Source organism: Colossoma macropomum, unplaced genomic scaffold (assembly GCF_904425465.1).
Source record: "Colossoma macropomum unplaced genomic scaffold, Colossoma_macropomum, whole genome shotgun sequence".
NCBI lineage: Eukaryota > Metazoa > Chordata > Actinopteri > Characiformes > Serrasalmidae > Colossoma > Colossoma macropomum.
Genome location: NW_023494797.1, coordinates 9,485,104 through 9,557,192, shown reverse-complemented (window position 1 = coordinate 9,557,192; position 72,089 = coordinate 9,485,104). Strand labels below are relative to the sequence as shown.

General features: G+C 41.3%; 1 protein-coding gene across 9 annotated transcripts; it reads left to right on the top strand.

The window, feature by feature from the left end:
- The first annotated feature begins 18,706 nt into the window (after positions 1-18,706).
- tle3b (TLE family member 3, transcriptional corepressor b) lies at positions 18,707-50,413 on the top strand. 9 transcript variants are annotated; one of them, XM_036584232.1, is made up of 22 exons: positions 18,707-19,210; positions 19,885-20,135; positions 22,395-22,495; positions 22,895-22,958; positions 25,109-25,153; positions 32,924-32,986; positions 33,292-33,396; positions 36,679-36,711; positions 38,369-38,573; positions 39,560-39,576; positions 42,118-42,237; positions 42,400-42,450; positions 42,811-42,963; positions 43,448-43,580; positions 43,876-44,027; positions 44,301-44,377; positions 44,775-45,024; positions 46,339-46,586; positions 47,145-47,292; positions 47,673-47,823; positions 48,758-48,834; positions 49,408-50,413. In XM_036584232.1, exons 2-22 carry the CDS (start codon positions 20,112-20,114, stop codon positions 49,513-49,515), a joined length of 2,325 nt encoding a protein of 774 aa, XP_036440125.1. In that variant the 5' UTR covers positions 18,707-19,210; positions 19,885-20,111; the 3' UTR covers positions 49,516-50,413. The 9 variants fall into 9 exon arrangements, with proteins under 9 accessions (XP_036440125.1, XP_036440126.1, XP_036440124.1 ...); XM_036584233.1 differs by having other exon boundaries at positions 18,708-19,210; positions 20,026-20,135; positions 43,879-44,027; XM_036584231.1 differs by having other exon boundaries at positions 18,708-19,210; positions 20,026-20,135.
- Positions 50,414-72,089: the final 21,676 nt, after the last annotated feature.

The following is a 72,089-nucleotide window of genomic DNA, read 5'->3' as shown; positions in this document are numbered from 1 at the left end:
TGCATTGTCCTTCACTGTCTCCATTAGTTACTGATAGTCATACAGCATTACCTCAGTATTGGATGGTGTACAAAGTCTGCGTTCTGCCTTCTTTTCGACATGCAGACTGTTGTGTTTTTAACATATTGACATTCACTGGCGTGGTATGCATGTATCATGTTGATATTCAGTTCAATATTTTAGATCAATGAGGACTCAGTGTTACGCCCATTGACATTGATTCGACACCCCTTTCCTGTTTGTGTTAACCTGGGTTAACAGTGATTATCAGAAAATTTGTGTATGCTATGCACAAATTAGATTTCACGGCCATGACCCAGTCCTCCACAGGCCCGTCTTTTCTGATAACTGCATCTGGGTTCAGAGAAGTCGGTCTGGTGCGGAATGACCTGCTCTGAAATCTGATTTTCACCCCTTTTTCTGTTCAAGTGCCCAAAGACGTCACTGATAAGTACCATGTCTGCTGCTGGGACTTTCAAAACAGTGATAATGTCTATTGATGCACTGCAAAATCCTTTATCCTCAGTCTACCATTGAACTGATTTTATTTGTAGTTCTCTTCAGTCGGAGTTCTTTAATAAAGTGAGATTTTCAGATTTAAAGACTAGGAAACCCCGCTTCTGATGATGTATCTTGAAGATGGGAAGACTGCAGACTACAACTACTTGTACGTATATTTGGACATGGCCTGTTTTGATTATTTTTTCCATTTAGCTAGTGAATGCAGAAGGAATGCAGATAGCTAACGTTGATGCTAAGTAGCCAAATATAACCGTGGTAATTGTCTTCACATCATCATTACAGTGGAGAGAATGGACAACTCAAATGACAGAAACACTTCCACTTGTCAGATGAGGGGGACAACAAGCTAAAATCTAAAGTTAGCTTGGTAGCTGGCTATCTAATTACCCATACATAATGAAGTTTTAATGGTTATTTATGATTATATGTACCATTCTGATAATGTTACACTTACCTCCATGAGGTAATGATGGTCAGTTATCGTGTTTGTATTGTTTAAATTATTATTATTATTATTATTATTATTATTATTATTATTATTGGTGTTGGTGTTGTGTGTAATCTCTAGTAATGTCCATGATGGCAGTTCAGTTGTGTATTGTTATTTAATGAACCTTTAAAATTGCATTTGGTACAATATAAAACCTATTTATGTCCCAGACTGCTGTCCAGTTTCTAATGAGCACAAGTACGAGAGAGAGGGAGAGAGAGAGAGAGAGAGAGAGATTTCACGCCCTTTAGATTCTGGATTGGCAGTGACACAAATTCCAGACCTGCCGTCCAGGCCTCTGTCGCTGTGCCATTAGAGCTGATGCATGCTGGGAAAGTGCCGTCCCACTCGCAGGGAGCATTAATGGGGGCTTTAAAAGTGAAGGTTAAAAGCGGCCCATCTCGCTCAGATCAATTCTTCATTGTGCAAGAGGAGCATCAGTGCCGTGACTTTTTCTCCTTGTTAACATAATGCAAGCTTTAAAAAGCAACGGAAAGGATTTTTCAGCATAAATAATGCAAATGGAAGAAGCTCGCTAATAGCAACAGGTTATGGCCAAGTCATCACTTTTTAGAGCTGTCTGCAGACTGAACCTATATGCAGCCCTAAAAGCCTTTTCCAGACAGAGAGAGAGAAGACAAGAGAAAAGAAGAGAGTCCGAGTGTCCTCTTTGTAGAAAGACGGTACTTTAGATGTTCAGGACTAAATCAGAGAGTTTAACTTGTTGAGTGGTGAGTTACTTTAATATAACACGTCAGTAACCTGGTTTCATCATATTTAGAGTAGAGGATGAAGAACAGCCTACTGAAGTGGCTGTTTTGCTACATTATGAAGACATTATTAGTGGTCACTCGGGATCACCCCCTTGTGGTTAGACTGTGGGAGATGTTTTTCACTGGGTTGATTTTGTCCCAGACAGATGAGCTTTTTGATGTCAATTTTCCTCATTAACTACTTTTCAAAGGCCAGTTTCAGGAACTTGGATTAAGCATAGTTATGTACTAAATTGCAGTGCTAGTGATTCACTACAGGAAATTCTTTTAATCTAGACTAAGGATTAATCTGGCTCTGCTATTGTTACAACATCATATATATATATATATATATATATATATATATATATATATATATATCCATCCATCCATCATCTAAACCGCTTATCCTTCTGGGTCGCGGTGGGGTGCTGGAGCCTATCCCAGCTGTCATTGGGCGGAAGGCAGGATACACCCTGGACAGGTCGCCAGTCCATCACAGGGCAGACAGACAGACATACAGACATACACATTCACACACACACTCACACGTTTCTGTGTGGAGTTTGCCTGTTCTCCCCGTGTCTGCGTGGGTTTCCTCCGGGATAAAAAATCTCATTTTTAAATGATTAATCAACTTTGATTGAATAGTTGTGAAAGTTCTATAAAGAGTACAAAAAAAATCCGCTCTTTAAGCTTAGTTGAAAATCCTGCTTATCAGTGACCAGCTTATCAGTGAAAAGGCTTGCCAGTGTGGCTACACATCTCTCTGAAAGGCTTGGATCCAACACTCCACAGCCAATCACGCCATGGAGCCCATCATTTTTAATAAGCCTTATCAGCTGAGGTTAAGCGCTCTTTAATGGTACTGTAGTCCACGAGGCGGACACGATGGAAGTGTGGAGGAAGCAACAAATCAGCCCCTATCAGTGTCAGTACTAAACCCCCCCCCAACACACACACACACACATGCAAAAACATACACGCTCATGCTCTTAGCTGCCACTGTGTCCATCATCTGAATCTCACTTAAAGACAAATAAGTGAAATATAAGTGAATTGTTTAATGACACCACATACTTTAGACTAGCAGCATCCTATAAGATTTGTACAGTAATGTGCTGAAGTCCGTCCTTCATTTCTTTAATTTCCAGTCAAAACAGCCATTAAGCACTGAGTTTTTGTTTTTTGGCATTCAACAGAACACATATGTAACAGAAAACATCAACAACTAATAATAAATAAAAATCTATCTTTTCAAACAGCTGACTTGCATGATGAAACGGAGACTGATGGACACGTTATATGTATTTTTTACTGCATATAAAAAAAGCATCCTAGTTTCTTGTTTTCAAGTTGTTTTGAAACAGTTGAAAGGTCTTGCATGTTTTTTGTTCAGTTAAAGAAGCCTTCTAGCCTTATACTAGCATGTAATATGTTAATTGTTGTGTCATGTGCTGTTACTGTAGTGCAGCATAACATCCCTCACTCTTTGACAGAATTCACAATTTTGTATTCTTTTTACATTCTTCAGTGTTTCCTGACTACAATACCCAGCATGCATTATGCAAATACATCAAACGACCATTGGGAATCCTGCCCGTCAGCAATAAAGAATTGTAAAGGCTAATGAATACTAGCAGTAACATTAGCTATCTTACTTCCTTCTGCATTAGTGGTGGGGGGTGGGGGCAGCCTGTATGTAGTTTTTTTGCATGTAGTTTTTTCAAAAGCTTCTTCCACCTTCAAGATCTTCAAACTGGGAAATCTCACTCTTGAGACTATTGAGACACCACTGTAGTAAACAGATGGCTTTACAACAAATGGTCATATTTTTCATCTTGGCTGAAGTTACCCTTTAAGTCCACTTTTATTTTGTAGCCTGATTTCTTATTTAATCGTCAAACTAAACAGTCGACCACTTGATTACTAATGTATTCATTAGCGACAGCTCGAAATATTTATCCAGCACTCATCATTGTGTTCAAGGCATTATAGAAGGACACTCTTGAATGTCATGAAGGTGGATGTAGCGAGAGCTTGTGAGTGTGTTATTATTGTGAGGGCAGTCAGCAGCCTCTGACTGAGGGAGATGGACCTTGGGCAGTTCTCCAGCCTTTTGATAAGAGGACTAGAGGCTGATAACAGGGTAGCAAGACTCAATGAAGTCAACAACAAGGCGGGAAGGTGGGGGGGGTGGGTGCTCCCAAGCCGAGGAGGATAATCCTAGCAGCTCCCATTTAGAGCCACATTAACATGCTAATGTAGCGAGAGCTGTTTGTTAGCATGGAGACGGGGGTGTGAAGTGAATAAGCCACATACATTTACATTCGCCTAAGATTCTCTGAAGTCAGGAAAAAAAAGCTACCTTATCACCTTTTAACGATTGAGTTATTAATTTTGTTCAGGAGGCGGTCATAAATCTCGTTCTTAGCCGTGTCCTTTCTTCCGTACGGCTTGTGTGCACGCGCGTGGGTAGGTATCCTCATTCCAACACACTTCATCATTTTTAATAAGTCTTATCAGCGGAGCCCAGACAGAGGCCTAGATCCTCCTCTTTTCTGATCCTGCGTCCTCCGAGGTTTGCGATTGTCTTACTCATACTGGAAGGGCCTAGTTAACAAGTGTTTTGTTAGGCCTATGCAGTACAATGGCTTCTTGTCTTGGGTCATTGAGTTTAGGAGCCTTTGTATTACTTCTATTTTTGCTTCCCTAAAAGCATGGCCCTCGCGTCTTAGGACTGAAACTGGAAGAGGACAATGCTGTCATAAAGAATGCCACGCTTCTAGACCGCTGAATGCTCGGTTACATTGAAACTTGCTGGAGCTTTGTTCTCCTTTTAAGCATGTTTTTCCCCTGCAGATGTGGTCTCAGGATGCACATCCTAGAAAAATGACACGCTGACCTTTGCCACTGTCGCTTCCTGATGATTCTTAGAATGCTCCTCCACTTTTGTTATTTCACTCCAAGACAATAACTACTTCCATTTTCCTCAACTCAGAAGCCAGAGCACTCCCCACAGTGCCTCTCTGCTTTTTTGCCCGCTGGCCTTTGGGACCCGGCCGTAATTCTTGTTCCCTTGGAAACGGAGCCCAGGGCCAGGGAGGCCGTAGAGCTCCGGTGACCTGAACAACAAAAGAGTGTTGACCTTTTTCCCCTGCCGCTAAAAAGCCACGGCAGAATCCACAGCTCTCATTTTGTCTCAGCATGGCATGTTACAACCGCAAAACACTCTTGACTGAAAGAGGTGAGGCTGTTTTTTCTTTTCAGTGCATCACCTTCTCTGAAACACTGCAATGAAGTACTCGATTTGAATGTGTACATAATTTCTACCTGGACAAAATGACACATGGACACAGCTATTGATAAAGATTAAGTAAACTTATGGACAAAATTGTGTTGATGTAATTTACTGTTGTTGTCATATGTTTTTGCACCATTTGAAAATGACAACTACTCTTTACATTGTGAATTTATGACAAATGGGGCAATAGAAATGGTCCAAAATTACTAGTGATAAAATCTGATCATATTATATTATTGTTTCCATTTGAAAAGATTCAAAGCTTGCTTCCAACACCAACAACATTTTATTAATGTGGAAATGACGTACACATTTGAACCAGGTAAATACAGTAAACCTGTTTTTCAATGTAAAACGAACAACTAACATTGTGTTAACATTAGCAGTTCACATCTGTCATTAGAGGAGACTGGCGGAGAGCTTTAACATGGGGTAAGTTCTAACACCCCCAGTTTCACAAATCAGAAAGCTACAGGGTTAAATAGCACTATCAATATCACTGAATTGACAGGGAAAGTTTAAAGATGTATCAAAATTTGATTTGGTTAGCACTCATATCAATAGAGGTTAAATGTTTTCTCTGTTCTGGCCTAAAATCAGCTGTTTATTTTTATTTGTAAAATATATGTTAATGTATATATTTAATACATAAATGTGAAAAAATAGCACTCTCTTGACAGAGCAGGTCAGGGTGGGTTTCAACACACAATGTAGCTGACCAAAGACTAATAGGCCAACTCACATTTCTTACAAGACTCAAGTAAGATAAACATTGACTTGAGAATGTTAATAGACATTTTATAGATGCTTTCATCCCTACTAAAGGGGAATTTCACCTATTTTTCAAAAATCCTACATAATTAAGTGGTTGTGATGTAAACAAAGTCATTCAGAGTGGTTGTGTGTGAAATGCTCCGTTCTAGAGGAACGTACCAACTCAGAATTATTCTGATAAGAACCAGACATCTGAAGCATTTAATGCCTCTAAAAGCTTCCTCACAGAAAGATATTACATGAAATGGTTATGAATTCAGCTTGATGTCTGTGTCACTGTTTTATGATCATTTTGAGATAGAGCTTTGGCCTATAACGTATTTTTAAAGCCAGCCACCGTGGATGGGCACGTACTGTGTGTTGTAAGGCAAAATAGACCATAGAGGAAGATTGTTTTTTTTTTCAGATTTTCCACTATTTGATTATTATAAACACTACATATAAAACAACTCAGAGCATTTGTGTGAGTTCACTGGTCATTTTGGATAGTAAACGAAATGGCTATATTTGCATTGAAGACATCATGAACCCTGGTTCCTATCACCACCAGTGTGATAAAAATGTAGTCTATTTTCACATCAAACCACTCTGAACAACTTAATTATGTAGACGTTTTGAATAATCTGTGCACTTAGCCTAGTAGGACAGATTGTAACAACAGAGCTCTTTGACACAAACTTGTTCATTTAGTGAGTAAGGAATAGATTTCTACACTACTACTGTTTGTAATAGAAACATATGGACATCTCATATAAACGTTTGAAAAGAACAGCACAAACAACCACTGAGCTTTAGAGACTGAGAGAAAAAAAGTGTTACAACCCTCCCCTGTGTTCCCCACTAAACAGAAGCATAATATCTTCACAACAGATAGAGCCTTTCCCTCGCCATTGTCATATTGTAGTAGGCCGTGGCTCAGTAAGGGCTGTGAGATTGCTAACCGGCTCCACTGTGTGTGCTAATGAGCCTCTTAGGATGGAACTGAAGCTGCTTCTGTTTGTTGCGTGTCTCACTGACACCTTACTCTCACCAGGGCATTCCTATTGGGTGAGCTGTTACCATGACAACATAGGGAGGGGCACAGTGACAGTCTCATCTGTCATTCACATGCAATAGTAAGACTAAGGTGTTCACAATAGCATTCGTTAGGCAGGTGTGAGCGTGTGTGCGTGCGCGCATCTTCACTGAAAGGCCAGCAGTCACACATTAACCATCACACCCTTCTATGCCGCCCTGACACTTCGGAATTGCCCCCAGGGGACAATTTGGCCAGCAGGGCCACTTTGAAGTGTTTACGACGGGCAGGACAAATTCAGGTAAGCCGAGAAGACAAGGGACCATCGCGACCAATCAAAAGGAAAGAAGACAAAAGAGAGGTGGGGAAAAAAAAATTAGCACCACAGAAGCACATGCTGTACTCAGAGTTTCAATGGTGGAAAGGCACTTGTAGAGAAAGGAGTTGTGAAAAGCTTTTTAAAGACCTATTGTATGGGTGGAGATGAGTGCTATTGTAAGAGCTGCTGTAAAGTATACAGACTTTTGGAGAGTATAAGTATGCATGAGTGTCTGTGTGTAGGTGTGTGGGTGTGGACTGAGAGTGTGTCAGCTCCATAGCACCATCATATCCCCCCGCAACACCCCCTACCCTTTGCCAGGTGATAGCAGCGCTTGGCATTGTGAGTGCTGAAGAGGTGCTCCACTCTCCCAGCCCCATGCTTTCACACTCAGCATGGAGCACCAGGCCACTTTGTTGACCTGCTTTTAAAGCCCTACCACTTGTGTCTCAATCACCAAAAATAACACTACCTTTCTAAAGAGCTCCGGACACTGTCTCTCTCTCTCCCTCCCTCTCCCTCTCTCTCTCTCTAAAAACAGCCTGGCCAAATGCATTCTGCACACCAGATATATGATAATACATTAACCCTTAAAAGCCTAAATGTATCACTTTTGTTGCTAAAAATCTGTGCAATTAAGTAATTACATGTTTAATTATATCAGTTAAATATTGAATTAGTGGGATTGATGGGATTAACGGGGGTAATGGGATTACTTTACTCATTACGTCCTGAAAAAAGTAATTTCACCATTCATTACTTTACCTCTGTGTTACTCTCTAAAACCTATATACCTCTGCACTAACCGGAAAATACAATAGTCATTTCACTTCATTTAGAAACAAATAGCCAATCACTGTAAACATCACTTAAAAGGCATTTCACTGTCACAGCCATAGAACAAGACACAGCCAGTTACAGATCTCTCAAGTCTTGTTGTTATTCAGTAGTTGGCATCATGTGCATAATAGGAATTCCAAGTTTAAGTTGATTTCTCTTGGACAAAGATGAATGGGATTGAAAATTAAGAAAGAGCCTCGTGGTAAACAAAGTGATTCCAAACCCGACTACATACATTTTTCACTAAACGTCACTGGATCCTCTCAATGGCGCGGTTAAGGAGTCAAAATTTGAATTTTGCTATATGTGTGCTAACACTGCTGCTCACTGAATTGACATCATAAGACTGACAGCCTCACTAAAATAGCCCAAGTGTGCTGGTTAACCTCTTAAATAGCCAGGCCCCACCGACAGGCCTCAAGTTTTAATACATACTTCGATAACCTAAGAATAACTAAGCTAGTTTGCATTGCAGTCCATGTGTTTAATGAATAATAAGCCTTAAAAGGTTATAAGCCTGGGATTTTAAGGGGTTAAGTGACTTTGGTAGTTGTAGAGTACAAAGGAGTAGCTGGTGTTATTAAGTAACAGTGTTAGTAGTTGACATACTTTCATGTGACATCATTTCAAAGCACGGGAGTGGTAGCTATTAGCATGGACAAAGCATTGTTCACATTGTGACTCCTTAACAACCTTGTAATTCAAGGTTTTTATTATGTCTGTAACTCCAGTGTGATTACAGGAGTTGAAGGTAACACACCCTGCTACTTAACACTGACATAATCATGCCATAAACATGTCATAGCAGTCGTCATATACTGTCATGATTCATCATGAAACATAATGTCCAGAGAAATAACGGTGTCATGTTGCCACGACTGGTCAAGACCGATGTCGTAATGTTTAATGGCATGAGGTCTATCTACAGTACATTTAGCAAAAACCAGCATGTGACATGCTGTCAGCGGTCATGACATCAAACATTATGGCATCTGTCATGATATCTACCAGTAGTAGTGATATGACACTGTTATATTACATAACAATACCTGTCATGGCAACTCATAACATCTACATGACATGTTTATGGCATTGTTATGTCAATGTTATAAAGCAGTTCATAAAATGTATTACCAAATTGAAACTGTGATGCACTACGTGAAAAATGAATTGACTGTAATTCCTTACCTTGTACCACGTTACCCAAACACTTTAAGACGATTTTTCATTTCATAATATTAAAATCTATATAAATTTCATCTGCTTACAAACACAAATGTTGTGTTGTGGTCTTGATGCGGTGAGATTTCATTCTACACCTTTTTGTATCTCTAATATTATAAAGTGACATTTTTTTAGACTGAGTTTATGGAAATGGACAGGCAGGATTTACAGGATAGAGCCAAAAAGAGTTATGCAATTGTGTTACTGAAATAACTCATTATTGCAATCCAACTGAACTGTCCATTCTACCCTTTCTGAGACTTGAAGCTATTCAGTATGAGGATGCAGCTTTCTCTTTCTATGTGAAAAGAAACCAATAGATAAACTATATTTTTCAAGGATTCCTGACCATAGTTGGCGCATGGCCCAGCTGGGATTCAGTCCTATGCTATAAAAAATAAAGATACTAACACAGTTATTTGGAATGATGCCATTCTGTGAAGGACCATGTTTGTAAATGAGATGTGTGAGTGTTTTTAAACTTTGAAGAACCTCTATGTAATGTAAAAGCCAAGAACCATTTAGCAACCTTCAGTTTTAAAGAGGAATGCCACCAACTTTTTAAAATGTGTGCAGAATTCAAATGTTGAGATGTAAACAGTCAGAGTAGTTTGTTGTGAAACTGTGTGTTGCGGAGAAACTTACCAATTCAGAATTACAATGGTGGTGTTATTTACTAAATCTAAAATGTGTAGTGAACCTACAAGTGTCTTCTGAGTTTATATGTGTAATGTTGTTAGTAGTAAGATTGTGGGATTCTTACTGTTCACATCATACATATAAACTCAGAAAAATAGTTTCCCTTCACAATAAATGGCTTTTGAAAAACACATATAAAAGCACAATTTCATCAAACATATGATTGGTTTCTTTCTGTACTATTTTGACTCATAACACCCTACATGAATCCCTCCATTATTAATGGCTTTTGAAAAATATGTATAAAGACCTTTATATAATAGTCTTTCTTACAATGGTTGAGAGAAAGAACATTGTATAAACCTAAATTGCATAAAATTGCTTATAGCTTATAGTTGAACAAAGTTCAATATATGTGACTGTGCACTGAAGTAGGATTGCTATAAAATTTCTCTCTGCATTAGCTCTATTAAGTACTTTATTCATTCTAACTTTTCCCCCAGTTCTAAGCACTCTCCTTAAAAAAACACCCTCAAGGAGGCTACTTAAGTGAATTAGTCTTTGACAAATGACTTGGTCTTGGTAAATGTGTATTTGACCTGTCTCTGAACCTCGCAGTGGACACAACTATTGATTCCTCGGTCAACATGGGAAAGAGCTTAGTTAAGCCCTGTTGCCAAGTTTTCCTGGGACTTCTAGCGTTCTCTTCCTTCTGCGGCTCACTTGTGGAGATGGGCTGAGATAGACAGCTGTGTTTTTTAAAACAGAATACACCCACGCTCATGGACACACAAACATAACAAGGACTGACTGTGATAGGCAATGCTGTTCTCAACAGGCTTATGCTCCACAGGTTCCTGCGAGGAGTTTTGTGTGCCTTTATTGTGGGATTAGAGCAAATCCATCAGAGCCGATAGGATTGGGAGGGGAATCCCTGAAGAGACGGGTCTTTCTTTCCCCATCATCACTGGCAGCTCCCCAATCGCAGCGTCGGATTAACAGACACAGATCCACCAGTACGGAGTCCCTTTTATATGGATATATCATCCAAGTGTACAGCAGCTTCTCATGTATGCTAAATCTGCTGCCGGTGAGCGAGTTAGTGAGTTAGCGTTGACAATGTCACCACTTCTGTTCTCAAGATCTAGCTACGTGGCTGTTGATGGAGAATTAGAATTTCAGAGTGCCTACTGGCTCTTGTTCCCTCTCTCTCTCTCTCTCTCTCTCTCTCTCTCTCTCTCTCTCTCTCTCTCTCTCACTCTGTCTCTCTCTCTACATTCAGAGAACAACAGGGCCTACAGCCAAAGCCTCCATCTTTCTCTCCGGCCCTTGTTTTTCAGGGTTTTTTTTCTCTTTTCTCCTCCTCTTTGCATTTTGGCGACAGTGCTCATGTCTGCATTTGTCCCTTTTGATAAGGCCTTTCATCCTGTTTGCATTGATTGCTGCTTGACGAGTCGCCCCTGATACGCGCCGGCCCATTCACAGGGCCCCTGGGCGGCGCACACTGGAGCTATTGTGGACAGGAATGTGTCTCTTTTCAGAAGCCGGAGCCCACGAATGAAAGCATGTCAATAATCCTGAGACACTGGCGCTGCACAATGCAGGCATGCCACGCAGAGTCAGGCCGGCTTTTTCTGCTCCACTACCGGGCAAATCAGGCAGAGAGAGAGAGAGAGAGAGAGAGAGAGAGAGAAAACATTTCTCCCATGCTGAGGATAATCCTACCAGCTATCATTTAGAGCCACATTAGCATGCAAACATACTGAGAGCTGTTTGTTAGAACTGGTATGTGAATAAGCCACAAAGATTTGCTGAAGATTCTCATAAATCGCCGGTTGGATATGCAGTCACAGTGTGCATCCTCACTTCACATGTACTAGTTATCTCTAAATCGCCAATTTACCGTGATCCCCTGAAAAAGGCCTGCTTTTTGTACTCTACAATGACTGGGTATTGGCATGTAGGTGGCAGTTGTAGCCTATGTAATTGGCTTTGTGCTTGCGGCTTACACCAGAGGTTCCCGAACAGTACTGTGGACCAGTACCAGGCCATTTGTACCTGTCCCAGGCCATGTGTCACTTGACACCGGGAAAATGCAGCAGTGAGCAGGGAGGAGTTCTGACATTGTTATAATACTAGTTGTATTTAAGGCTTAATTCTTGCTATTAACATTTTAATAGACTAATTTTATTTTTTTAAACATATCTGCTGACATCACTTCTCCGTATGGCCTTATGTGTACACGTAGGTTGCCACTAGCTGCTTTCTGTTGATGGCTAGAGTAAGTGATATCATAAATGAAGAAACGACAACGTAAACAAATTTATTTACTGGGGCCAGGAAACAACCCATCAAAGACAAAGAATTAAAACAATACTGGTATTAAAAAGCATAATTTAATACAAAATATGACAACAGCTACATAAAATACAAATTCTTTACCACTGAGGTTGCTAATGCGCCAAAACCATTGTGTGTAGTATGGCATATGGCATAAACTGCATGACTGGAAATACTACATAATATAAAATACAGGCTTGTAAGCCAGGTACTGGGTAGGTTTTAAGAACTCTCTGATAGGAAAAGGCCATTTGTCTGACATGCAAAACAACCAATCACAAAACAGCTCAGTGCAATGTATGTGCAAGAAAAACAATCTCATGCTGGATAAAGTGGAGTATCCAACACAAGGGTATCTACCTATGGTTTCTAACACAATTCAAGAATAACGTTTTAACATGGGATATTATAAATGTTTCCTGATACAGCGACTAGGCCTACACCTTGCTCTGAAAGGCTTATTGGTGTGAAGAGATGCAATGTCTCGCTACTAGCATTTAGCTTCTTAACAAACATTCGCCATTGGACTGATAAAGCCAGAGTACGGAAGCGTTGATAGTCATAAATTTTCTGTGTGAGAGACAATATTTTGAGAGCTGTAGAGATTTTATCATGCAGTTTACATCAGACAGTCTGTGTACTTCTGAGTGTCTGAGGCTGAAAAAAACCTCTTCTGTAATGCACCTTACACACCTCAAACCTCAGCATCTGCCGCCCCAACCCCTGATAGTGAGATATTAACAGAATACTTTCCAAAGATGTCCAGATCACTCATGTTGTTTTTAATAAGGTAGTGATATATAGTTGACTACTTTTTTGAATGGCTTGTCAACTCGTAAAAATGAATAGTCATGCAGCTTGAAGTGTGACAGGAGAAGCTAACAAATGAGGCTATGAACTTATCCAATTACTTCACTACTTGGATACAAAAGATTCCTCGCTAAAGCTTAAACATGGGCTAATCACCTGCTTGTCCAGGAAAATCTGTGGGCTGTAGTTCAGGCCATGCTGTTAAAAATCTTGGAATCTCTTGGCTTTCATTATAGTTTGTAGAAGGTGGTGGGTAACTGATCCAAGGTCTGCCCACAAATGCATTTCCTTCACAGATACTGTTGCCTAGCTTTAGGCTACATAACGTTAGCAAAAATCCCATTCAACCTAATGAGACACTGTAGCACATAACTCAAAACACCTAAATTTAGAGTATGTTATTACTTGCACAAACTTATTATGTATGCAAATAACAGGCCACACTGTTAGGATAGATCGAGTGCAGTTTCTTTGTCACGTAACTGCGCTAAGGCTTGTTGAACTTCGCAACAAATGCTTCAAAAGAACGTTTGTGGGAGGAGCACAGACAGGTCAATTGGAGAAGCAGTAAGGCCAAATGGCAGCCGTGCGTTCAGCTGCTGCTGCGGCAGTCAGAACGAACGAGAGCAGGGTTTGTTTTGACAATGGGCTATGTGTTGCTGTGGGAATGGTGAAGTGAGCCGGTTTGCAGAAGGCATAGAGACAGAGGAGCTGGCCCATCATTTTTCACTGAAGAATTAAAACCACCTCTGCAAACAGGGGCCAGTGTGTGTGTGTGTGTGCTTAAGGCCACATGGTGGAAGTTTCACAGCATCTGGGGTTACTGCGTAAATAAACAGTGTGGGGGTCTCCATTACACACACACACACACTCACACACAGAAGTGTCCTGGTTTCCTTTTGTTTTCTCTAATAGCACTTTCTATTGAAGGGAATAAAGGGTTGTCCATAAGAGATTAAGAAGCCAGCCCCCCCCCCCACACATACTCTCCTTCTCTCTCTTTCTTTCTGTCTGTCACACTCACACACACAATAAAGCAGCCTGTAAACTTTGAGCTGTAATCATATGAATGTCTTTTCATTCAGTAAATCTTACCTAATATGGATAAATATCTGTACCGGACTCTTTTTGATATAAGCAGTAACCAGTAGTATAACTATGATCTTATGGGCCTCAGCGCTCCTCTCACTACCAGTGTTAACCCTAATGTTTATGTTAAACTACTATGTAAGATTTTAAAACTACAAACAATGAATATATCATGCTGCAGATTAAGGATCTGATCAAAAACAGTTACCATGGATGAGATGAATTATGAATACGAGATAAATAGGCATCAGGGCTGTATGTGTTGATGGTGAGGTATGTTGTTAGGAAATTAGATCTAGTTAGTATTTATATGCTAAAGATTTTAGGGGACTGGACATCACGGGCCCTCCAGTGCATTTGCACAACTGCCCCCTAGTAATGGTAGTAGTAGTAGTAGTTATGCCACTGGCAGCAACACTTCTCTTTAAGACCTGAAAGATTTGATGTAAAATCTGCCTTGCTTCTAACAACTGAAAGAAATTCTTTCTTTGGTAACACTTTATTTGGGTAGTCCACTTGTAGATATTTAATTTACTTTCAGGTTACATTCAACTAAATATCTACTAAATTGACCATAATTGACCAAATAACCAAACTCTAAACCTGATTCTAATCCTAACCTAACCTTAACATCAACCCTCAAACCTGAGCCCAACCCTCTCCCTTGTCCTAGCCCAAACCCTGGCCCAAATCCTAATCCTAACCCCACATTTGAACATCTGTAGATAGACTATAGGTGACTATAGTGGACTATCCAAATAAAGTGAGACCTTTTCATTTTCCTTAATTCCTTAACACTTTCTCATGTCCATGTTGGATTATGTCCAAACTGGATTTAGAAATGCAGATTAGATGCAATAACCAGTCCTGTTTGCTTTTTTATACAGTGTGTTATTTTAGATTTTCAGTTTGAGTAATGATTCTCCACAAAGCTTAGCTTGACTAAACTTATTGACACTTAAAGGAAAAACTTTCCAAAAATTGACTGCACATGTATCAAACATATGTTTCTTAAATATCATATGGCACCTCCCAGGTTCCATGGGGCATAGAACAAACATTGCTGCAATGTTCAGTGAATCCAGCACCACAATATATAAGCACAATTTTTTTCTTATGGTAGACCTGAAAAAGTACCAAATGCAAATAATCTTATAGCTCATCTGGGACTATTTCATCCCTGTGTGCTCGTGTGAATGTAAGTAGTGATGTGTGTATGAACATCATTATTGCAGTCAAACATGTGGCTGAAGCTAGCATGACTAGAATGCTACACTCTTAAAAAAGATGGTTCTTCAAGGGTTCTTTAGTAAAGAAAAAGGTTCTATATAGCACTGAAAATGTTTCTTCTGTTGTTGCAATGTCAAGAACCTATTTTGGCTCTATATAGAACCATATATAACACATTCTCTATCAATCTGAAGAAAGAAGAAAGGGTTCTTTGCTTGCTCATGGTTCTATATAGAACCATTTTCTGCACTAAAGAACCCTTGAAGAACAATCTTTTTTGACTGTGTAGCTGTTGAACTAATAGGTAAATAATGATTTTATACTATAATTTATCAGTGAATCAGTTAAAAACCTCATTTGTAACTGACACAATAACCAGAGGATGTGATGTCACTGGACTGTGTCTATGCTTGTGGTTATACAAGACTATGAATCTGGCACTGGATGCAGTTGTATGCCCCAACAAAGTATTTAGGAGGTAAATGCATGATAGCTTCATTTAGAAGCATACATTTCACAAAAAAGCATCAAAATTATTAAAAAAAACTATGAATGTTGGATGTTCCTTTAAGTTCCACAGTTACATTTTAGCAACTTTGCATTTTGACCACCAAATCACCAAGATCTTTAGGATGTAACACTTGGTAACTCATGATGACCGCATGTTAGATTGTGCTTGCACCACCACCCCCTCCTCCACCTCAGGTCTCAACTCTGCCTCTTACTTCTGTCTCTCTGGGCCAGTCCAAAGTTTACGATTAATCAGCTAGTGGGCTTACCTTCTCCCCACTTGCTTAGACAAGTGACCCCACAGTCCCTGAGCACATAAACATTTAAAAGGTATCTGATCAAACAGAGCTGTCTGCAAATGTTCTAAAATTAAACAAAACTTGATTTTTTTTTTTTTTTTGGGACCACTCAATGAACTGGCCAAGAACGGTCAAACTGACTCGACTCCTCATTTTTAAAACTCGTGTGTTTTAAAGAAGTGTAGGCAGCTGTGTAGGTGGCAAAAAAACAACAATATTGTTTGCCTTGACTGCAGCAATCAGCAGGAAGAAAGCAGACTAATATTAATATTCACAGCAATAAACAAGCCATGAAGAGGGGCCACTGTCTTCCCATCAATTGCTCAATCATAAATAGCTAGTTATAACTATACATCTCATCCAATAGTGATGAATTCCTTTTACACTCGCTAGCTATTATTGGCAAGACGCATTTACAGCTAGCTGTGATTAGCTAGCAGAGCAGGTAGCAGCTAAGCATGGCAATCTGGCTAAACTAGGCCTGCCTGGGCTTGTTTTTGTGGGTATATAATGATCCTCTCAGTCAAGTTATTCTTCACTTTTCCTATATTTCATCACCACTAGCTTTACGCACTTCACCATGATGATACCATAAGTGTCTTTAATAAGTCAGTTGTAGATTATGGTGTTCAAATTTCTTCTCTGTTGCGTATTGTTGGCATCTAAGTGTCGGGTATTGCGTATCTTTGTATAGGCATCAACACTGTTCTATGTGCGTCTCCTGGCAGTACCTTAGCTTAAAGGTGTCTTTAGGCTGTAGCCTAATTTCAATGGCTGTATATGTCCTTTCTGAGTGACCAACAAAGCATGTTTGTTAGCCGTTCTGGATAAAAGTATCTGCTAAATGAAAACACATAAATGAATGGTTCACAGAAAAATCACATGGGCACAATTTTTGCCACCTACTCCAAACATGGTTGATCAGCCAACACATGTTTGGTGTCTAAAGTTCTGAGTTCTTTAGTTTTGCAATGGAGCTATCAGGCTAACATTGCTAGCAAGTAATGAAGGACTATTCCACCCAAAAGATACTGTAGACTATAAATATTAGCCTTGTAATTACAGTGCAAATAATAATAATAATAATAATAATAATAATAATAAATACTAGGCCCGGTAACACAGGTAAGGGGAAAAAATGTGTAAATTTGATATTTTGGTGAACCATTCCTTTAAGTATCTCTGATATGACCTAGTTAGTCCCCTTAATGCACTGATATTGTGTCAGTATCATGCACAATTTCTCCCCAGTACTAAAAGGCTGCGTCTGAGAGTCAGTCAGTAAAACCGAAATTCGAATATTAGTAGCCTAAATTGGCCATTTTTAGGCAATAACAATATCATTTAATAGCCAATAAAAAACAGCACAGTGAATTATTATGCATATCAAATTACATTGGCTTTCTGCGACATTTTGCTCGGATAAGTTAAAACAAATAAAGACAGTTGGCTGCAACGAGCCCGTGTTTGAGCGGAATAAATGCTTTGTTTAGCGGTAATACAAATGCAGACGTAGAGAAAAAAATCAAACTGATATTTAGCCCCTACTAGCTTTTCCCTCTTTTGTTTTACGCAAGGCTCTTTTTACCACATGGTAGTGACAGATTGTTTGAGCTGGAAGGAAAAGCCATTCGAAGCTAATTAAGCAGCCATTCCAAGCACTATTCGCGGGCAGGAGGCTGAGAGGCGCAGGCATTTGTCAGCGCTCTGCCCCTCGTGGGCTTGATTGACAACACGGCTTTCGGCCTGACAGGCTCTGCCGCTCTCAGCCAATGAGAGGCGCCCATGGAAATGAGCGGCGTCTTGATTGGCTAAGGCACCCTGACGAGGGAGACGAGCCCCACGTGGGCCCGAGCCTCAGCAGCGCCTTGTGATTGGTCTGTTTTTTTTTCTCGGGCGTAGACATCATGTTGGGCTCTGGTTGTCGTTGAGCTGACAGCATGAATCAAGTAATGGGGGTTGATTTCACAGATTTATTTCTGTTCATTTAGGCTATACGGCGTGAACAGTCGCAGAACTATTTATTATATTTATCTATTTTCTGTACACCGAGCTAGCAAAGCCACCTCGGCGTGTTTCTGAAATGAACCACTATGTACTATGTTGACCTCCATGTGGTGTGGCATCTCTTTAGGCTGCTCAGGAGCGACTGACATGGCTGCAGTTTCCACAGATTACAAAACGAGCCCATATTCGTAGTGTAATCCCGAGCAGCCTCGCTTCCTTTCTCGTGATTTGTCCCTCTATTCAGCTGGTCGAGCGTTTCAGCTGTTAATTTCGCCATCTGAATTAATTTCATCAGACACCAACACGTTTCGGAGATTTCAGCTGGTGGTTAGACTTCGAACAATCGTCGCTCATGTAAAGCTGTTTGTCTGGAGGGGGAGAAAAAACATGTTTAGATCCAAAATGGCGAACATGAGGTCAGATATTTATAGTCCAATCAGTGTGCGAGGCAGCGGCGCGCCCCACGTGGGGCTCCTTGTCTGATTGGCCGATCTAGATAAACTCCTTCCGCAGATCTGATTGGCCGGCTCGGGTCGCTCTCTCGCGGCAGTTGAATCCTCGTGTCAGTGGGCAGTCTGTGTGTGGTACAGCGAGCGGTGGAGTAACTGGGCGAAAGCTATCGGAGGAGCTTGGCACGTCCGAGCGTTAACTTTTTTTTTCCTTTTTTAAAAACATTTTTCAAAACACAATTTTATGCTTCTGGAGAGTCACCTATCGCTCTCATCCGACGACTGGACTTCACTGCGAGTCCGAGCAGCTCACAATCGACAATTGACCGCCGTTCAAGTTGGAAAGGCGAGGCTTTTCAGGCTTTTCGTGCCGCTGGTCTTCGAGAAAAAAAGACCTCGGGGGGGAAAAAACCTGAGGGGGGGTTGCACGTAGCCCCGGCCAGCCACTCTCGTTTCTAACCAAGCACGGAACAGAGCAGACTTCTCCTCGTAAGGTCACACGAGTGGACGACTTTGACGATTCCTCCGCTCTCTGGGAACTATCGCAGCTAATAGCCTGCATCCGAGGGGGATTTTGTTGTGGAGAGAAGACAAAAGGTATTAGTTAACAGCGTGGATACCTTTCTAAAAGAATGTGCTCGTTATCTAGACGGCAAGGCTGAGCTATCGAGCACGCACAGCGTCCTTCCAGGCTGCCCCTTTCTCCTCTGTGTGTTTGTGTGTGTGTTTTTTCCCCCACTTTTTGACCTACTAGCTGTTACAGCAGTCGATGCATTGTGTAGTGTAGTCTACGTCTGGAGGCTGATTTAAGCAGGCTCGCTTCTGAACGTCGCTTTTCTCTAAGATATTTTTTATGGTTTATTTATATTTTTGATAGTGATATTACTGAGCATTCGCCCCATTGTGTGACTGTAAGTGCACGCGCACATCGCAGAGCGTGAGAATCTTTTGGGATTAAAGTAAACACGAGCCGCCCAAAGCAGGAAATCTTGTTATTGCGAGAAGGCGAAGGGAAACCCAAGCAGCAGCAGCGCGCGAGTGAGTGAAAGCCACGACCAGAACAGAAAGGGCTCGAGCCGAACCGAGCTTTTGCCAGTATTTCCATTATAACTTTTTGTTTTTCGTTTTATTTTCACCGCACGGATAGCTTAATCTCACGTGAAATAGGCTATGGTGGTGAGTCGAGCCAATAGTCTTTCTTGTTTTGTGTGTGTGGATGCGTGTGCGCGCGCGCGTGTGTTCTGTTCGCCTGTTTGATTGTGTTCGTAAAGGACTCGAGGAGCTTGAAATCGAGGAGAAAGGACTGAAAGAGAAAGGGAAGCTGCTCCAGGTGGAAGGAAACGGTGATATCGAAGTTCCCCGAGTGCTGATCTTCTGTTTTTTTTTTTTGTTTCTTCCTTGGCGGAGTGCAGGGAGGGGTGGTGGGACTTTACCGCTTCACCTGCTCGGATTTATCCTCCTGCAGAAAGCCACATCTGCGTGGATCCGCGCGGGCAGGATGTATCCACAGGGCCGGCATCCGGTGAGTAAACCCACCCTAAACATCAACTCAGTATCAACTCAGTGTAAAATCAAAGGTTGCGTCCAGAACCGCACACTGTCATGCAAAATGGTATGTCAAAGCAAGATACCACCTTTAGTGCAGCATTCGTTAGTGTAGAGTATTATTGTATAGTGTAGCATATGACAGTATAGTATACTGTAGTATAGATTACTAGGGTGTAATATAGTATGCTGTACTGTAGGGTAGTGTACTATAGTGTTGTATATGATAGTATATTGTAGTATAGTATACTGTACTGTAGTGTGCTGTAATATACTGTAGTGTACTATAGTACCCTGTAGTGTACTGTACTGTAATATAGTACAGTTTCGTCTATGATAATACAGTGTAGTATAGTGTAGGGCTGAAAGACTGAGGAGAAAATAACTAATTGCGTTTTTTCTGGCAAATATTGTTATATAAATTGCGAATATTGTGTATATATTGAGGTCCTTCTTTTATCTATCTGTTTTTCTGGCTTGGAGCTTGAACGTGGTGTGCCAGACTGCCAGTTGTGGTTGTGGTTGTGATGTCACACAAAAGGGGTGTTTGGTTGCTTTTGATCGCTTTAACTCCTCTATAGGCAGTTCCAGGTTCCCTGTTATTGGGTTCAGTTTCACCACTTAAGACAATGTTGCAGCTCTAATTTTAAAATTGCTCTCCTTTCTGAAACTGCAATTTCCATTTAACAGCGGCGAATCTTTCAGCCTTAGTAGTGTAATATGTGATTTTGGACGCAGCCAAGATAAAATTAGTTATTGCTAATTGCCTCTGTTCTTATATACCTCACAACCCCCGCCCCCACTACGCCTCGCGCTCTCACTTAATTACGCTGTCGACCATTAGAGCGCGTGATAGCCGAAGACGTGCAGAGAGCGCTGTTTTTCTAACGGCCACGATAAACAATAAAAACAGCGTCGACAAAATTAGCCTCGTTACACAGAATTGGGTTTTACGGCGGCTGAGAGGACGTCGGTTGTGATTTTGTGTGGTAAAATGACTACAAATATATGACAACAAACCAGTATAAACCACCCCAAACGACACAATAGAGGATACCGCGTCCTGCTCGCCTGAATGTGGGCTGTTGAGGGTCTGAGGTAAGAGAGAGAAAGTGCGGAAAGAAAAAAGAGACGGGAGGGAGGGGAGGAGGAAAAAAAAATCAGGTTACATTTTTTTTTTCTCTGAGGCCGTTCAGACGCAATGACCCATCCGCGTCTCGGAGAAGAAGGCTGCTGAGTGATGGCGGCTATTCCCCACCCGTGTAAAAACGAGCTGGAGGGAAAGGCAACGGGCAGCTCAGGCCGCCGATGAAACGCAATTTCCCCGAGAATCAGGGAGCATGAAATGTGTTATTGACACCAGCAGCGGTTATTACCATGAGTCATATTCCTCTCGCCATCTCTCTTAATGTCGTCCACGGTAGCCTAATAGAAAAAAGCCCACTGTTGTTCTGGTTAGAGTGCTGTACTGCATGTCCAAAAGTTTGTAGACGCCTGCTCATTCAACGTCTGGTCCAAAATCAGAGGTATCAGATGAGTTTGTCACCTCTTTGCTGCAGCAACTGTCTCTACTCGTTTGGGGAAAAAAAGCTTTGCTCTAGAAGTTGGAACGTTTACTGTGAGGGTTTGATTGCATTCAGACACATTATTAGTATTAGTTAGTATTAGTATTAGTATTAGTGCCACAGAATGCTTTTCTGAGCATATTGTGGATATCGTCAGTACATAAATATCACCTACTGTATGTTTTGATTAGAAAGAGATATAGTGCTGATTAGTCCTGTTTAATTAGATTTAGGGCAGCACAGTGTGTGAAATGTTGAATACAAGTGATAGGGTTCATAATGTGAGCTTTGTATGTTCTAATTTATCAGATGTTAGAAAATATAAATATTGCCACATATTGTGTATCATTAAAACAAAAATTATTGTGACTTACCTGAAGGTATTGGATGCTGCTCAATCACTCCTCATACCCCTCTAGTCAACGCTTGGCATTGGGCATGGTGCACTTAGGCTCATGTGCGGCTTCTCCTTTGCCTCCCATTCCACTGTCTATACTTTTCTGTGGATATTATACAAACTGAATACGCAGTTGAACACCTGTATCAGCAATGGGTGCACCTTTAAATTGAACTCACTGCTTACAACGGGTGTCTGGATACTTTTGGACAGGTGGCTTGTGTAATAGATTTGTGTGCGATGAATGATAGGAAATGATGTTTGTATGTTTCAGGCACCTCATCAACCTGGTCAGCCCGGGTTCAAATTCACAGTAGCAGAATCCTGTGACAGGATCAAAGACGAGTTTCAGTTCCTGCAAGCTCAGTATCACAGGTAAACACCGCTGACCCCTCTGCACTGCATGGTTTTAATGATTGCACATTAATGGCTGGTTTCCCAGACGCAGATTGAGCCAAAGCCTAGTTTATTTTTTTTTTAGGGGTAGAACACCACTGGTATTGTAATTTGCCTGCTTTTAATCTGGGAAACCAGCCTTTAAATATATGAACTGTTAATATGTGAACTTTTTCTGAGGTAGTGGCATGGATCTCACACTGTGTGGTGTATTTATAGAAAACATCCTTACTGCAGTTTGTGCTTTCTATGAATTGTGGTGAGGTGCATTCCAGCATATTGCACTTTACGGGTGGCAAAAAAAAGTGAAAAACAAAAGGAGGCTTAAGATACATCCTAACATACATTCTCTCCTGTTTTTCTTCTCATTTGTTCCAGTCTTAAGGTGGAATATGACAAACTGGCCAACGAGAAGACAGAAATGCAGCGTCACTATGTCATGGTGAGGGCCGGATGTGCTGTTTATTTCCCTATAAGTGGGCTCCTATCAACACCATGTCCTCCAAAACATCAGAGCAGCCAGGCAGATACACAGGCTAATGTTTAGTGTTTACTACCCCTGTTTATCATGCTGATAGTGTTTGCACTGATAGCGTTAGAGTATCAGTTGTGATTAGAGAGGTGTGTGTATTGTGAAATGGCAGTAGGTTCATTTGTCCGGTGTTTGGGGGAGGATGTCATGGGCTGTTCTGAATCATATTCTGGCCTCTTGGTTGTCTTTGTTTAATCCCCCACATTCGGAATGCTATGCAAACCATTGTGCTGTCTGGCAAACTTTCAGTTTCTTCTGTAGCCTATAGTAGTTTATAGTGAAATTGAAAGTTAGTTTGTGTATATGTACTGTGACCTGTTGCTAGGACTTAATCTGGATGGGAACTCGCCTACTTCTCACACATTCTTCCAAACTTTTTCGAAAGATAAAGGGGAAAAAAAACAGCAGGTTTGTGTTTACATTGCTTAGATAAAAGTGCTTGTGTGGTGATGTACTTTTTAAAGAAGACAGACTGCTGTGTAATACAAAGTCTTAAATGTAAACAGACCTGAGGGTATTTGCCCCCTCCCTGCGCTGCTGTATCATCCAAATCAATTCATTAATGGGTCACCGTTCACCCTTGTTTGGGTGCTTGGTTTCTGGAAGCAGGTCATGCAACTGTAGCACGAAAACTGGCGAAAGGAAAGGCAGTTCCTGCAGACTGTGTTGTAAGAGGAGGAACTAAGCTGAACTGTGTTAACCTGCCTCCCTTATCTTATTTGGACATGCAGGGATTGACTTGACATTCCGGTACTTTTGTTAAATATTATTTTTTCGTAGTAAGGCGGGTCAACGAGATAAAGGGCAGTGCTAGATAAACGGAGCGAATCAGAAGGGGCTGGGGAGGTTATTCTGACGTTGGGAGAATCAGCTGATGTTGGTGGCCGTGGGTGACGGTCATTCCACTCTAATGCAGATTAGACAGGGCCAACATAGATATGGAGTCTTGTTCTACGTCATTGCAGGAGTCATAATAGTCTTATTTATTTAGAAATTAGTAGGAGGGGAAGGGAGAACGTGGACAGTGTCTGAATAGGAAGCTAGCCATTAACCTTTGAATTGAATCAGATTTTGTGAGTGTTAAGGCTACTGAGTAAGCAACCATCAAACAGACGTTTGTGTGCTATTCAGAGCTGCAGTTTATCTGTACTCTGTCTCACAATGCTGTCTTTTGTGCTTGCGGCGTATTTCTTTGTTTACTTTTTTCAAGTTGTCGCTTTAGTGTGTGTGTGGGAGTAGACCACAAAGGTCGTCAGTGTCTTCTTTGGATGGTTGTGTATTTTGTGGGTATTGCATTAGCTGTACAGTAGAATGTAGAAGCCTAGACTAATCTGTATTCTCATTTGTCTTGAAATGCCTTGAGAATTTATGATGATAACTTCTTGGTCGAGGACTTTGATCAGATCAGGTCAAAGTATCAGGTGAGGTAAGATCAGATTTCAGTGCGGTCGCCTTATGTGACGCGGACAGTGTGTGACTCATTGATAAACCAATAGCTTTTGTTTGTGTACACACTGTGATTCAAACCAAAAATGACAGAGCAGGAACACGTCACATGCATTGATGGTGACTGGCAGAAACTACAATGTTGTGTCCAGTGTAGCCTTACTATATAGTCTAATTTAACCAGCGACCAGTCTTTGTATTATTTAGTGTTAGTCTTTCTATATATATATATATATATATATATATATATATATATATATATATATATATATATATATATATATATATATATATATATATAATATATATATATATATATATATTATATATATTATATATATAAAATGTGTATGTGCATGCACCCCTCTGATTATCATTAGACACAGCAAATATAGATGAGACATTTTTATGACCTTCTCCCTTAAGGCCGTGTTTCTATGGTACAAAACCGCAGTAAGTGTTTATGCTGCGCTGTACTAAAGTGTGTTAGTATGTGTCCTTTGTATTTCCTATGCTCCTTGAGTGGCTGTTTCAATTACTGAGGGGAAGATTTATCACTGAATGTTCAAAATGTGCTTTTGCCTGCTAAGTCATATTTGTTTCTTCTCTTGCAGTACTATGAGATGTCCTATGGGCTTAACATTGAAATGCACAAACAGGTATGTGACACCTTCACACAACAGTCTTATTCTGTTTTCATTAGAAAAGCACATGTACTGTGTATTGTGTGATTTTGCTGCTTTGTTTTCTGCCATATATCTGTGGTTAAAGGTTAATTTAAGCTTAATGAGGTTGTGTATGTGAATAATTTGTAGACACACATAAGCAAGGTCTGTAAGAATACAATTAGCAAGTAATGTTTGCATAGTAATGGATAGGTGTAATTATGGAGGAGTCTGACTGCGAGTGTGAGGTTTCAGTATCATGAATACGAACCTTAGATGAACAGCTTTAGGTTGCCAATTCAATGTATTGTCTATTGTGAAGATAAAGGAAAGAAATGACTTTCAGAAGAAAATAACACACAGGCATCCCTGTGCTGGTATGCACCGAGCACCCCTTACGCACAGGGAAGTGGAGTCAGCCTGGCAGGCTGACAGGCTAACGCATATTGTGCATTTGTTGTTTTGGGCCTGAATATGATCTGACTAACATGCAGTGTTCTGGCACTGTGACAACACTGCATAAACAAGAGAAAGAGCTGCAGAGAGGAAAGCAGCCGTACCAGATAAATCACAGAACATCAACAGCTTTGAGTAGGATGTGGGACTCAAGAAGGCTGGAACATGCAAGTACTGGCTATCAGGGCTTTGCCACTGATGCATCTTTTTAAAACAAAAATACAGTACAATTAACATGACTTACAGTAGATGCTGATGTCCTGTAGGATCACTTCTCTCTTTTGCTTTGTGGTAGATAAGCAGGCCAAGTGTTCAGTGGAGGCTTCACAAGGTTAATGTCATTAGCAAAACAATAGTCATTTGGAACCGCATACACTACCTGTCAGATGCACTATATGTGTGGGCATTCCTGTTGGTAGTTAATATCCTGAAAGGTTCTGTCTGCAGCTGAGGGGGTTGGGAGCAAACAGGTTAATCGACTGGCCTGCTTCTAGGCCCCTGTTTTGTTTATCAATAAAGCCCAGAGTGAGTGGACTCAAGCACATCCATTATTCATACAGGAGTGGCCTCACTGCCCTCCACTGTGTGCTAGTAATGACATCAGCCTAATCATAAACCTCACATGCAAACCTGCTGTGTTAGAGCTCAGAGATGTGGATGGTTTACAGTTTCTCCTTATCCCAAATGTAGTCGATCAGCCAAAACGTTAATGTAGTCAGTCAGACCATGTAGTGTCTGAAATTTGTAGAGATGCTCCAATATGGGAATTGTGAGCTGATGCCAATATCCAATACTTTCCATGTGTGTATATGGTAATATCTAAACATTTATAGAATATAGATACTGGGAGTATCTCTGCCTGGAATAGCATCACAGAGAATTTTAAAATATACTTGTAGAGGGTTATGCATGCAGTAAATGGATAAAATCTAGACATTTTTGCAGATTAGTCCAACACAGCATAAAGATTCTGTTGGTTCCAATACAATCTTGTAGCTCTCGAAATTTGCCTCTTTTTTTCACTATGCAGTATATTATTCCATTTATATAACTAAGTTTGTCATACGGTGTCAAAGTAAATAAATAAGCAAGGCTGTTTGAGATTACTTAAGACACTAGACTCAGTGTGAGGCAAATGTGTAATGATTTAGGCATGCTGTTTACTCAGTGTTAATTGGTGAGATATAAGGTTTCATTGCTTGTTAGCTTAGACTTGTAGCTCCAGTGCAAAAGTAAAGAAGTAAACTTCAAACACCAACACATCTTGTTTGACTGACTACATTTAGGGTAAGGGGAGAATTGTGCAAATGTGATTTTTCACTGAACTGTTCCTTTAAATTGAAACATTTCAGCCAGAAAAAAGTGCACCAGTTGAAATACCTGCAGTAGTGCTTTAAACTGCTCTACAAGGGCAGCGCAATTGAAGAAGGAAATTCTCAAGTTGCAAAATGACTGATATTTCTGTCCAGTCTGAAAGTGTGCGTGTGTATGCTTGTTCCGGTCTGGTCCAGTTGTCCGTTAGAGCCTGAGGCCAGTTAGGATGGCCAGGCGAGTAGCGGGGCGTCATTAGGGAAGGAGCAGACGGTCGTTAAGGAGGAGGGCAGTGGGGCGAGTGTCAGTACGGTACTTTAATTATCGTGCCTCATTAGGCTGCCCTGCGATGGCAGCACCCTGCTGGTCCAAAGTACAGACAAGTCTCCTTCTCTTTCTATTTTCTCATTTTTTTTTTTCTCTCTCCAGCTCTGCTTAGGAGGTTAGGTGTGTGTGTGTGTGTGTGTGTGTTTCCAGCTTGTTCAGTGCTTTCTGCTTGACAATAAGCAGCTCAACAGAAAGTCTGCATAATTAAGGGAATCTCTCTGTGTCCAGAGAGGTGCAGTGAACTGGTTTAGAATGAGAGAGCGAGCTTGTTCAGATGAATAATTTATTCAGGATTCCAGGAATTGTTTGCCAAGGTGATGATGGTTGACTTGTCCAAGAGCCAAAGTAAACTGACTCAGAGCGTGGCAGTCTTCCTTTGTGTGTGCGTGTGCAAGACTGGCTGCAGAATGCACTCATGCTCATAGTTGGTCTGTAAATTGTTGTTAAAATTCAAGCAGACACTTCTCAGGCTGTTGACCCTCTGACTGAGGGCAGTGGCTGGCTGCTCCGTGAGTGCTGTGTCAGTGGAAAGCGAGCCGTGCTCCGCAGCGCCAAGGGGACTGCAGTCACTCTTACGGTTACCTAATTGAAAGCACACTAATTTGCTGGAGTGATTTTGAAACTGTGTGGTAAAGTTCTTGCAAGGAGATGGTGTAATAGTGACCCTGCAATGTGCTTGCGTGTGCATTTTACTGTGTCAGTACTGTTTCCAAACAGTGTATTTAAACTGATCTTAAAAGACAACTGCCTTGTCATCAAAGGATAATCTTCTTATTTAGTATTTGCGCTGTCAGTTGTGAGAGACCCTGTTAGCTGTTATGAAATACAAGTTCAGGCCTCGATGTCAAATAATTAGTAGGTTGTGTCAGAAACATGTAAAAGCTCCTTTAGATGTGCTGTTGCTTTATTAGAAACTTGACATTTTCAGGGAACCATTTATTTCTCAAGGTTTTATTTAGTTTCATTAGGAACACTTTTTTTTGTCAGTTTTATATGGAAACCTAGTTCATGTGAAATGTGTGCATGCATTTATTGCATTACAGTGTTAAAAGTCTAACATAATGCCTGTGTTGCCAGCATTACAGAATGGTATTGTAGTGTAACTGCTAACTTAAAGATCTGTAGTATATCATCACTGTTGAAGCAAAACTGTTAAGCAATGAAGCTAAGCAATTTTAGGCCATTTCTGTTTGTGCATTGATCATGAATATTTGACCCAACGCAAATGGCAGTTGTCATCTTCAAATGGTGTAAAAACATTTCAAATTGTTTTGTTAAATTTAACATTTTTATTTATATGGCATACTCATAGTTTTGGATTTAAGTGTTTGTGTGTGGCGTGTAAGGTTTCAGCAGCATCTGGCCCAGTGCTCTGCTACCTGACCTGGCCGCTGGGGCCGTGGCCCTTGGCCCCCCTCCCAGGAGAGCAGTGCTCAGGGAAACACAGACATCAATAAACAGTTAGAGCAGGATTTGCTGCACGTTAACAATGGCCCAAGGAGAGCAGCCATCTTCCCCCACTCACGCAGCATCACCGCTCAATACGCCCTTTCTGCCTCAGGCCAGAGGGGATTAGACTAGTAGCGGGGGGTGGGTTTGTGGAGTTTGAGTGCGTTTGTGTGCGTGTGGCAATAGAGGTACAGTTTACTGAAGTTAAATGTACTCTGACAAGCATCTGAGTCTCTCTTTCTGTTGCTTGCTTGCTCTTTCTCTCTTTTTTATATATATATATATATATTAAAAACACACACACTTTTTTTTGTTTGTTTGTTTTTGACATAATTTGAAAAGGCCTGCTGCCCTTTACATTGTGTGTAAATTTAAAAGTAAATTGTTTTTTCCTTCTCCTGTAAAGTCACCATTTTGGAGATATGAGGTTTTCTTCTGACAACAGGTGTGTGTGTGTGTGTGTGTGTGTGTGTGTGTGTGTGTGTGTGTGTGTGTGTGTGTATATATACACACATACATTTAGGTGATGCTGAGCTACAGTGCTAAAATGTCTGCATTTTATTAATTTTGTGTTATATGTAACCCTATCGAAATAAATGTTGTTTGTCTAATGCTAATCCAGATAGGTCAAGTCCCAATTTCTACATTTTATGAATGTGTATGTATAAGCATCGGTACTGGCATCAGCAAATATACACATTACTGTGCATAAATCAGAGACCACCCCTCATTAATTTTTCATTATTTGCATGTTATTCATTTTTCAGCAAAGTCAAAGGAAAATTAGTGGAAAAAGCATGAAATTCCAAGACTGGAGTTCAAAAACTTTATTACAACTTAGAGAGAAAATGGGACTCGTAATAACACAATTGACATATTGATGCATCCCTAATTACAAGTGAGAGTGAGTGGTTTTGTGTACATATGATGGCAGTAGTGGGGTTTATTTACATCAAGAGCACTCTTTTGACAAATGTTATAAATACTTTCTTGTTAGAGTACATTATTTTGCGTTAAACTGTTGTGTGCCGAGTATGTGTGCACTAGTCATGATTACTAGGCTCCTTCTCCTCAACTTTTTTCATCACATTGTATGTGTGTTCATTGATTCATTAGTGAGTGGCACTGCTTCAGCCCCTTGTTGTTGTGCCCCATATTTAATCCTCATCAGTGTCTCCCTCCACTCAGCTAACGCCAGTAGCAACAGGCAAATGGCTCCCTGTGTTCCACTGACAGGGGTGTGTGTGTGTGTGTGTGTGTGTGTGTGTGTGTGTGAGAGAGAGAGAGAGAGAGAGAGAGAGAGAGAGAGAGAGAGAGAGAGTGTGTGTGTGTGTGTGTGTGTGTGTGAGTGTGAGAGTGCTCTTCACGGGGTGCTAGACAGCTCTGAGCACCTGGAATTGTGAAGCCGAGCAAAAAGCCTCCTCAGCGCTCAAGGGCTCTGTTTTCACAGCCTTAAAGTGACGGCGCCCTATTTTTATCGCGCTGCGTGATGGAGCAGCACTAAAAGCTTTCAACACGCTTCGGTGGAAACGGGCACTACCCACACGCCCCCTCCCACCCTCACCCCACACCCTGTTCACATAGCTGAGGGCAAAAGCCCAGCGCTGGGGGAGCGACACGCCAGGGTCACTGCAGCTTTCTCACGATACAGTAGATGTCACCTATACACAAAAGATGGACGAAACTGACCTGACTGTCTTGGGCTGAGCATCTAGCTGTTTGCTGTTGAGTTGTGACCACAGCATTCTCAACAAATGTTGTTGGGTTTTTGTGTGTGACTATTTCACACTTGGTTCGCATTAAGGTGTTGGAGATGGAGATGCAAATTTTTGTGGAAAATATTTACATTTAAGCATTTCAGTGGAACAGCTGACACTGATAGAGCCAATACAGCTCAGATGGAAGATGTAGACAACAGATTGAAGTGTGCTCATGCTGATTGTTTGTAGCCACTGTTTCTACAGTAGCTGCACATGAACAGGAACTAGGCGGTGTAGCCATGCATTAGCTAGCGTGCAGTACATAGACTGATGAGTGTGTAACTTTGGAGTGACGGTAAGCAGCATTTGTTTTTAGCAGAAAACACTGCTGGAAATCAACTGTTCTACTAGTGCTTTTTGGCTCAGTCAGTGGGCTCTGTTTGTATGCCCCCCCCCACCACCTCAGCAGACAGACAGACACACACAGACACACACAAGCGTACACTTAACCCCCCTTTAAGAGGAGCCGTTGGTACCCCCTCCCCCCGCTGACCCGTTTATCCACATTAATTGGCTGAGTTGATCTGACGGACAGGCTGAAAATCTGGTTTAATGACCCGCCCCTGTGCGCATAATATGATTTTGCTGCCTGCTCTGGTCAAACAGAGCTCCAATTTCCATAATGATCTTAGAGAGAGATAGGGCCAGCTCGGTTGCTGGGGCAACCTGGGAGAGTGCCTCAGGAATGGAGGCACTGAAGCTCAAGGGGGGAGAGAGGGCGACAGAGGGAGTGAGGGGACAGTGGATGTGTACTAGAGTGGAGGGGGTTTGTGTGTCTGTTTGTGTGGCACTTTTATTTTTTTTTGTGTTAGCTTGGGGCTACACATTAGCTTGTCTGCTCTTTGTTTTTGCTGTGTTGTATTGAGACATCTTTGTATCATATCAAATTTGTTAATGAATTCCGCGTTGGTGTCGTGCAGCAGTACTGATCTTCAATTTTATTGTTTAAACAAAAAAAAAAACACTTGTCCCCCTGCAGTGTACACTACCAGTCAAAAGTTTGGACCAGTCAAAACAGCTGACTGAATGTGTTGCTGATAGACATTTTGATCTTAAGGCTATCCTTAAGAGAAATAGTGATCAAACATTTCAAAGTACTTAATAAATTACTGCTAGTGATGAACGGAATGTGTCGGAGAGAGAGAAAGAGACTTCTCTCCTCTCTCACCTGCTGGGACATCTGCTCTGTTCTGTAATCAATTTGTTCACCACTTCACTTTTCATCCGCCCTTTGACACACTCATCTCTCTTTTGCTCTTTTGCCCCCTCCCCTTGCCCCCCTCCTTGCCCCTTTTTTTTTCTTTCTGTCTTCCTCTCTCCTGTCCTTCCCTCCATCCATCTCGTCCTCCTTCTCCTTTATTCTCTCTGTCCTTGTGTCCGTGGTGGCCAGTGGCGGCTAGCTCTTCTGCATGTGGAATATGGGAGGGAATTGGAAAATGGTAATTGTTCAGCATTGCCATCATTTATCTCGCAGGCCCAAATCAGCATTAGCATATTTCAGCATCTTAATGAAATAATCTGTCTAGGTAATGAGGGAGAGCTGTGGAGCTGAAGCCCAGATGCTTCTCTCTCTCTCTCTCTCTCTCTCTCTCTCTCTCTCTCTCTCTCTCTCTCTCTCTCTCTCTCACACTGTGTGTGTGCGTGTGTGTGTTCTGCGTGTGTGTGTTCTGCCTCCTGCCTCTTCCTCAGGCCAGATGGGCAGCAGGACCCCAGGCCCAGCCAGACATGTTTGGCTTCTTTTCCACTGTTGCCTTTTGGACAGGCACATTATCCCTAGTGCAGCTTTACACTGGCTTGATGCAATATTGCAGTGCTGGCTTTCATCATGTCTAATGATGCAGTGTGGACTTATTTTTATATTGCAGTAATTCTGCTTGTCAGTCAAAAGGTTAAATTTTGTCATTGTGATTGTGAGGCTGACTGGAGGAATTAAACAGATTAAACAGGTGGGGTGCAGATAAGGGGTAGATGGCAGTGATATGGCAGTGATATAACATTGTGATACTTCAAGACATTTTCACAATACATGGTATGCATCATGATTAATGATGTAATAGTGCAACATATTGTGTTGTATAGAATTGTCAGAGCGAATTGTATTGAATCCTTATCTAGCATGTTATCTTGTAGTTAATGTGTTAGCTTTGGACTAATGTTAGCTTGTGGCTAGAGCGTTACAATGCTGTAAAGCACAAGTTTTGTTTTTTTGTTTTTTGCTGTGTTGAAAAACGTGTTGCATTGAGACACCACTGTATCTTATCAAATCAAATTCTGAATTCTGTGTATTGTTACACCCCAAATTGCTATTCTCAACTAAATTCAATTAACATAATAATGCTCTTTTTGTAACAAAACATGCACTTTATCAGTATTTTGAAGTACTGAAAATATCCATGATATGCTTTGAAAGTTCTGTAATGCTGTTTTTTAACTAATATTTTTGTCATTTGTTTTCTTCTAGACTGAGATTGCGAAGCGCCTCAACGCAATTCTTGCTCAGATCATGCCTTTTCTGTCACAAGAGGTAAATACACATCTTTTGTTTCCTCATATCCAATCTTGCCCCCCTGCTTTTACTGGACAGTTCATATATATATATATGTATATATATATATATATATATATATATATATATATATATATATATATATATATATATATATATATGCATGCATGCTTCTAAATCTAGTAACCGTAGCAGACTTGCTTCCATAAGTCATAATAACTCTATTTCTGTCATCGCCCCAGGCAGTAGGTGAAAATGCTAATGCTCAGTTACCCTTGCTGAAGTAATGTGCGTTAACAGGTCTTTGTCTTTCTCTCCTCCAGCACCAACAGCAGGTAGCCCAGGCTGTTGAGCGTGCTAAGCAAGTGACAATGACAGAGCTGAATGCCATCATCGGGGTACGTGGACTTCCCAATCTGCCTCTCACCGTGTGTATACCCCTCTTACTCCTTCATTTGGCCAGGGCCAGGGGCAAATCTGCACACCGTCCGCATGCTGAACCAAGAAAGCAGCCAATCTGGATAGCCTTGTCTGTTGAGGCCAAAACAGTTAGCATTTTACAACTTCATTGCTCACCTTATCTTCCGCTAAAGCAGTATTTCTGAATGAGACTTGTGATCAGCCGTTGTGTTCGTGACATAAGTCAGAACAAATTTGGTCTGGTTGAAATACGTTATAAGGCTGTTTGGAGCCTATTATAGAACAGAACAGTCCTGGTCAGAGTCAAGATGCAGGTCTGACATCTTGTGCAGATTTGCCCATGCCATTTATGGTCTGATTTTTTTATTTATTTAATTTTGTATTTATTTTGTTTTAATTTGTTGTGTGATGTATTGACACCATTTATGTTTTGTTCATGTGCCATCATCAACCTTCTTAAAAAGTGTTAACACATCATTTAATTTCTGGTTTTATTTATTTGTGTGGCTCTGTTTGTAAATCAGTTTCTGGGCAGTCTAAAGGTGCAAGTCTCATTCAAGACAGTAGATTACAGACTTGTCTGACTCGCTACTTGCCTTGAGAAAAAAAGTAGAAACAGCCTTAATGTGGTAAATGAATAAAATCTTTTCACTTCCACTGAAGTGACTTGTGAGCATCTCCGGTCTGAATCTGGCTTTGGCTCCACTCATTTCCATCATCACTTCAGCCCAAGGATGACAGAAGCAAAACAACAGTGGTTACACCTCTACTATTATAGGCCACTATGTGTGGCTTGTGTTTGTTTGACCCTTCAGCTATTTTTGGGTTAAGAAGATGATCATGGTGTCCCATAGTAGTTTAGGCCAGCGGCTAGAGGAGCTGACCCCACTGTGATTAGCCTGCTTGGGGCTTGGCTGGCTGCTCGGACTCCCTGAGCTGGGTCAGGGCAGCTGGAGCCAGATATTGGAATTCAATTAAAGCAAATGAGCCAAGACTCTGACCCCCATTTTCAAGGTAATTGCTTCCTCCAATCCAGCTGAATGCAACTGTCCACAGGACTCCGCCATTTAGCAGACGGCCATTCTGCAGAGCAGCTTTGTGGTTGTGGGGGGTGGGGGGGGGTTTGACTTCTAATGCTAGCACACACACGGAGACACACATACACACTCGCCCTCTGTGTCTCCTTGTTATCATGATGGCTGGAAAATAGAGGGAGGCAGTCAGGCAGACACACACAGCACTATGGCAGGCAGACAGAGACACACACATGCATGCACACACACCGGCTGGAAAAACAAGCTTTTATTTGTTGGATAAAGAGATGGCAAAAGATCAATCTGTGTGCCCTGGCTCTGAGTGGAAGAGGAAGGGGAGGGGTGATGGGGTCATTAAAGATTCACTGTTAATCGGGAGCCAGCAGCGTTTGGCCCACACACACAGTGGAGGAAAGGAGGGAGAGGGTGTGAAGAAACATGGAATAGAAAAATTGAGAGAAGTGGAGAGGAAAGTAGATGGGCAGAAAAATGAAGAGCGATGAGGGAGAAAGGGAGACCATGTGCTACAGGTACAGATATGGATAAGAAAAGAAAGAAATAAGTGAATTAAAGGAAGAAAGAGCTACAAAATTGGGGGGGGGTGCTTGTTTGTTGCAGTTGTTCTAGCAGACTCCACTCTGAGTGCTGTGACTGTAGGGATGTAAATAGCGAAGAACTGTCTATCCGCTTAGCCGTTTTCAATATCCAGATAGTGCCCAGGCACTTATTATGATGACTTTTGCCATTTAAGGGCTGTGAATATTTGCTTTTTTAAGCAGGGCAAGGCTAGTCACACATTCGCTACCTTTTGGTCTGTCTTCAGTGTTGAGGTTGGTAGCGTTGAGAGTGGATGGTGAGAGGAAAAATTGTAAAACTCTGTGTTGCAGTTGTAGCCTATTGTAAGGATTAGCCTCATGATCATATAGAGGAATGTGTCAGAGTGGCAGGCAAATTTAGTCATAACTTTACATGGTTCGTTTGGTTGTTGTGTGAAATGTGGTTGTTTCCTTTGAGGATTTTGGAAAAGCCTACATGTAACAACAGTAGGGAATGTGGGTTTGCTTTGTGATTAGATGATGTAACAAGCTTTGGGTTTAATGAAACAAATTACTAGAAAGATCACATTTTGGATGAATGAGCAGTGTGTATCTATATGGAATATTACAGTGTGGTCACAGTCTGACTCTGTTCAAGATTCTGGAATCACAGTTTGATATTCTCAGAATATTTGAGTGAAGAAAAACGAACTGCAAGCATGTCATTACATAACTTACTAGTAAGACTAGGGAGAGGGGGCGTGGGATGTGTGTGACTGAATTTGCTAGTGAAGGTTAATTGCAATCTTAGCTGTTCACACAAATTTTATATAGCCTAATGGCATATTAAATAGAAGCTGATATTGCCCACAATGTCATGTTTCATTATGAAGATAGCATATAATTAGACCTGTTTAATTGGATTTAGTGCAGTGAAGTGGGTAAAACATTGAATGAATCTTATTGTATTTGTAGTTTTTGAAAGTAGCTTTTAAATTGGTTGCTGCTGATTCGTCTGTTCCAGCTTTGAAAATCTCATAAAAACGTCTTAGTGTTGCATTTTTTCCGTATCACCCACCCACCTTGTAGTTTCTCAGATACTCACTTAGGTCTCTAATATCTAACTGACTAGTGAGTTCAACAGTGTTACTGATATGATCGCTGCAGAGAATCATTTTCAGAATGCAAATATTTTGTGCGCAGGCCTACAAAAAGCTGAAAAAAACATGCTCTCACAGTGGTTATCTATTGTAGCCCGCATGAATGGCAAGTCCCACAGTTATCAATGTCCCCCCCTCCAAAATCCAGGAGGTTAAACCGCCCTCCCTTTGTTATTGCTGTTGACTTTGTTGTAATGCGGAACCCCATGCTCACTTTGCATGCTGTTGCTGAACATTTGGGTTTCAAATTCAGTTTTCCATGGAAGACTATGAGCTGAATTGGCCTTGTTCTGATAACACAAGCCTGTTGTACATATGGTGGTCAATAGGGTAAGAAGCTTTATCTTTTGATCAGGTGTTATGGCTCATGCCAAAAAAAAACACCCTCATCTGGTAATAGACTGGCTGCCAGGCAACACACCAAAACATGCAAAGGAGCTCCACTGAACTTTTTCATATGCTCGAATTCAACTGTAGTAATAGAGAAGTGAATGGGTCTTTAGCTGATTGATCGAGTGCCTTTTCAACTATCTCACCTCCATCTGTCCCCACTTCCACAGCAACAGGCCCATGCTGTCTACCCAGCGCTGATGGTCAGTGTTAAAAGTGGTTGTGTGTGTGTGTGTGTGTGTGTGTGTGTGTGTGTGTGTGTGGGGTGTAAACTGCTCCTAACAGTTGTCTATGTGTCTTGTTTGTGGACTGTGCTGTGTGTGCATTTTGTGCGGTAGTGTTGTCAACTAAAATCATTGTGAATTAATATAGATCTTATCATGAAATGGCTGTTATTGTCGTTAAGAGTCTTTCCCTTGTGCATACATACATGTGCCTACTTTGGAAATTATCTGAGGATTTCCTTAAATGGAAAAGACAACACTGGAGTGTGTGCGATCTTTATCAGCAGTATGCTGTTAAACGGTTTGGCTAAAAGATTATTTCTTTATTTTTGCATGTGTCTCTCCTGAGCTAATGCATTGCTAATGAGGCAGGTTTGTGATTCTTCTGGTGAAGCACTTTCATTAACCACACACATAGAGCTACCGTGCTTGATTCTCTCCATCTCTCTTTGTTTCCATCCTCCTTCTTTCCCCATCATTACCTCTTTCCTTCTCCCCTTCCCTCTTGTAAATAGGGACTGTGCCCTGGCCACATTATTGATGATTGAATTAATGAGAGCACAGTGTAGCAGCTCTGCGCTCTGCTTTAGTGCATTGCAGAAGCTGCAGATTTTGGGTGTCCTTTAATGTGCCTATAAACTATAATAGTAGTTAACTCTGGAAAACTTAATTTTTCTTATTGTTTGGGAATTTTTAGAAAATTTCCTTGATGTCTTATTGACATCAATGTGGTATGTAAACACTGTTAACGTTTCAAAACATTCCTTCCACTCTTCAGTCTATATGGCCCGTATATGGAAACTACGCTGTAAAATCAGCCTGTTTTGAATTCATTATTTTTATGATGTCATGAAAACGCATTTACGTATCCACCTGCTTAGCCTATGGCAGTTTAGGCCTGTGCATGTGTGTTGAAGTTATGAGAAATGCTTTATCCCAGACAAATCACTATACAGGGCAGTCCCTCAGAAGGATAAAGGGCTTGGAAACGTATTTTTGCATGATCATTTATGACCTTTTTTTTTTATTTATTTATTTATTTATTTTTTATTTTGATAAAACCACATAAACACCATAAGTGGGCCAGATGGAAAGAAAGTAAGATATAGGCCTTTAAGGATTGTGGCCACTTGTGACTGCTTGAGTTGTTTTAAGGATAGTTTAACCTTGTTTTACACAAAATGCTGTAATTGCTGTGAAAGACAAATTAGGGTTATTTGGAGCACATTTTTATTGCTTGGAATTGGTTTTATATTTTTTTTTCCCACATGCCAAAACAAGACTTCCTGCGTGTCACTAACTGTGTATTTTGGAATGTAGCATTTCTGCCATAGATGTGTCACAACTTGCAAAAACACTGGAACAGATGTCATCTAGACTCGGCAGATGTTAAATGATCTTAAAAGGAGTCTGTCTGTTTGTGTGGACATGCACTTATGTCAGGTCTGTCTTACTTTGATCCAAACACTAATAGAAGTGTCAGGGTGCTAATATGCCTCTGGGTGTGTCGGTATGCGTCTGCGCACATATGCTTGCGTGTATGCTAATCCCTCCTCTTCCTCCAGATTTTGGTGTCTCTGTGTCTTTTCCCGCCAACCCACTTGGGGTTCTGTTTGTTTTGTGTGTGTTTTTACAGCAGCAGCAGCTTCAAGCTCAGCACCTTTCTCATGCAGCCCATGGACCACCCGTCCAGCTGCCCCCACACCCCTCGGGCTTGCAGCCCCCAGGCATACCCCCGGTCACAGGTTCCAGCTCTGGACTATTAGCGCTAGGAGCTCTGGGCAGTCAGGCACACCTACCGGTTAAAGACGAGAAGAACCATCATGATCTGGAGCACAGAGGTACACCCGCGTATATTCTATCTACTCTATGTGCGCTATGTACATTTGTTGTGGCTATATCATTTTATAGTGCATTTCCAATTGATTTTTCAAAGTTGCTGCTTTGATTTAGATGGAAATGGAGTCGTTCAGAGTGATCTAGTGGAATGGTTAATTGTAAAGAAGCTGACTGATTTCTTTGCACTGGTGGAAATAATTGTTTGTGTGTGTGTGTATGTTTGTGTGTGTGTGTGTGTGTATATATATATATATATATATATATATATATATATATATATATATATATATATTTGAAATGATAGTTTTCTTCAGGGACTGTTTTGCCTTACAACACCCTGCATGTACATCTCCACCATGAATGGCTTTTAAAAGTGTTTCAGGCTAAACTTTTACCAAAACTATCATAAAGAGACATTAGATGCCTCAGACGTTCTTGTCACCTCTGCTGTGAACAAATTTCTCTGTAACTCAGGTTTCACATCAGACCACTCTAAATAACTGTTTGTGTGTGAATTGAACATGAGCACTCCATGTCGTGGCTTTCCTACCAACATAAATTTTTGAAAGCAAACCTTTAGTAGTTTTCAATGGGGTGTGTGTGTGTGCGTGCGTGTGTGTGTGTTTTATCTATAGCACACAGCCAGTTATCACAGAAAAGAATGTTGACAGTTTCCATATACTTGGAAAAGAGCAGAAAACATGTTCATTCAGAACGCGTTTATAATAGATTTTATAGATCCATGCCTTTCAAAAGATGAATGAATACTGAAAACTACCAGTAGAAAAGCTCACTGAGTGTTTCTAGCCTCTTTTATTTCCATGTAATTTGTTCTATGCACAGTCACTCTCAGGTATGCTCCTCATACAGAAATTGTTCATGTAGAGAAGTTGAAGGACGTGTACTTACTTCATGTCTTTATTTTTCTCCCCTTTTATTTACCTTTCCTTCCTGCCACACCATCCTCCTCTCGTTGGCGCGGACACAGACCGGGAGTCAAGCACGGTAAGTGGCAGCGAGGGCGTCTGCTTGACATTGACTTTGAGTTGCACTGTTTGCTGATGGGGGCTCTTTGTGCGGCATTACAGAGCCGAGGCCTGCCGGGAGAGGGCCCGGCTGCATTACTGCACACTAAGCCCTTTTAAATAAAGTAATGAAAGGGAAATGGAGTCTGCAGTTTAATCCCGCTCCGCCTTTAATCCAGGTGAAAAATGAGCGGCGGCGCAGGCCAGGGATTAGCAGCTCTATAATTTCATCACAATTAAAAAAGACTTTGACTCTGTGTCTTAAAGGATTTGTCCTCTGCACTACCCCAATTTATCCTCCCCACCCCCTTCTCTTTCTGGCTCGTCTCCGGCCCACTGTCGCTGTCGGAGACTGGTCTTAGCCAGTCTCACTTCTTTCCTCCTTTCATTTGTTTCTTTTATATATTCCTGGTCTCCCTCCCTCTCTCTGTCCTCTCTTATCATTTGATCCTTCCCTTTTGCCCTTATCTGTTCCATATCCTCCAAATGCCTGTTTGTGTTCTCTTTGTCCAGTAAGCTGGCTACGAGCAAAGCCTCTGACTGTTTGCGTGTTGAATGGGTGCAGTCATGTCTGCAGAAATCAGAGCCTGTTGCTGATTAGCGCTTAGCTCTGCGGCGGCCATTCCGCTCTACGGCTGCCTGGTCTTCCGCTTGTCACGGGTCATCTGATAGGGCTGCTCGAACTTCGCCTATTGAGTGATGTTAAGCCTGCCTTAAAAGGGCAGCCAATTAAACCTACTGGGGAGCAGCAGTTTCATACACATACATAGACTCTTCCTTCATCTCATGCTGTCGATGCAGTCTAGATCTGTTTATTACTTGAGGATTAGGATACGGAAGAAACAGAAGCGGAGATGGACCACACTGACAAAGGCCACATTGAAGCGTGCGTGTTGGCCGGTGCTGCGGTGTGTGAGCCGGTCAGTGCTGGGCCTTCTTTTGTTTCATTCCCAGGAGAGCAGAGGTTTTTTTTTGTCAGCCTTGAGAATACTTCCCTTAGCCCAACCACATCCTCCTTTTCATCCCTCTCTCTTCCTCTCTCTCTGCCTCTCTGTCTCTCTCTGGATGAATAGAAGGCTGTCAGGCAAAGAGAGCGTGGGCTTGGCACCGTGGTTTTGGCCCTGGCATGTGTGCCCTGGCACTGCCTTTCTCACTATGTCTCTCTCTTTCTCTCTCTTTTTCTGGCTCTGAGAGGATGCCATCCTGCCCAGGCATGCCCACAGAGGCTGTGCCACTCAATGCCCAGCCAATGTGGCTGCCAATCCCCCCCTGCTTTTCCTCCCCACTCATCATCTAGTTATGTCTGATTCCTCTCTGTTGAGCCACTCTGTTTTAGTATGTCACTCTCCAGACAGGCAGCCTCAATCGAAGCACCTCATTCAGTTCTCTCCCCTGTCCTAGTTCGCCCACTTTGTCTTCCTCGCCCCTCCTGTTCGCATTTATTTATTTACTGTGGTAGAAACCCACCAAGAGCAATAAATGGAGCGAATGATCTTGGCAGAGGGCCGAGGAGAGTGGGCAACATGGTCTCCCCCTGCTGCCTCCCTGTTCAGCCCTGCTAAGTGTAGAGAAAGGTTAACTGTTGGCTTGTGTTTTTGGTTTAGGGGTGGGGTTTTCTCTGGGGGGTGCCAGAGGATAGGAAAACAAGCTGTCCTCCGGCTGGTTAACTCTCAGGGAGGAAGGTTGCTGATTCTGGTCAGCTTGTTTGTGTTTCGCTCTGTTACACCCCTCATCCTCCCCTCCTTCCCTCCTCCATCCCATCATCCCTTCGTCCCTGTGCTGTCAGGATCACTTTCCTCCCGAAGCGGCTGTCCAGTTGGCTTGTTGTGGCTGGATAAGGCTCCATGCCGGTTGCCCAGGACTGTAGGGTTAGGCCAGGCTGTTTGAAGTGCAGTGTGGTTGGCCCAGCCTGGGAGCTCCTCTCTTCAGCTCCAGTTTGCTCAGCTGTCCTGCCTGCTTTGCTTCACCGGGTCTGGGTTCTGTAGGATGGTGTGCGTGCACACACACACACACACACACACACACACACACACACACACACACACACACACAGCTTCTCCCTGGCTGCCAGTCCACTGCTGATCTAACACGGTGCAGAGCTTAACCCTCCGCTCCAGCCGTGTTTACTTTCGACAAGGGCTGGATTTACACACACGCCTTGTTCAAAGCCTCCGGTGGCCCCAAGTCGCCTCTGATATTTGTGTTAGGGCTATTGAGAGCCCTGTCTGTCCAAGCTTTACTGGCTATTTACAACTCCAGACTGCTGCTGCGATGAAGAGGTTTCTGTATTGGGCTTTTTATTAAATATCTTATAGCATAGGATCTTATTTACTGATTTAGCAATTTTTGGCTTTGACTGAATTTTGGACTTTTATAGTAGTTCATAGTTTATAACCAAAACAATACATGGAAGACAGATTAAACAAAAATTGTGTATTTTTAATATGTAATAGCACACTTTAATATCTTGTAACATGGATGTAAAGCATTCTGAACTATTTTTGTGCCCTCACATCTGCAGAATAACTCAGTGTCGCCGTCGGACAGTCTGAGGGCCAGCGAGAAGCACAGGGGCTCATCTGACTACAGTCTGGATCCAAAGAAACGCAAAATGGAGGAGAAGGATAATATGAGCAGATATGTAAGTGTGCACAGTAATATAAACTACTATTTTTGTTTAACAAAGTATTTTAGTCCAAGTCTGTCTACATCTGTCATTTTACTTACAAAGAACATCCTTTTTTTTAAGTATTCCATAGGGCATAAAAAATTAAATGAGTCTTCTGTCTGTTTCCTGCCATAGGACAGTGATGGTGACAAAAGTGACGACCTGGTGGTTGACGTCTCCAATGAGGTAACTTTTTATGTAGATTACTTGCTGCAAATCCATGCTTATGCATGTATTTGTGGGTTCTATTTATGTGTATTTGCATGTTCTAATTTGTTCGCATGTTTTTTCATACTTTCCCAATAATCCCTAATTCTCAGCATTATCTGACTTCATTTGTTCATAACCTGGATCCTACTGCTTTTCACACCATGTAAAGGGCTGCTGTTGTGTTCCATTTATGTTGAAAAAGAAAAATGGTTTATTTTAGTTGGTTTTTTGGAAAGCAACAGTATGACCAATAAGATGTATTGATATGTTGACACCCCTGGTTGGTCATATTCAAGCTCTGGGTTCATGTAAATATCTTAACTCTCCTGCCTGCAGGACCCAGCTACCCCGAGGGTCAGTCCTGCTCACTCTCCTCCAGAGAATGGCCTGGACAAGGCCCGGGCACTGAAGAAAGATGCCCCCAACAGCCCAGCCTCTGTGGCTTCATCTGGGAGCACCCCCTCGTCCAAAGCCAAGGATCACCCACATGTAAGACTGGAAACACTACTGTTTTCTGTGTCGCTAACTCCTTTAGTATAATGGCACTGGGTTTTAATATAAGTCTGGTCCATCGCCGACTAGAAGCACATCAGATACGACCACTTGGCTTCTGTTTGAGCCTCTTCCAGTGTTTCACTGCTCTTAAACTAGTCAGAGGCTGTGAGAGAGCGAGAGAGAGAGAGGGGGATTAAAGCAAAGTGCAGAGATGAATCGGGTCTCCCTCCTCCCTGTCCTCTGAGTGTGTGGGAGCTTTTGATTCCATCCTGGTCATAATGAGCTGTCAGGATTTGATTGGATTAGTTGGCAAGAGCACTGTGATAGCAAATCTATCTCTCTCTCTCTCTCCTCTCTCTCCTCTCTCTCTCTCTCCTCTCTCTCTCTCTCTCTCTCTCGCGCGCTCTCTCTCTGTGATTCTTTGTTTCTGTGTTTTAGATTGGTCAGTTTCTAATTATCCTTCCACTCCTTCATACAGAATGATAAGTCCTCCACCCCAGGCCTGAAGTCCAACACCCCCACCCCACGTAACGACGCCCCTACACCAGGAACCAGCACCACCCCTGGCCTCAGGCCCATCCCCGGCAAGCCCCTCGGCATGGAGGCCTTGGGTAAGATCATATGCACATACATTCGATACATTCCAAACCTCATCTTTTCAGTAATCATTTTGTATCTCAAAAATGTGAAATGTTTTATGTACTTTTTCATGGTGACTGTGCCAATAGCAACAATCCAAAATTACTTTCAATAATATCTCTTTACAATAATGTAATTAACATTTTTGCTTCTCCTGTAAAATTACCATTCCAGGGGTTTTGTTACAACATCAATGTCTTGAAGGCTTTAGTGAGTTGCTTACAACTATTATTCATGCTGAGCACTTTTGTCCCTCCCTCATGCCAGCAGCTCCTGCCCTGCGCACTCCGTTGTCCTACGCAGCTCCATTTGCGATGATGGGTCACCATCCAGAGATGAACGGCTCTCTGACCAGTCCAGGTGTCTATGGCCTCCACATCTCTTCCGGGATGGGTGCAGCTTACGGCCGATCGCCTATGGTGAGATTGCTCCCTGTCCTCTCACCACTTTAGGGGCCTTTAGTGGTTAAATATCGTTTTGTGTTTTAACTGCCAGTTCGTGTGCTGTGTCTGGGAGCAGAGGAAGTAGAAGGCTTGTGGGTGTTGAAACAGGCTTGAGGCAGAAAAAAGTGGTGCTTGCTTGTTTTAACAAGCCTTTCTGTAATGAAGAGAGAGGATCTGGAGTTTAGATGCAAATTGTGGCACACTGTTCATTTAATGTATGGGTGTGTGTGTGTGTGTTGTGTTTTATAGCCGGGATTCGATCCACATCCTCACATGCGGGCTCCTGGTCTCCCAACCAGCCTGACGTCGATCTCTGGAGGAAAACCGTGAGTACTTAGCTTTTAAATGTGGTCAGTGTGGGTGTGTTAACACTGTGTTTACAGTGAAGATGGAAGTGTGACTGGAGGTATTTGCATGAATGTGGAAAATAGACAGTAAAAACTACACCAACTGTTCTTATTTTTATGCTTGAAAATAGCCTGTTTTTTTTTTTTTGGGTGAAAATTAGTTATAATTGATTAGAATCAGTTCTAACATTGCAGTTGAGTCACCTCCTTCAGATCAATGCATCATGATGCACTGCTGAATAATGCTATTACCAGTTACCTGAAGCATTGATGATGCATAGCACTAAATTGCTGTTGTGCTGTTAGTTCAAGATAGGAGATACACTCTTTGTTCAAACAGATCTCTCATCTCATGTGTTCTTTCTGTCCCAAACAGAGCGTACTCCTTCCACGTGAGCGCAGATGGGCAGATGCAACCAGTACCTTTTCCTCCAGACGCTCTAATCGGCCCGGGCATCCCACGCCACGCCCGCCAGATCAACACACTGAGCCACGGAGAGGTGGTTTGCGCAGTAACCATCAGCAACCCCACCCGCCACGTCTACACGGGTGGCAAGGGCTGTGTGAAGATCTGGGATATCAGCCAGCCTGGCAGCAAGAGTCCTGTGTCTCAGCTGGACTGCCTGGTAAAGATCAGGGCTCGTGGGCGTGTCTACACTTTGTGGTTGTTAAGAAATGCATCAATATGGAATTTCTGGGCCAATAACAAAAACCCATAATAAACACCTTACTGTAGTTGACAACTATACCAATAATTGAATTTTTTATGAATTTTTAAACAATTTCACATGAAGTAGAGTGACCATTAGACAAGTTAAAACTCTAAAGATGGATCATTGATTACATATATTTAGCCATGATGTAACTAAATTAATTATTGTGACTGTTTACATATTTAGCAGATGCTCTTATCGAGTGGTTTTCAATGGCGTAAATGTTGTGTCGGGAGTCTTCCCAAAGACTCTTACAGAAGTGGCTTTTCTGCCTGGATGTGTTTGCAAATACAAATAGAGTAGCAAGCTCTGCTGACTGTAGCTTCAACATTAGACCGGTTAATGATAATTATATATGATAATATATAGTTATGCGGGTGAGGAATCAAGTGTGGTCCCCTCATGCAGGCCTTTTGCAATTTAAGAAGTTATTATTGAACGCTGAGTGCCACTTTAAGTGAGATTCAACCAATAGCAGTTTTTGTTACTGAAACATCCTTCCATCCATCTATCAGTTACGTGTGTTTTGTTATATTAATGCAGGGGAGGGGAATTCTCTGGAATGAATCAGTAATGATCATGATGTAATTCTTCAGTTTAATTGTCCATAATTCCTCCATTATCCTCTTCGGTGGATGGAGCTGTAGTTCTCTGGAGTGCTAAAGTCTTCTGTTTCTCCACAGCAGAGTGGGAGGGCAGTGTGGATTTGATGAGCTGTTCAGTGGCCATCATAAAGTGATTTAATTTGTCTGAAAGCTCCCAGTTATCGATCTGCCCCGGCGAGAGATCCAACCTTCTGCTGTTAATCTGAAAATGTGCTGCATCCTATCTGGAACTGCAACCAGAAACCTTTTAAAAGCTCCCCGCCCCCCAGTGTGCACTGTTCTGCAACCTCTTATCAGCCTTTTCTCCTTCTCCATTAACCTTCATAATCACAGCACTGAAAGGGTAGGGCTGAGAGAAGAAAGGCGCGGAGGCTGCCGGCTCGCTTGAAGCCATGCCATTTTGTTTTCACCTCCTCTGAAGTAGTGATTATTGCGGAGAGTAGAGAAGGAGACGCGTTACAAAAGACTGGGAGGGGAAAACTATATTAAATTACAAGCTGTTCTCAGGAAATATGGACAGAAAAATTTCCTCAGGGTGCTTGAACAATTCCTCCTTTGCAAACTAGCCTTCTCTCTTTCTCTCTCTCTCTCTCTCTCTCATTCCCTCTCTCCTCCTCTTTAGAACAGGGATAATTACATTCGGTCGTGTAAGCTGCTCCCTGATGGCCGTACTCTGATTGTGGGCGGTGAGGCTAGCACTTTGACGATTTGGGACCTGGCCTCTCAGACGCCTCGCATCAAGGCTGAACTGACCTCCTCGGCTCCGGCCTGCTACGCATTGGCCATTAGCCCTGATGCCAAGGTCTGTTTCTCCTGCTGCAGTGATGGTAACATTGCCGTATGGGACCTCCACAACCAGACCCTTGTCAGGTAGGTAGAAAGTGGGTTTTTCATAGCTCTCATTATATGTAAATAGTTCAGCTAAAAAATCAAATTTACATACTCGCATAATTCACATGTAGATGAGCCGCGGCTTTATTGCTCTTTGCTTCTTTAGTTGTATCATGAAAACTGCATGCCCAGAAAATGTAATGGCACTCTTGCTTGGAGCTGTTAAATAATCTCTAAACAGACTTGCTTATGTGGTATCTTGCACTGTATGCTGTAGTCATTTGTTAAAATGGAGAAAAGTATGTTGCGTAGCGAAAACCACTAGTAGCACCTATCTTGTGTCCTTAATTGTCTATACGTTTGACTAGTTTTATCAAAAGCAATACGACAGCACCCAAATAATACCAAGATTACCAAGATGATCACAACTGAGACGTAGGATAGACAGATTCTGCCATGCCAAAGCTGTCCACTATAGACACCAGCAGAGACAGGCTTAGTTTGATTTAGTAATTTAAGTGTTGTTGATGTGCTCGATTATTCAGGAAAAGTTGAAAGAGTGAAAGGTAAGTCTGTGGTTTGCTGGTGGTCTTGCAGGCAGTTCCAGGGGCACACAGATGGAGCCAGCTGTATAGACATCTCTCATGATGGCACCAAGTTGTGGACAGGAGGCCTGGACAATACTGTCCGGTCCTGGGACCTGAGAGAGGGACGGCAGCTCCAGCAGCATGACTTCACCTCACAAGTAAGAGACACACAAACACATTGGTGATGCAATAAAATGTTTCTCACACCTGATTTAGCTCAAGATGGGCTTGATAATTAGCTAATGATGTGTCAGAACAGGGAAAATGAAGAATTGTGTGTTGCTAGGGGAACTCCAAGACAAGCTGGACATAACATGTGATTTGTGAAACACACGCTAACTTTTAGAAACAGACAATTTGTGCCATTCCACTTTGCAAGCTCTTCAGTACAAGCCATTAGTCCGATGGTATATAGTTAGACTGGAACAAATGCCTCGGGCATTTCAAACTGTGTCAGACAGTCCTGAATGTAATACTTAACTGTGATGTCCAGGCTGTAGTATGTTTTGGGAATAATGGTTTGGTGCTTCTGCTGCAGATTTTCTCTCTGGGCTACTGTCCAACCGGCGAGTGGCTGGCTGTAGGCATGGAGAGCAGTAATGTGGAGGTGCTTCACCACACCAAGCCAGACAAGTACCAGCTCCACCTGCACGAGAGCTGTGTGCTTTCCCTCAAATTCGCCTACTGCGGTAAGGCAACCTGTACAGAACACTTAAAGAAACTCTCCAATTGTAGCTTTCATTGTGCTTTTTATTAAAGCAGTAAGCAGTAAGAGGCTGTTTGACAGTGGTTTTACTGTGGTTAAAGGGGACAATTCAGTCATTGAGAACAAAGTCATTCAGAGTGATTTGATGTGAATAGTTCATTGTAGAAAATTTTACTGGCTCATGTTTTCTATACAATGGTGGTGATGGAAACCAGGGGTTCCAGTGTCTAAAACACAAGTATAGCCATTTTGTTTACTATTCAAATTGACTAGTAAAGCTAAATGTGCCATGAATAGATAAAAGGTTTTAGGCTAAAACTCAGAAAACTGTGAATCAGGCATAACATTTTAATTGATCATTTTTTTTTGTGATGTTGCTAGAGGAGTCAAACACTTCAGACATCTGGTTCCTATGACCACTGTGAACAATTCTGACTCCATAAGTTTCTCTAAAACGAAGCATTTCACATCCAACCCCTCTGAATGACTTTGTTTACACCTGAATTTAATCATGTGGAAAAAGAATTCTATAAGATTTGTCGTTAGCCGTAAAATGACTGTTTTCCACTGCCTTTGCATGTAGCTCAGCTGATATTTTTTTTCTAAGCAATCTACTTCATAATAATCTTTAATCAGTCTTTGTTTTTAATTAAATTGGGTGAAACGTCTAAATCTGCCCTGAGTTCTAGAAAAGTCTAAAATTGTGATGTTAATTCTTTTTATTTGTTTGTTTTGCATTGATCATGTGTCTTTTGTACGCACCAGCATACCAGTCTGTTCCCATACCATACAGATGCTGTTGCGTTGGCTCTGTCCTTGTCCATTAGAGTGTATATTTTCCTTCAGTGCTGCTATGTGTACCCTTTCATTCCTTTTTCCTGCACTGACTGTCAATGTGTTTCCTTTCCGCCGTAAAGGTAAATGGTTCGTGAGCACAGGGAAGGACAATCTGCTGAATGCCTGGAGGACTCCCTATGGCGCCAGCATTTTCCAGGTGTGTCAGTCAATATCTTAGCTCTCTCCTGTTCTCCCACGCGTAGCATTACGTGCTCTGAATGGGCTCTGCTCCAGAAGGGCAACGTGAAGGCTCAGCCAGCGCCCCCCCCAAACCCTCCCCCCAAGCTTGTCAGCTTCAGGCCCGACACAGCTCTGATGGGGCTGTGATTGATGTGTTCTTTACATGCAGCTGTGCAGGCTGGGATGGTAATTTGAATGCTTTTAACTCACTGACTGGGAGGTGTACAGGAGGTGATCATCATCTTGATGACGTGAATGTAAGGTTGAAGGTCTGAGCCGTCAGCCTGTTTTTCTGTGGCATTCTTAGAAGTTGTGATAGCTGGGCCTTGCACATTTGAAATGTCTCAGCTTTCATAAATAACAGGAAAGTGAAGCTTCTGAATTTGAGGAACTGAAGGAAAGATGATTGCACTGTTATTATTGTTATTATCCTCACATAAGACAGAATTCAAGATGGGGAAGTGTGGCTAACTTCTCATTCTGATTTGTGGAAGTAGAAAACTTGACTATGACTAAGCTTTTTTTTCCCCTCTTTTGTTTCTCTCTACAGTCAAAGGAGTCCTCGTCTGTCCTGAGCTGTGACATTTCTGCTGATGACAAATACATTGTGACAGGATCTGGTGACAAGAAGGCCACAGTTTATGAAGTAATCTACTAGATTCAGGAGTGATCCACTAGATCCAGTGACCTATGACTGGAGCTTCTCTTTTGGCCTCGTTAAGAGTGGAATTGGGATGAACACAGCCCCCCCCCTTTCCTACAAAGACCTTCAAAGAGGAAACCATGTTGGGGTTAAATTTGTCAACTTGGATTACATAACTGATGTGTTTGATAGATTTTCGTGTTACTGGAACAGAACCGCTCCAGGGCCTTTTGGAGACCTACTGGTCAGTTTATCTGAGGACCTCTCCCGGATGGCACTAAAGAAGTACATATTGTCTTGCCTTTTACTTTGAGTCTGCTCACGAGATTCGCTGGGTGTGTGCCTATTCTTCCTTTCATTTGTCCTTTTTTTCCTGTCTTTCTTTTAACAAAAAGCAAATGATCTGTGATGCAACATGAAGCAGTGCTTCATTTTTAGCCTCCTGCTCCCTGGATGACTTGTGAAAAGTGTATATATGGAGTAATAAAAACATTTTATAAATATATATGATTATATGTATATATATTTCCTTGTCCTGGTATACTTGTGATGGGTTTCTTTTGTCCTCATGTCCTCGATGCTTGATAAATGTAGATTAGGACCTACTTTTTTAAGATGAATTTGTTTGTTGTTTGTTTTTTTTTGTTCTTATTTTGATTTTTGTAAGTGCACTCTCTGGGTTGCCAGTTGATGAGGCAGCATTTAAAGAGGACATTTGTAAGCTTCGCTGGGCTCTGCAGACGCCTGGATGTGAGCTGTTTGGTGGCCGAGGATGGAGAATGGTGGATGGTAGTTCATGGATGGATGCCAAACTGCATTGAACTCTGCCAAGTACCAGAGAGCAACCAGAGGAACGTTGGGAGATGTTTGTAAATTAAAACCAATATTAAACTTGGAGAATTAACTAACTGTACTGCTTGTCTGTCCCCTTGACCCTATCTCGTGTTGTGTTTGTTTCGGTGTGGGAGAGGAGTAGAGGGTTGGGTCAGTCAGTAAAGTGTGAATAAAAGAGGAGCACCCTTAGACTCTGCTAGAAATGAAGATCCTAATGACTGCTACCAGTATCGGGATCAAGTCGGTACAGCCCAGAGGAACCGCGGCAAACCGTCCCACGTAGCTCTATTTTGTTTTGAACTACTGATGACTGAAATGCTCATGTAGGATCAGTGCAGAATGCAGGTTTATATGACCCGGCTGTTCCACTTTTGTTTTTTGTTTTGTTTTTTTTTTACATCAAGGGTGTTTTCACAAACTGCTCTTGACTTTTATGAGGTTGAGGTGCTAAAGCGTGCTGCTTTGTGTGGGAGTGGGAGAGAGCAACTTTTTGAAGCTGAACGAGGCCGTCCTAATGTGTAAATGTGGAGTGAGTTTTAACAGGGTGGAAACAGCATTGGGCTCTGTCCATAGACTCCGAGATTCACCACCAACAAACAAAGCCAAACCCTGCTGCCTTCCTGCCTGGCACAATCCTCTCAAGTTCACACCAAAGTACGTACTAACCTGTCAGCACTGAAAGTGTGCAGCTATTCATAATCAAATAAACTTCTTTTGTAGAAAACTGCCATTTGTTGCGTTCATGGTGAACAATTTTGGACACAATCATGTGGGACTGTACTTCAAACTTGAGCTACTAAATGACTGTCTTGCATGCAGTGGTGAAAACTACTTAAATGGAAGTATGGAGACTCAAAACTCTTAAAAGTGGAGGTATTGAGGCAAAAACTACTTGAGTGAAGTGAAAAAGTATTTACGGTTAGGACACCCTAAACACATTAAATATTTAGTTCTTTATTAAGAAATATGGACATATCAATATTTGATCTGTTTTCAGACAATATCTATAGATGAAGGTGATGTAATTGCATCACCTTTACAAAAATAATGAAAATGTGACTCATTTATTCAATGCCAATTCCTACTTAGGAAAAAGTTAGGATACCCTGTGCCCTAATAGCTGGAATTTCAGCCAAAGAGGGTAGTAACCTCAATTAGATGTTTCCTATAACCCTCTACCAGTCTCTGACATTGACTGGGACAAAGTTTTTCCTGCTCCATGCCGAGTTCTTTCAGCTGTGCGATGTCCGAGGGGTTTCTTGCACGCACAGCCTGTTTCAAATCACCCCACAGCATCTCAATAGGATTAAGATCTGCGCTGTTCCAGAACTCTCCATTTCTTTCTTTTGAACCATTCTTTGGTGGATTTGCTGGAATGTTTTGGGTCATTATCATGTCACATGGTCCACCTCCGCTCCAGCTTCAATTTTTGAACAGGTGGTCTTTTCCTCCAGCACCCTCTGATACAATAAAGAATTCATGGTGGATTTGTGATGGAGAGCAGCCCCAAACCATGACATTTCTATCTCCATGCTTCACAGTTGATATGAGGTTCTTGTGCTCAAATGCTGTGTTTGGTTTCCGCCAATCATGTCTTCTATAACTGTGCCCAAATAATTCAACTTTGGATTCGTCTGTCTAAAGCACATTGTCCTAGAAGTCCTGATCTTTCTTCAGTCAGTTAGAAAGTGTTGTTATAGTTAAAATGACATACAGTGGTGAACATGCTCACAACTTTTTCGGAATGTGTTGCAGAGCATTAGGGAAAAAAGGTAAAACATTAAATATATTTTGGTCAAGCAGAATTTATGAAGGTTTGTACTATTACTGGAGTGTTTTCCACCCCTGCTTGCAGGAAAAAATGAACTGTTATTACAGCAATGAATGATCGTAATGTCATACCAGCACACTGAGAACTAGCACAGATGTATTTCATAAAGCGACGTAGTGAGGTGGGGTTGATGTTGTGAAAAAGAAGAGGACTTTATTGAGTAACAAATGTTTGGATTTATTAAACTGCCTGAGCAATTAAAACAAATGGAGATCAAATCTGAACAGACACATTTTAAAATGAATGAAGACAACATATGGAATGTAAATTACTGAGGAAGTGAACGGTCTGAAATGAATCACTAAATAAACAGCCGAATTTGCCAGAAAGTGTGATGGACTGTGCTCTGTGCTGATTGGGGGCAAGCTGTTGCCTGTCATTAAGCATTTTTTTCTTTTTGAAATGTGAAATATATGGATGATTATTAAACACAATCTTCATCAGCAGCTGTATTTGCTGTTACCTCCAACATGGGCTATTTAGCTTAAGTCAAAAGGTGACTGAGCGGCTGTGCGTCGGCTTTGCACCCGAGTCCAAAGTGACAACTGCTGTTCCAGCACAGAGGAGAGAGAGAGGGAGAGAGGGGCCACACTGGGGGTCTGAGTCATAAGTAAATATTCCAACATGGTGTCAGGCTGTTGAAAAGACTGATAGGGGAAGCTGAGACACGTAGCTGTGTGTGTGTGTGTGAGAGAGAGAGATTCCGCTGGCTCAGCTTTGTGCTGTAACCACAGATCTAGCTGACTCAAATTTTGCCCTGCAGTCCTCCTGTCACAGATGCTCACGCCCACACATTAACACACACTCTCGTATACAGGCTCTCCCTTACCTCGGCTCAACTGGACTTTGGGGTCAGAAAGTGTGCGTGCAAGTGCATTTGCCTTTCATGTAGGATGAGCTGGCCTGTAGAGGAGCCTGAGGGTTTCTGTGCTGAAGGAATCATTTTAGACTGGTCGCTATTCATCATATAGGTAATCAAGTAATTTACTTACGGTTTTTATAATTCATGAAATTTTTATAGACCAGACAGTATAAATTGACCTAAATAAACAATAACAAAGCACACAGAGCCTTTCAAATATTCCAAATACTTTATTGGAAAAAAGATACCCCAAGGTACAATCAATGTACAGTACTGTGCAAAAGTCAGAGACGTTTCCACTCAAAATGACCGTTGAGTACAAGTTATTCATTTGCCAGCTTTGGAAAAAAGGCAGAAAACACATTTAACACTAAATTACAAAGACAAACAACAATTTAATATATAATTTCTTTAGTATTTAGTTTGTCCACCCTTTACCTTTATTACAGCTTTTCCATTCTTTGCTTTCAGAGTTTGAAAGAAATCCGCAGTGAAGTTCGGTCTCAGAAATTGGTTCCATTTTCTGCTTCATATGATCCATATAATCCAAAACTCATTCAGTGATGTTGAGGTCTGGACTTTGGAGTAGCCAGAGCTTCTTTGTTTTGATTTTCCCCCTTTTCTTGACAGCTACACATCCTTTCAGAGCCTTAGTGTTCTCACAGTGGAAGGATGGACAGAAACACTTGGACTTTTGCAGATCTGAAGCAAAAGTGGATCTTGATTTTCTCTCAAAGATGAAAGCTTAACTCCTCTTTATGTGATGGGGACAATTCTGGTGGTCTACTAATGACCATGAAACTAATGGGTGTCCAAATAAAGAATAAAGAATACTAGGTCTTGCACAATTTTTAGGATACCAATTTTCTCTCTGCTTTTTAGTAATTTTTTGAACTCCAGTTTTCTTTTACTTTCACTTTCCTTATGCAAGTGGATCTTCTATCTAATACTGTAAATGTACCATCAAAAGTACTCCCAGTTTTTTTTTTATGTCCAATTATGTACCTTCAATGAACTTGGAAGATACCCTACATTCACATTCCCTCACGAAAGATGCATATTTGTAAAAATATGACTGCAGTGAAATATGGTGCCCTTGAGGGAACCTCAGTGATAGTGCTTACACCCTGAAAGGCGCAGTTTTTAAAAGGACAGTGTAAAAATGCATCATCATCATGCAAACTGCCAAACAATCATTGTGGATTCGTTGAGGTGAACTGTACATTGGCACTATTTTTTAATCAATTCATCAAATTTAATGGAGCAACTGTAACAGCCCTGAATTTCATAGCATAACAGCTGATCGGTGTGAGTCTTATAGTGAAGTACAGTGAGCAGTGTAATAGTCTGTAGGTCTTATCTCTCTCTCTGTAGAGATCTCTCTGTATTTCCATTCTTTCACCCCTCTTTCTTTTCCATCCTATCTCTTTTCTCTCACTTTCTCACTTTACAACTCTGTCTCTCCCTTCCTTCTGCCATAGGCCAAGGTTCACCCCCCCCCCTTTCTCTCAGTGAGCCACAGGCAGCCCTTGAACTCATTTGCACTCTGGCTGGGGTGCCTGCAGTGCTGAATTGAGTTGATCTCTCTCTCTCTCTCTCTCTCTCTCTCTCTCTGACGAAGAATAGTCCTGCTGAGAGCTAATGCACTTTCAGTAGGGCACTGTGCTGCTCTCTTAGTATGTCCTGAGAAACAAGCTTGCTTATGCCCAGTAGAAAAGCTCCATGAAGTTCACAGCATGACTAGAGGACTCCAGATCTGGCCTTAATAAACCTGTTCCTTCTTCTGTAGATATGAAATTCTCTAATTGTAAAGAGTCACGCTGCATGCTGTAGTATTCACTAAACAATATTGTCCATGATATTAATGTTAGCCTCTCATGTAGGAACAGTTTAGGGAACACTTCAGTCCAACAGACTGAAAAGAGTGAATGTGTAGAATTATTGATGTCGATGACTTTGCTCTCACACTCACAGTGTAAATGTGAGTTTTGGTACTGCTATTTAGATTTTAAGCTGCTTTATTGAAATAATAACCCAGTCCAATTTACATATCCATACCCTGCCTGCACATGCGTGCATTCATAGTGACCATTTCAGGGTTAGACAACTTGTACAGATCAACCTAATGAGTTTGGGGTGAAGTTTAGATTCTCTACACACTGTTAAGTTTCTAGTTTAAAAGGCTGCACTAGAGAGCTCGACTAAGTTGTTGGAAATGACAACAAATGCTAACATTAGCTCATTTAGCTTAGCCATGCTAACATTAGCTCCTGATCTGTCCTAACAGTGTCAATTTAAATTAAAAATATTGTGAATTTCTGTATTTTCAAAAAAATAAAAACAGTTTCTCATTAGTTTGAACAGATTTTCCCAACATTCTGTAAAGTTTGTCCAACCTAGCAACAGTTGCTATGAAAAATACAGCTGTGGGTGGAGCTTGGCTAAATTAGTAGTAGTTCATTTAGATTTTATTACAGATTTTAATTCCATTGTGTTTTTACTTTCAGCCTTTCTGTCTTTTTCATTGCATTCTATGAGTAAATCTCTCTCTCTCTCTCTCTCTCTCTGTCTTTCTCAGTCTAGAACATTGCCTCTCGCTCTCTCTTACTCACTCCCTTCTTCTCTCTCTCTTTCTCTCTCTCTCTCTCTCTCTCTGTCTTTCTCAGTCCAGAACATTGCCTCTCGCTCTCTCTTACTCACTCCCTTCTTCTCTCTCTCTCTTCTCTCTCTCTCTCTCTCTCTCTCTCTCTCTCTCTCTCTCTCTCACACACACACACACACTCTCCCTCTCACTCTTTCCCACTCTCTCCCACTATTTCTCTCTCTCATTCTTTGTCTCTCGATCTCTCAGTCCAGAGCATTCTCTCTTCCTCTCTCTCACTCTCTCTCTCTCTCTCTCTCTCTCTCATTCTTTCCCACTCTACCTCTCTTCCACTCTCTCTCTCTCTATCTCTCTCTGTCTTTCTCTCTCTCTCTCTTTCTGTGCAGCAATCCTGCAGCCTCTTACAGTACCTTCCTTTCCTCCATCTGTCTTTCATTTCTCTCTCTCTCTCTGAAGTAGTGTTTTTAGGACAGAATGGCAATGACTGGGCTTTTTTTCATGTTCCTCTCTTAACAAAAGAGTGCTAGAATAGGTGGAGATTAAAGGGTTTTGCTGCTGAGTGGCAGAACACGTACACACACACAAGCACACACAAGACACACACACATACAGAAGCCTCAGTATGAGAGCAGCCGGCATTTTGATAAAATCCAGCGGCCCTTTTCTTTCTCCAGAAGAGCTTTCATCAGGCCTGGGCCCAAGTGCCCTCTCCACTCAGGCCCCAAATTAGCAGCAGCTTAGTGAGAGGGCTGAAATGGCCTCCTCTTGTCTCTGTCTAGTTCTCCTTCTCTTCCTCCCTCCTGTGCTGTGTGCTGGGCCTGCTGAGGAATCCTATGGTTTATTGGTGTGGAGGGGTGTGAGTGGTGAACTGATGGACTCTGTCTGGGTGATGTTCCAGCACACTTCTCTGATGGATTTCTCCCAGCAGGAAGCCGCAGGAGTTGGTATGAAGTACGTAGCTTGACCCTTCTTATCGTTTCTGCTTTTTGCTGATGTTGGGAGCACAAACCTAAAGCAAGGATTATCAAGTAAGTGAAATTCATGCCCCTTCTCTGTCCTCTCTCTCTCTCTCTCTCTCTCTCTCTCTCTCTCTCTCTCTCCCCCTCCCTCTCTCTCTCTCTCTCTCTCTCGCTTACACAATCACCCCCAGGTGCTGATGAGACTGAAGTGCCTCACCGGAATGTTTATGCATCACATACAGTATTACTATCAAACTTTTCACTAGTGTGTCTCCCCTTTACCTGTATTACAACTTCTATTGTTTTCAAAGAAATCTGCAGGGAAATCCCTCACAAATTGGTTGCATTTTCTGCTTCCCAAGCAATCCTAAACACTTTCAATGATGTGACGTTAAGGTCTGGACTCTGGGGTGGTCAGTCCATTGTTCTGAGAGCACCAGCAGCTTCTTTGTTGGATTTCCAGATTATCCTCTTTTTTGTCTGTTTCTTTTTCTTAGTAACAGCTTTTTTAGCAGCTGCGTGTTGAGTTGTCTTCTCAGAATAGACAGAGACACCTGTGGATTTGTTCAGATCTGAAGTAAGAGTGCAGCTTGGTTTTCTCCTCTCTCTCAAAGAAGAAAGCTTTCAGCACTGTTTATCTGATTTTGGTGACAATATTGGTGGTCTACCACACGTGTGTCAGGCTCCAGTCCTCGCAGGCCAAAACAGTGCAGACTTCAGCAGCTCATCAGATAATTAGCAAGGCCTTCATGAACTGAATTCAGGGCATTAGATGAGGGTAAATGCTAATCTCTGCAGCACTTTGGCCTGGAAGGTCCTCAGTTTGACATGCCTGGCCTACTAGGTCTTGCACAGTTGTATCTTTTCATATATTTTTTAACTCTAGTTCTGGGCATTCCTGTTTTTCATTAATTTTCCTTTTATGTTCTCCTTCCTTATGCAGGTGAACCTGAATGAACTCAGAAATTTCTCTGAAAAAAATGAATAACTTGTACTTAATGGTTGTTTTGACTGCGAATGACTTATTTCTGAGTTGATCGAACACATTTGTCCATTCAGAAGTCACATTCTCAAAAGAGTTAACACACAATACTAAACAGAGGCTTACCATCCAATATACTAAACACTAAACACAAGACACAAAAGCAAACTTTTCCATCAAACACAACAACTGACTATCAGCAGAATAAATCAGGCACTAAACAGTAACCAAAAAAACACACAATACAGGTTTCACTTTCACAGGTTTTCAGCCTTTGTTAGTGCTGTATATCAGTGCTGAACTATCTGCTAATACTATACTGTAATTTAGAATATGCCAAAGTGCAAGAATATCACAATGCGAAACCTGTTCTTTACCAGAGATCCATTTCAGTGCAATGTACTGTGTCACCTCCTGCATATATATAGACTCTGTCAGAGGAGCTCAAACAGAAGGCCTTGCCATTCGTGCCACCCTAAACTGAAATTTGCAATGAAATTCAGACAAAACAATCATAAATCATGTCATCATTCGTGACATGTGCATGAAGTGGAAGTGGAAGAAGGGTCCAACCCAAATATCAGTCGACGCACTGTAGCATTCATTTTACAAAGATTTAAAAATCTGAATAGGTTCATCTGACACTGTATAAATCTATTACACATCCTTCTACTGGTAATATGTCTCCAGCCTCCTGTTTGTCATCATTTAGGACAATGTGGCTTTTTACTATTCTCAGCTTTTCTCAATGTATATGGAAAAAATGAAAAGCAGAAACAAATGTTTTGGAATGGAGGGTGATAGTGAGTGCAGTAAATTAACTAAAATAAAATAAATACCACATGGTTATAGTGTCTCTGGAAGAATTGATTGCTTTGATGTTTTACAATCTCCGTAGGTTCATCTGTCATTTTAAAATCAGTTTTATATAATGACAGTCTTAGCTGTTACCTATTTCTCATCTAATAAACTCTAAAACCTCTTTTATCAGTGCTTACATCAGCAACTGATGATAACTGATAACACTTGATGATAACGAGTGATGATGCACTATGTAGTTCACACAGGTGCTGAAGGTGTTTATAACTATGAGAGTTTTTTCTGTAAACTGTCAGTAATTGTTTCCACTGTGCTTTGCACAGTTTTTGAATGAACTGAGAGGTCTGTGTTAATTGTTTTGTAAATGTATGTGAAAAATGACTGAAAGCAATGAGAACTTGTTAACACATTTGCAAAACGACACTTCTGCTTTGCTAAGAAAGTGACAATGAAGATTGTCGACCTCAGTTTTGTTAAATGTGTTTTAGCAATCAAGAAGAACTGTAAATAAATAAAAAGGTGGTCTCTGACTTTTGCACACTACTGTATATTCGGGGTGTAAGACAACATCACAATCTGTTTCTCTTTCTGCATTTTTAGTGCTCAAAATACCAAAGTCTGTCTATATTTTGTGCGCAGATTTGAAGCAGTTGTGGTCTGTCTCTGGATTAGATTATTGGTATGGTCTGGTTAGCAGGACAGAGATCAGGCTAGTGAAGCTGAAGTACTGACAGTTGACAGATGCTAATGTAATCAGAGTTTGTGGTGTCTTCAGTGTTGTAGTGCGTCATAGTTGCAAGTTGTTTCCTACAGATCCAAATTTACAGACCTTCTAAAGGACCAGCCAGCAGCTAAAACAAAACAACGATGCATTATTAGTTTATTCAGTTCAAATATTTAATTACATGCCTAACATACATATGAGGAGATGAGGAAGTCCTTTCATATGTCAATAATGTCATATACTAGTAGTGGACGATATACTCGTTCATCTGACACACTAGTTCAATTTTTCTTAATGTGTTATTTTTGTCGTTACCGTTATACCACTATGCACATAAATGCAGATAACACAACGTACAGTGCAAACACACTGATTCACTCACTTGCAGCCTGAAGTAAGTTAGTCCAGTTTATCAGCAAAGGATTGACATCAGAAGGTAATGACTGGAAGAAAAAGCCAGTCTCTTGGGGTTAGCTGTTAGCCATTAGCCTAGCATAGAGACAAGCCAGCTTTATGTGCGCACCGCCTATGGTGCCCTTCACTCAGCCAGCTGCTTCAGGCAATGCTGCGGTCTCAGTCTACAAGCTGAGAGGCTCCTTCTCAGCTAAAAGTGATAGTGTGAATGATTTGCAAATTTAATAAATTTATTATATAATTTATATATAATGCAGGGCAAGACAGTATTAGGTAGTATAAAATGTAGGAATGTAAGCAGGGCAAATTCTTAGAATTTATCTGGCTCATTTAATCTAATCTAAATCTCATTTAAATGTATCTAATCTCAACTCAACTAATGTAATGCCATTTTATTGCAAGGAATTTTAGGCCTTCTACTAGTCCATTGGTCATGAAATGTTCACATAAAGTAAACAGCTTTTTCAAGTGGTGTTAAATAAATAAACAAATAAAATAATAAAAGTGAGCATTAGACTACAGAGCAGTCCACCATGCATTAGAGAGTACACACCAACACATCAGATTCAGAAAAGCAGAGGAGAATAGATGTGCTGCCCTATAGAATTCACATTACACAGTCTAAATACGGAGATAACTTTATCCGATCTATTTCCATACAGACTAAATATATGAATACCAAATCACCTCACCACCGAACCATGCATCACCAGATTATGACATATTGGCGCTGTATGAAATGTAAATATGCTGTTGTGGCAGAAAACACTTAAGGTGGCAAATCCAGTGGGATTACCAACTGATATAGGAAAACACGTAATGTCCTGCTGAGACACTCACGGGCAGAGGAAATATTTTATTTGCACATAAATTGCATTAGATATGCAGCGATAGATCACGTAAGGGATGACACTTTAGTGGCAGGAGATGAATCAGACCATGACACGGTATGATGAGAAGGTGTGTGTGTGTGTTTGTGCAATGTAACACACCTCTGTAGGAGGCAGTGACAGCTCTAAAGATGTGTACACAGCAGGGGTCTTTCTCTGACACATCACCTGCAGATTCTGTCAGCACCACACGCACTGGTTAGGTTTGATGTTTAGAGGAGAAGACACTATAGTCAAAGAGTAGACAAGGACTGGCACAGTGACAGCATGCTGACAGTGGTCACATGGTCACCAGGGTAAGATCGCTGTCATGCATGGCCTTGAGTGGCCTATTGCTTTTTTTAATAACAGTGACAAAATACAATGTGATAAAATGTGCCAATGTTAAAAAAAATTATGTCATGTATTATTATTATTAATTACAATTAATATAACATAACAATAATTATTAACGAATCATAAATATTCTTACATCAAGCAATGCAGTTTTTTAAGGATAATGCAGTTTGTCAAGGATCATGTCAATACAACATACAGCATAAAAACGCAGTCTCTTTCTAATAACGATGCAGAATTTAACTGAAGTCATTAAACGTGGGTCAGCAAATTTAGTGGTTTCCACAGCTTACTGTGAGTAAAATGGGGGTAAGTACCAAGATTGAATTACACTGAAGGTGGTAAGTATTAACATTAAATTTCACCATAAATTTCACTGTAATGTCACACTTTAGTTAAGAAAGTAAATTAATAGTAAGGACCCAGTAAAATCACAGTAAAAATCATTGCTGTCTTCAACAGCCTAACATATTTTTTTTCATAGACTCATATCTTCAATTGTTTTTAAATGTAATTGTGATGTGTGCAAACATTTGGATGCCCTACTAAGTCAGTACTTAGTAACACCATCTTTGGCAGATATCACGGCTTGCAAATGCTTTTTGTTTGAGTCTTTCTATTCATGTTTTAGGAATGTTCACCAACTCCTCCTTGCAGAATGCTTCTAGTGTTTAAAATCTACCCACACATTTTCAATGCTTAACAGCTGACAAGGTGTACTTATCATCAAATGCTGCCCCCTTTTCCCCCTAAACATGCCTTTGGTGATTGTGGCCAGAGAGCTTTATTTTTATTTCATTAGTACACAGCACTTGTTTCCAAAATGCCTCTGGCATTCCTTCTGATGACTCTTCAGTGAAGATTATATTTGTGCTAACAACACTGCACAGTAGAATGATGCACCACCACTCTTGTTTCAGCTAAACCTTCTGCTGGCATGTGGGTGTTTTGCTTTGCCTTTCTGGACAGCATATGAGCAGTTCTATCTGGGAGTTTTCTTGGTCTTCCAGATATTGCCTTGTCTTGCACAGTTCCCCTTACAACCACCACTTCTTAATGACATTTCAGAAAGTGGAAATTGTGAGCTATACTATAAATAGCTGCTGGTTCTGCTTACTTCCAAAATATGTCATTTGGCTGGGGTACCCAAACTTTTGCACACCATTGCAATTACCTGGTAATTAGAGATTTTGTCTGTACTGTACTGTGTAAATGTTTGACATTACAGTGAAATTTAGTGTACTTTATCAGCTTAACACCTAGTAATTTAACTAGACTGACTGTGTGCTTACTATTATTTTACTCCAATCATTACACAGCACTTTGGGAACAGTACCACACACTTACCCAGCTAATATCTAGAACTTGTTTGACATTTCAGTCAGACATTTCAGTCATTTGAATTGTCGTTGAACAACATAGTTAAATGATAGAGAGATTATCAATTCGAACACTATCTCTCCATGGTTATCACAGTGGTTATTCAACAACACTTTTGGGAAACGCATCTCTTGTTGTTACCTAGAACTTAAGGCACTGTAAAAGAAAGTGTTACCAGTATTTTATTATGACTTGAATTTGATGAAAGCTTATGGTTACTTTTTATCTAATTGACAATCAGAAAAAGTCAGACTGTTTACAGCTCTGATTTGAGCCATGTTTGAACATACCAATGCAGTCAGTTTAGCAGTTTTTCACATTGTGTCTCCATTCCACAAATACAGGCATGTAAAAGACAAAAAACTAATCTAACCTGTGTTATAACCTGCAGTCCAGGGTTAGATTTCACATCATACTGATTCATATCTTACTGATATTTTCAGCATCCAGTCATCGATCACCTTACTAAACTTCTCCTAATGATATACCACATTCTAATTGCTTTAGTGCATATGGCTCTTAGTGCTAATATGCTACAGTGAGGCACGAGGAGCCAGAATTTCCCCAGACGGCTCTCGGGCATCAGTCTGATGAAGAGGGCTTCACACTGGCATAATTGCAGCTGCCACCAGTTAATTCGGAGGTGAAAGGGGGTCGTAATGGGTTCAGTAAAGCAAATAATTGGGACAAATAAGTAATTAAGAGATTGGAAAGGGGTGAGATTAAATCTAAAGGACCTCTAATTTAACATGATTATGAAGTTCTCTCCTACCTCTTCAATCAACCCGGGCGGCGCCGTGATAGGCTCTTACGGCTAATGATTTCCCGGTGGTTTTGGCATCGCTCGAGTGAGATGGCAGTCAAGGCTTCAGAGGAGTCATAAAAATGTGAGGCGACGTAAATTACACTATGGCACACTCAGCCGCTCTCAAGAAAAGCAGCAACTGACGATTGCTGCACCTGCGTTTACAGTATTCTAAACAGCTAAGCCGTGTCTCCTGTCTTATTTAGACAAGTGCTTAAAGGAATACTCCAGCATGTTTCAACCTAATCTCTATCTACTGCATCACCATCGATTACCACTGACAACAACTGTAGCTGTTCACTGTACTTAGCAAGGGGAGAGTCTTTTTTCTTGAGGTTTCGCACTGCATTTTTTTGAACGTTGCTTCTGGTTGTGCATCGCCTTGATGCTAAATAACAGTGGCGGTGTAACTGTCAATCAGCTGTGGTAACCCTCAGGGCCTTTTAGGCCTTTGGAGAAGGCCTAATGATTTCTATAAACTGATAAATACATGTCTGTAATTTTTAATTCATTTTTATTCTGTAGAATTATGCTTAAATTTAAACTCGGCTAGTGTTACCAGACTACTGTGGTTTCATTTTTAAATTTTGGATGGAAACAAAATTCTTGAGACGCTCAGCAGAAAACTGGTCAATCAGATTTTTTTTCTTTGTGGACTCTAGCTAGATATAGCTAAGAAATTTCTTGCATTGGTTAGGACTTCAAGAGCTGAAGAGAAGATCTAACATGTTAGATTAACCCTTGTGTGGTGTTCGGGTCTGTGGGACCCATTTTCAATGTTTACTCCCCCCAAAAAATGATGTGATTTATTAATATTTCAACCTCAGATTCCTTGGTCTTTGCTCATTTTCTGTGAAGAACGTATAAAATAACACATGTTCAGTGACTTCACACACCCCCTACACATTTATATTACACATGTGGTGTTGGGGTGAACACGCGGGGAGTAAAAGCGGAGGTGCTGTGTCCCTTCACTCTGTTCTTCTCCTACATGGCCTGCTGTTAGTGTGTGTGTGTCTGTGTGTATGTGTTTGTAAATGTATGTGTGTGTGCGTGTGTGTGTGTGTCTGTGTGTGTGTGTGTGTGTGTGTGTGTGTGTGTCTGTGTGTGAGGGTGGACAACATGGACAGGCTGCTGACTGGCTACAGCTGCAAAAGGAGAACCCTATGCTGGCCAGTTGTGATATTTTAAACATCTGGCATTTTTCCACTGTTGTAAAAAAAAAAAGGCTGTATTGATTTAAAAAAACAATAATGCGGTGGGTCCACAAGACCACTGACTAACAAACACATCAACACCACACAAGGGTTAACTATCAGCATAATTCCGAATTGACAAAGGAATCAACCAATTACATTTGAATTTCCAATAGATGAGAACAATTTCACTTCTGGAGGTCCTAGATACGTCACTGACTATGAATATGAACAGCAATGGATTGTTAGAAATGGAAGACAGTGGTGAATGCCTCACTATTAGTTTAGTGCTAACAAACTATTTAAATTCCAATAAAGATGCTAGCAGAAGTTAACTTTATCAATAAGGACTTTTTGGGCTTTGTTGGCCCAAATTGGCCAGCCTCCAATAGTCATGGCTTGCCACTTGTTTTAATATATATAGGCAGAAAGTGATCTAACATGCATGTGTGGTGCCACAATCTGTTTTTCATTTATGTTATGGTAATTTTGATCAGTGAAATTCAGCGACTGCAATCATAAATGAAGGCCTGCCTTCCTTTTGATCTAAGTGGTTAGCACATGCTAACCACTGATCACACTGATTGTTTTCTGAGGTTGTGTCATTGAACTTTCTGGAGTGAAATGAGATACGTTGTGACGTATTTATGTCTCAGTGACATAAATCTAATAATTTGACATAGTTTGCCATGTTAGGCTGGTTGAGTAAAAGTGAGCATTGTCTGTGGCCCTAAAGTAAAGCGGGTTTCATTTGACCATTTATAAGATTAAAACTACATCACATCATCAATGGTATGTCACTGTGCTATACACTAAGCTAAGACACTAAGTCAGTTGCTGTCATTTGAAACAAAGAAAGGCGTCATGATACAATCCAATGTCAGAAAAAATCAATGTGACCTGACATACGCTTCAAAGTTGACAGAAGCAGCCTTTATGACACACAGCGCCTATTGGAATAAGCTATTATAAACCTTTATGTAGGTTTGTATCAGATGTCATGCTGAGCTATAGCCTCATGAACACTGGCCTACAGTAAAATATTACCAAAATTACTTCTCAAAACATGCACATAATAAAAACCCAGAGGACGGTTGCTTCAGTTTAGAATAAATAGGTTCTTTTGCTTTTGCTTACTTGAGGTAATCAACTGTGTTCCGTGCGCTACAGATGCTGTAGATACAGATTAGATTGAAAAATGAATAGAGTATTCCTTTAAAAGCAATAAATGATCTATGGAAGAGCTTTCTATTATTGTAATATTGTAAGATGCATTGAGAGGGAAGCTGCTGTTCTTTGTTCCGTGCTGTGTGAACCTTGATGGAGTGAAGACTGGATAAATTGCAGTAATGAGGATAATTAGAATGATGAGAGTAATGATAGCAGAGAGAGAGAGCAGATGGGACTCATTCTGGTGCACTCTCGACAGCATTGGTGTCTTGATAGACAACATGCTCACTCTATCTCTCCCTTTCTCTCTCTCTCTCTCTCTCTCTCTCTCTCTCTCTCAAGTGCTCTGTATGTTTGTCTGTCTTTTGTTGCAGATCGCTGACGAGACTGAGTGGACTTCTCTCTCTCTCTCTCTCTCTCTCTCTCACACACAGACACACACACACACACACACACACACATAGTAAGATGATAAACAAAACGCAGCGCTTCTGTGCAAGAGTAAATTGCTCCCGCTCTGGGCCCAGTCCTGCACACAGGAGCAGATGGTGTGTGAGGGTGGGTGTGTGTGTTTGATGGGGGATTGTCATCATCTGTGGCCCCCTCCTCACTCTCATGATTAAGGCCCTGTCCATAACTGCCTCTGTCAAAATTTGTCAAACACCATTCATATCATGGTTCATGTGCTTCACTTTTAAAGCAGACTGTCCTATTTAATTCTGTATTAAAAGACTGAGTTTGGTCACAGACACACACCTTCATTCGTGCGCAGTTGTATGCAAAAGTTTTGGCACCTCGGCCAAATGAGTAGTAATAGAGTACACAACCTCTTTACCAAACTCTTTAATAAATAACGTGGCATGCGCAAAAGTTTGGACACACTTCCTGTTCACTCTCAGGTTACTAGGTCTTTATTATCTCTAACCTATTAGGCCTTAACTGACTGGACTAGTTAGGCAGGTCAAGAACTGTCATTCAGAATTACCAGATGACGAAAATTACAGAGCAAAATAAATTCTCTGACTCTTCAAACACTCAACAAGCATTAGCTCCTTTAAGGATCTACCCAAGGAATTAAGCTAATTGATGCCTACAAGGCAGAGGAAGGCTATAAAAAGATATATCAAAGTGCTTCCAGCTTGCAATTTCTATGTTCCAAAATGTCAGTTGAGAGGAACTGTGGAAGCCAGGGCAAGATCTGAAAGATAGAACTTCTCATGTGCTGTCCAGAAAGGCAAAGCAATACTCCCACATGCAAGCAAAGGACCTGTGGGAAGGTTTGCCGACACAGGAGCGCTGATGCTGCGTTCAGCTGGGCAGACTTGCTTGCACAAATGTGATCTGCATGGAAGAGTGATCAGAAGGAATCCTTACCTGTGACCTCATCACAAAAGTCAATATCTGAGGTATGCAAAACAACATCTAGATAAGCCAGAAGCATTTTGGAAACAAGTGCTGTGGACTGAAGTGAAAATTGAATTTATTGGCCAAAACCAACAGAAGTGTACTTGGAAGAAAAAAGGAGCAGCATTTGATGAAAAGAACACCTTGTCAACTGCTAATTGTGGGGTGGATCTATTATGCTTTGGGGTTGTGTAGCAGCCAGTGGTACAGGAAACCTAGGTGGAAGAATGGATTCAAATAATTGTCATCAAATTCTCAAAGCAAGTGTGACAAGAGGCTGGCTTCTACAACAGGACAATGATCCAAAGCATATTTCAAAATCTGCCAAAAACTACTTGAAGAAAGAAGTTTTTGGAATGGCCTTCACAGTCCCCTGAATCATTAAGCATCATTTAAACATCATTGTTTACTTCTTTATACTTCAAAAATATGTAGTTTGTCCAGAGATGCCCAAACATTTACATGCAACTGTATACACTGACTTGCCAATACTCCTACTTCTACTTTATAATTAGTCATTTTTCATTTGTCAGAAAAAATACCATTTAGATGCACTTTGTAGGTTTTTAATTACTGACTGTACCCCTTATGTTCCTGCACTATTCACCAGCCCCTTCTACCCCACCCACTAGAGACCACTATTAGGGCACTGCTGACCAGATACTATTTGGATGGTGGACCTTTCTCAGCACAGGAGTGACACTGAAACTATGTCACATGCACAACAATGGTTCAATATTAGTCTAAGACAGCAAGATTAAAATTCGTAAACAGCATGGTTTGGTTTTCATGGTCCAACTGACTTGTGAGTCATTTTGCGGCTTTTTCTGCAGTACCACATGTGTGATGACACCAAAGAAAAGGCGAAAGATCTGCACTTTTGCAGAGAGTAAGAGATGTCCCTCATGTTAAACAATTTTGTCAGAAACATTTGACAAACAACATTGGATATTTATATATATTTAAATGGAAGGAGAAAAAATCAGCAAAAATCAGTAAATATATTATACGGTGAGAAATTTATGTGGGTAAATCAAGTATGTCATGAAGGGGGCATTTCACGTTAGTGGTAAGACTGTGCTGATGTGCATGTATACAGGACTTTAGATGGACTGGTATCTTGTACAGCTCAAGTATACATCATAGTTTGGTCCAGTTTCTTAAACTGACCTGGTCTATTGTGTGCATGTAAATGTACCATATCTCCATGCCACTGCCATGCTGTGCTTAAGATGGTCCACCACCCAAATAATATCTGGTCAGTGGTGGTCCTATGGGGGTCCTTTTCCGTTGATGGACAGAGTAGAGGAAGGCTGACAAATTGTGCAGCAATAGATGGGTTACAGTGAGTAACAGTAAATGTGCAAAGTACACCTATATGGTAGGTGTTTCTGACTAAAAGGCCAATAGCCAATGAGGGGCTCCCATGTGGCACAATCGTAGGGAAATCATGAGTACAGTTCCTGGCACTGCCACAGCCATCCATGGCTGGGAGTCTAAGAGAGCACAATTAGCCTCACTCTCTGGGTGGGTCATATGGCCCTCAGTCCTCCCCCTCTGCTCAGCCATGATGCTAGCCATTGTGGGCATCTGTTAGCTAAAGTGACAGAATTGGCAGTTTGCATTCTCCTCCAATCATGTTGAGCTATCCAATAACATTGCGATCGCAGCAGATCATAAAGATGTGGTAGCTGGCTTGACATGACCTGAAGAAAGCCTTCATCCTGCTAGCATTACCATCATGTGATTGAGGTAGATCTAGTTAGCAGGTGAAATCTAGACATGACTAAAAGTCCCATGAGTGTAGATACATAGAGGGTGGCTCATTTGTTTGTTTGTTATGGCTGAGGATGGAGAAGGCTCATCTGCTTTTCTATTCAAATCTATGCCAGTGCTTGGGTACGCCAATAGCACATGCAAACAAGTAAACGGGGAGATGTTTCCATTCATTCAAAGCAATTTGATGGAGTCTGACACCTTAAACTGCCTCTTACCTCTATAGTTTATATCACTTATACCATTTTGGGGTGTGTAGTCAGACTGAGACTCAAACTGTTAGAGTAATGCAATAATAACAGAGCTATAAGTTTGCCATCAGTGACTCAAGTAGCTTTTTATGTCACTTTGCATCTGCACTCATATTACTACAAAAAATTGGCATTGACAGTTATTTATAGTATAAAAACTTGGGACTAAAGTTGAAGAAGCAAATCAGGCCTTATTTTCCATGAAGTCACTCTAGTAATGTTTCTCAGTGATACAACAGGGTCGATGTTTAGCAGTAACAGAAGAGGGTAATGTAGCTTAAACCCATGCTCAATTAAAAGTACACTATATGGCCAAATGTATGCACACCGCTCCTAATTGTTTAGTCCATGTGTTTCAGCCACCCCCATTGCTAATAAGTGTAGAAAATAAAGCATATAGCCAGACACTGCAATACACAAACACTGGTAGTAGAATGGGTCGTACTGGTAAGCTTGGTGACTTTAAAGGTGGCACTGTCATAGGATGCCACCTTTGCTGCAAGTCAATTCATAAAATGTCTTCCCTGCTGTATCTGCCCTGGTTACCTGTAAGTGCTACTATACTGAAATATAAGTGTCTAGGAGCAACTCAGCCACAGAAAGGTAGACCACACAAACTCACAGAGCAGGACCACTGAAGTGCCCATAAAAATGACCTGTCCTCTGTTTCATAGCTCACTACAGAGTTCCAAACTGCCTCTGGAAGCAATATCAGCACAAAAACTGTGCTGGGAACATCATATAATGGGTTTGTAAGATGGAGAAGCTGCATACAACCCTAAGATCTCAATGTGCCATGCCAAGCATTGACTGGACTAGTGTGAAACACGCTGACGTTGGACTCTGGAGCAGTGGAAATGTGTTCTCTGGAGCAATCAATCCTGCTTCATCTGGTAGTCTGATGGACAAATCTGGGTTTGGTGGATGCCACGAGAACAATACCTACTGAAATGCATAGTGCCAACAGTAAAGTTTATTGGAGGGAGGATAATGGTCTGGGGCTGTTTTTCAGGTTTTGGGCTAGGCATCATGGTTCCACTGAAGGGTAATGTTAATGCTACAGCACACAGAGACATTTTAGACCATTATATGCTTCCAATTTTATGGCAACAGTTTGGGGAAGGCTTTTTTTCCTGCAGCATGACTGTGCCTCAGTGCACTGAGCGTCCATAAAGACATGGTTTTGATGAGTTTAGTGGAGGAACTCCACTTGATTGTGAGCCAGGCCCTCTCGTCCCACATCAGTGCCTGACCTCACAAATGCTCTTTTATCTGAATGGGCACAAATTCCCACAGACACTCTCCAATATCTTGTAAAAAAGCCTTCTTAGAAGAGCTGTTATAGCTGCAAAAAGGGAGGGCAACTCCATATTGATGACCAGAGTTTGGAAAATGGGATGTCCAACAAGATCATTTAGGTCCACATAGATATGCAGAGACATAAGCTACAGTAAAGCAGTGCAAGTGCTGAACCAACAGAACAAAAATGAATTAAATCTGAAAAAGGAATTAGGAACGAAATGTTAATGACTTAAATGTAACTGAGTAAAAAGTAGAATACTTTCCACACAAATATCCTTGACTAGAAGTAAAAGTATTTTTATTTGAAAAGTTTAGATCCATCAAAATGTTACTTAAGTACATGTAACTGAGCCAATGAAACTATTTCCCACCTCTCAACAATAAAAAGCCTATAATTTGCTGGGATCAGAGAAAAGCTTCATGCTAGAGGATGAAAACAACACATGACATGTTTATATCTACTGAGCCCAAAGACAGTTGGATTCACAGTTCAGTTGTGCTCGGTCAGGGCCTCATTATCATCTTAATATCTTCAGTTCAATGAGTCTAGGAATGGAGCATGGTCTTAAATTCACTGTAATTCACTCTAATGCTTATTGAATCTATACATGTATATGAAGCAATTGTGTTTGCTTTAGTGAATAAGCTCTGGCTCATACACCCCTTACACACACTTGACCAGTGATACAGGCATGTTTGCAAGTGCACACCCACACACACTAGTATGCTCATGCAGGACATACTCACTCATAGCCAGCGATGCATGAGCTCATCTGCAGATTTTACACAACATTCTCTGGCAGTAAACAGCCAGCACATGAACACAAGTGCCACACATACACTTTAAATAGACACACATATTCTCTCTCTCTCTCTCTCTCTCTCTCTCTCTCTCTCTCTTAACACAGAATTAACATGACCTTAACATGATCCAAATAGTGTATTGGGACAGAACTAAAATCACTGAGAAACCCTGCCTCCTCATGTAATGCATCCCATCTATACAGTGTTCTAGTTTAGCTATAGTTTCTTGTTTGGTTGAAGGGAGATATTTGCCAATGTTCTGTAAAGCTTGTCCAACCTGGCAACAGTTGTTGAGAAAGAACACATCTGTGGGTGGCGCATGGGTGGTGCAGTGATGTGTTTGTGCCTCCCCAAAACCATTCCCTCATGAATTTGTTTCAGGCTTGCATGCGCTCTACCCTCTTGGTACATGCAGCTCACAAACACACACACATTATTAGGCTAAGCGGGGGACAGACAGTGGGGACAGGCAGGAAAAGCAGGCCGGGTTAATGTCACTGGACACATGTCATGGTTCCAGGCCACAGGCTGAGAGAGCTATACAGTAGGTGACAGCAGTGTAGCCATTACACACACTCACAAAGAACTCACTGTTAAAGAGGGAGGCAACGAGAGTGGGGACACGTTAAAAGAGCAACAGGAGACCAGAAGAGAGAGAGAGAGAGAGACAGAGCGAGAGAGAGAGAGAGAGACTTAGCACTGCTGATCCACTGGGATAAATGCTTCTGCTTTAACTGAATCACCATGGCACTGAGCTTTTGTCCCAAGGCAGGAAAGCGATAGAGAGAAAAAAGGGGTGTTAGGGGGGTTCAGGGATTGTCTGGTAAGGAACGTTTGTCATGTGCTAGCATTAACAGCACATGTAGTACTCAGGTAATATTTAACGAGGCTTAATATAATATAAGCTTGTACCTACCTGTTAGCATGGTACAATGCAACACTACAATGTAGCAGCAGCCATCATTGTTGTCCATATATATAGATAACAGAGTTTCATAGTGTCAACAACCACATGAGCAAGTCTATTTGAGATGACTTAACAATTCGACATGGTTTGAAGCAAGTATGTATTAACTTGGATGTGCAGTTGGCCTGATGCTAATGATAAGCTTCCAGTACCTGTTAGCTATGTTAGCCCCATAGCTCCAGCGCAAAACTAAAGAAGCAAACATGAGACACCAAACATGTCCTGGCTGATCTATTTGTGTCAAGAGGAAATTGCATACATTTGATTTTGTGCTGAACCAT

Coding starts and splice junctions, on each gene's coding strand:
- tle3b (XM_036584232.1), top strand. CDS start 20,112: ATGTATCCACAGGGCCGGCATCCG. Junction 36,712..38,368: donor CTGTCTACCCAGCGCTGATG/GTCAGTGTTAAA, acceptor GTGTTTTTACAG/CAGCAGCAGCTTCAAGCTCA. Junction 44,378..44,774: donor TCGATCTCTGGAGGAAAACC/GTGAGTACTTAG, acceptor TGTCCCAAACAG/AGCGTACTCCTTCCACGTGA.